This window comes from Sphaerodactylus townsendi, linkage group LG09 (genome assembly GCF_021028975.2).
Source record: "Sphaerodactylus townsendi isolate TG3544 linkage group LG09, MPM_Stown_v2.3, whole genome shotgun sequence".
Lineage (NCBI taxonomy): Eukaryota > Metazoa > Chordata > Lepidosauria > Squamata > Sphaerodactylidae > Sphaerodactylus > Sphaerodactylus townsendi.
This window is the reverse complement of record NC_059433.1, coordinates 61,259,839-61,329,928: the sequence shown is the minus strand read 5'-3', so window position 1 is coordinate 61,329,928 and position 70,090 is coordinate 61,259,839. Positions and strand designations below refer to the sequence as shown.

The 70,090-nt window shown below is 40.6% G+C and overlaps 1 protein-coding gene and 1 long non-coding RNA gene across 2 annotated transcripts; one reads left to right on the top strand and one right to left on the bottom strand.

Moving 5' to 3' along the window:
- Positions 1-40,953: 40,953 nt before the first annotated feature.
- LOC125439256 lies at positions 40,954-66,115 on the top strand. The gene is made up of 3 exons (XR_007245509.1): positions 40,954-41,118; positions 45,475-45,515; positions 65,932-66,115. It is a non-coding gene; the product is annotated as an uncharacterized LOC125439256 (long non-coding RNA).
- On the bottom strand, positions 51,706-69,208 carry XKR9 (XK related 9). Its single transcript, XM_048508271.1, has 4 exons — positions 69,098-69,208; positions 64,841-65,321; positions 55,309-55,556; positions 51,706-52,333 (listed from the first exon to the last, which is right to left on the bottom strand). Exons 2-4 carry the CDS (start codon positions 65,122-65,124, stop codon positions 51,729-51,731), a joined length of 1,137 nt encoding a protein of 378 aa, XP_048364228.1. The 5' UTR covers positions 65,125-65,321; positions 69,098-69,208; the 3' UTR covers positions 51,706-51,728.
- Positions 69,209-70,090: the final 882 nt, after the last annotated feature.

Sequence of the window (70,090 nt, the reverse complement as noted above, 5' to 3'; positions counted from 1 at the left end):
ATGAACTTGCCTCATAGGACTGTTGTGAGCATAAAATGGAGGAGAGGCAAATAATATCAGTCGTTTTCAGTTCCCACTTTGAAGAAAGTCAGGGTTTAATTGATGTAAATAAATACATGAAGTAGGTTCTGGACAGGTTTGCCAGCCAATGATGGTAACCAGCTGGGAACGTTTTTCGGGGGAGGGGGGTCAGTGTTCTCTACATCTCATGTTGTTATGATGCTGTGGAGCACCCTTAAAGCCTTAATTTACCCACCACCTCCACTCCTGGCCTGATAAGCAACGGTAGAGAATTGGGGACAGGCTAAAGACCTGCTCCCCTCAGCTCTGAACTTAATGTACTCTTCTTCCTGGTTGAGGTTATGAAAAATTAGAGTCTATATTGTAAGGGTCTTTGGGGCTTCAGATTAGAACAGATGCAGTCAGGGAGAGAAGAAAACTGTTTAGCCAGGACCTCAAGCCAAAAGGGGCCTATAATTTAGGCATGTTAATTTATTGGCATCAGATTCAAACTAGACCCAAGCATGACAGGACCCTTTAATGAGCTACTGGGCCTGGAATTATCCTATTCAAGCACCTTCAAATCTTATCCTGAAAACAGCCTCGTGTCTTTTTGTTTAAAGACAGCTCAACATCACAGGCTTCCTCATTGATTATCAAAGTAAGGACATAACAGATTCTAGTATGCATGCTCACAACCTTAATATATGGAGCATAAAAATATATATAAAAGCAAACCAAACATATCAAACAGAAGCAAGATAACCTCCAGAGCAGACAAAACTTCAGCCCATAAAGGAACAAGTAACATATCAACACTGTTCTCTCTAGAGGAATGAAAATGGAGAGTTTAACGAGCGCACTGCTGAAAACAGACCATCAGGCACTGATGAAGCTGACAAGGTAAAGTAAGGGTCATCAACAATTCAATCTACATCATTTTAAATGTATCTGAAGGCAACTGCAGCATTGTGCCAGAAAACCAAGTGGGCAAGCAACTTAAGAGTGTAAACAAATTATAGACAATCATCCTACCCCTTCATGGTTGCATAGGTGATATCATGCAGCTGCATTAGTCTCTCCCTTTCTCCTGCCGCGGAAGGATTTCTTGGTTTTAATTTGAAATGTGTGGATGATATTGTTCAGGCTTTATGGTACTATTGATGAATTTGTAATTCACATTTTTTTCCCAGTCAGGAAGATTTATATATCACACACTTTTCAGGCTTTTTGGTGAGGGTTTTTTTTTTAAACTAAAATTGTATATTCCAAAATCAGTGTTTTTATCCTTTGTCTCAACCTTTTGCTTCAACCTTTTTTTAGTTAAGTTTTCTTTTCCTGTCTTTGATTTTTGTTTCTCCCACCTATCAGAAATTTTCTGGGGATGATCCTTTAGGTGAGAGACATCATCCTTGGGAATTTCTTCTCAATTTGCATGGGTTACTCCTGGAAATGGCTTCCCCATTTACTGGATTTATTTCCTAATATAACTAGCTTTAATGCTGCTATTAATAAATCCAGGGTGCAAACCTTTTGAGTGTTATCAGGGTGTCACACCCCCACAGTCACTCCAGACCCAAAACAGGGGTAGCCCTCCTCCACTCCAGTCAGATGTCCAGAGAGTAAATAAGTGTAGGGCCTGCCAGCAGAAGACAGTGAGAGGGCTAGATTCAAGTCTTGTCCTCCATCCCACAGCCTTCCAGTCTCCTCTCCTGTGTTCTCCCTATGCCCCTCAGCATACAGAGGGGTGAGGGAGCCTGGGTACAACACAGGGACTAATGCCAGGTGTCAACAACAGGCAGGCTGCTCTCTGCTCCTGGATCCCTGAATTGGGGGTAAGTGTCATCCCCCATTCCAGCTGCAGCTGAGAGTTCATCAGATGAAGACCTACTCGAGTCTCACAGAGTTTCTGCATCAGCCCTCTTGTGTAAGCAGTCCCGATAGCTTTAAGGAGCTAGTGTGAAAGCTGAAGCCGTGGATGCAACATGCTGTTCTCCCTGATGCTCCCTGCACTCCACTGCTCTGTTGCCAGACTCTGCTTTGACCTCAGACCTGCTTGTGACAACCTTGACTTTGGTTACTTCCCTCTGGCATGTATGTTTCTCAGCGTCTGACTATGTGGCCCGCTTCCTGGACTCTTCCACTGGCCTGACGTGTCTGTGTTTGAACTTTGCTTACTGTTTACCAGCTTGGACCACTCCAGCTTGGACCACTTGGTTCTCTGCCTCAGGTCCTGCTGCAGTTGTTGCTACCCCCAACCTCTGAGCCTCCTCAGTTGCTGTGGCAGCATGGTGTTGCTGTTGCAGCATGCCAACCCCGCCCAGCCTGCACAGTAATTATCCAAAGCCTCTCAAGACTGGGAACAGGTGGCAGATGAAAACTCCCTAGCCCAACCAACTGCCAAAGATCCAGAGAGGACCGGTCTACATGGCAGTGGGAACCTACTTCCTGTACTTTCCCCTTTGATTGGAGGCTGGGGCTACAGATAGCGCCCTTGAATTAATCAAGCAGGTTTTGAAAATAACAATCTGAAAATGACAATTTACAGTCTGAAAATGAGAATTTTTAATATATCCCTACTTGTTTACGCTGCTGTTATTGCTAATATTGTTTTTAAACTTTACTCTGCAAGACCACAGGATCCTGATATAAATCCCCATATAACAGTGGTCATGCCATTCACGTACTAAGCAGTCAGCATATGTTGAAGGAGATAGCACGCACCTCCCCAAAAGGAGTAAGTTTATAATTTGAGGGGACTGCTGGATCCTGGCTTACAACTAGAGACTTCGGTATCCTTCATAGCACATAATGCCTTTTATCAGCTTCAGCTGATATACTAGTTTCCTCAGAAGGCATGAGGCCCTGGAGAACCACGGTCTAATCTAATACAGGTTCTTATTGCTAAGGGTGAGACTGTGGTACTTGAAGGACTTCTTCTGCCTGTACCATAGCAACAACCAGTTAAGATCCTGTTCCCAGTCCTGATCTCCATGCCTACTCCTGCAGAGGTGAGTTAGGCAGCAATCAGAGACAGGCTGTGATGGCCATTCCCTGGGAGCTCAATTCACATCTGATTTACATCTCAATCCACTGCTGAAAAAGACGGGGATAGTGCCACGAGTTTTTTTTTAATAAACTGCTCCAACTCCCCCATAAGGGAGAATAGAGATACGCTGCGAAAATCATGTATCTCCGCTGGCACCTTCACTAGCATATAGAGGTCAAGAAGGGTCTGGAGGTTGACTAAGGTTGGAATGCTGGCATTGCTGGGATCAGCATGCAAGTGCCAGTGCAGAGCCTGGGATGCAGCCAGGTGTCACGGAGCGCTGCAGCAGCCAGACACAGGTGGATTTGCCCCTCCACCAGTTTAAGTGCCCTGGAGAGACCATTTACGCCTGTGGATGTCCACACCACATCCAAAGGGACATTCAGGCCCAGCCGGATTGTACTGCCCATGACCTAAAGGCCAAAATATTTATTTTTATGTAGGTTTATAACCAATGTACTGTTTTAGGCTGATGACACCCCCCCCCCCCAAAATAGTATCCTTTTAACTTAAGGACTGTTGGCTGACACAATTTCAGCCTACTGGGTGTTGTTTCATACTTTTCAGTACCACTGGCTTATTTTACTATTGTTCTTTCTTATGTTCTTTTTATCATTTTATTATGCTGTTTTTCTTTGCAAGGTGCCTCAAGCCAGTCTCTGGAATGCATACAAGGTGAATGCTGCTGTTTAAATTCTTGTCATAATAAGAATTATTCAAATAATTAGCAAAATATTCATAAAAGAGGGATTGGTGCTTTATTTAGTTTTCTAATGCATCATATAATTCTGACAGATTGTGCCTATAATAGCTCTGGCTGATCATTCCAACTGCAGACATCAAGCAGTGCACATGGAAACTGTACATTTCAGCATGTAGTGTTACATGTACTGCTACATACCTGGCAACATTTATTCTGAGAATGTTCAGAGCTGTAAACTTTGAACAAATATTTATATTGTACAGAAAGTTTCCAGTGATGGTGCTTCATTTTGTAAGAAGGTAAGAATGCAGAAAATTAATCAGTGGCCATTTTTACATGGTCAAAATATCCCAGGGTGAGAATGGAAAATATCCCTGTGCAGCCGGGAATTCTGCACTGCTCCTGAAGCTGCACAGGGTTTGCCCCAGTGTCACCCCACGATATTTACTTTAGGCCAGGGTTTTCAAAAAGTGCCAATCTGGAGGTTCTTTTTAAAAATCCCAGTGTGACACTGCTTGTGCCTGTGCTGTGCAAAAACCAATCAGGAGCAGGACCTGTTTATTTTTCACACCCAGCCAACTGATCTTCCCATGTGACATTCATTCAAGCTACCACTCAAAAACCTCAGCCAATGTTGGTATACTGGGCAATGTGGTACACTGGGCAAGCTCACAGGTGCTTGCAGCTGCCACTCAAAAGCAACAGCCAATCAGAACAATCACTCGGTCTATTTTCCACAGTACAAGCTTTATTTTAAATCGATTAGCAGACCTATTCACTAGTTTTCTTCCTCTGACAGCAAAATCTTATTTTAAACCATTAAAAACACAGATCAATTTTTCTTTTTCCACAGCACATACACAAAAACACCAATTGGGGGCAGACCAAGTGTATTGTTCCTGCCCAGCCAGCTGATCTCCCTGTCTGACGTCCATTCAAGCTGTTACTCAAAAGCAACAGCCAATCAGAACATGGGACACTGGGCATGCTCAGAAATGATTCCGAAGCAAATACAGAAGTCTGGGTCGTACGGAGCAAACTGGAGCATTACCGACTCTGCTCCTGTGCAGAAGCAGGGAACTGTGCAAACACAAAACCCGGAATAAAATAGCCCAGGTATATATGATCCCAGTATAACCCTGGTAATTGTGCTGTGCAAAAATGGCCAGTGACTAATCATGTCACTTGAGTCCAAGTTCACTTATGTTTTCCTGTTTTCTTATCAGGTCTACCCCAAGGATTTCCAGTCAACTGCAAGTTTTCCCCTGAGAAGTGCACTCCCAAATGTATGAATCCTAATTTGGATCAGGGTGACAGCATGTAGGGAGAAGGAGCTTTAGCTCCCGCCCCCACAAGCCATTTTCCTGACTTATAATGGCCCCAGTGGGTGCTATTTATCCTGTTGGGGACTGTCTGTGTACAGCCAGGGAAGAAGAAGAAGAGTTTGGATTTATATCCCCCTTTTCTCTCCTGTAGGAGACTCAAAGGAGCTTACAATCTCCTTGTTCTTCCCCCCTCACAACAAACACCCTGTGAGGTGGGTGGGGCTGAGAGAGCTCCGAAAAGCTGTGACTTGCCCAAGGTCACCCAGCTGGCTTGTGTGGGAGTGCATAGGCTAAATTCCTCAGATAAGCCTCCACAACTCAAGCGGCAGAGCTGGGAATCAAACCAGGTTCCTCCAGATCAGAGTGTACCTGTTCTTAGCCACTATGCCACTGCTGCTCCTAAATGTAGGTTCCCACAGTGGGGCAACTAATGTTTTCTGGTGTTGTTCCAGGTTATATCTTGCAAGGACATGTAAAAGAAGTAACCTTGAACCATACAAAGGTGCTCTGGCAGTGAACTATGACCTTTTCTCAGCACAGCGAAATGCATCATTAAGAGACTGTGTCTCTAGCATTTGATTATATGCCCAGTCCATTGCAGAGTTTCTACTGCACCCCTAAATAGCTATTTAGTGAAATGACTTCTTGATGCTTTTTACACCATTGCTTTGAAGGAGCCAAAAAGGCTTCATGATCTGCCTCAGGAAGTGGTGAGTGGAGAATATCCCAGACCTCTTTCAGTCTTGTCTCTTAACTGTAACCACACATGTTTGAAAATGGTGTTCTTTTTTTCAGGTGCTTTTAAAAGGGAGAGTGGGGCAGGTGGGGGATGCCTAAGAATATAAAAGAAAGACTTGTGCAGCCTTAGGCTGGAATTCTGCTTTCAAGAGGAGACATTAAAGAGAAACCTCGACAAAGTCTTTAGCTATCAGGTGAGAGGGTATAAAAGTCATCTGTGCTGCTTTTGATGTGGAGCCTTGACATGAATCTTGGAATCGGTTCTAATTTAATAATGGAGCTTGTACGAGTGATTCGCGTGCCTCCTCCTCCTCTTCCTCACATGTCGAGCCTTGTCAATGCAAGGGAGGTTGCAGCCTGTACTGTATGTCAACTCATCAACTATTGACAGTGAAAAAGGCTGATTAAAAGCCTCTGGGGCTTGCTATGTTGCTGATCTCACAGAGCGCTCATAAACTTATGCTTCTTTGGAAAACTATCATGTGTTTTTAACTTCCTGAAGAATTCTTGTAAAATATAACTTAACCACATTACCCTTTGTCCTGTGCTTTTATTCCACTAATGGACAAATTGGGAGGAGGCTGAGAACAAATGTGCTATTAATTACCCAGATGGCTTTTTAATAGAACCTTGGATTATTGCTTAGCCACGAAACATTGTCCAGAAATTTCTTAATAATGCCGGTGAGTGCGGCATTCCTTCCAAGAGAATAAAGCTGCCATTGACCAGGAGGCTAGGCTATGTCAGGTTAGTTTAAGAGATAGCAGACAAAGAGCGGGCATTGTATAGGAGGAATGACAAACCGTATCCTAGCTGTCCAACTTCTCCTGCAATGACAGATTTTCTAATTCAGTGCAGATTCTCAGAAAAGTGGGTGGTCAGCTCTGGGTAAAACCAACAGTACCTCTATTGATACTGGGTGGGAGGGACATAATTCTGAATTAACCTGGATTGATTTAATGCAGCACAGAGTCTTAGTATCAGGATAAAATTAGTATTAATGCATTAAATGTTAGGTCAGAATGTTAAGTCTCGCTGTTGAAAGAGCTACACACACTAAGTCCAGGCTTAATGCAAGAAGGTAATTTATGTTAAGTCAAGTATTGGTGTTTTTTTTAATGCCCAGCAACAATCTCCTGAGATTCCTTTACTTGTTAATTAAGTTGCTGGAGAAAAGCATGCCAACAAAACATTAATAGATAATAGATAACTTCTACTAGGCTAATCTGAAATTGGCAATAAGTTTGCTGTTCATTCATGTTATACTTTGGGTAAACTATATATTTTTTTTTTGTGAGTATGATCTTGTTGGGTGAGGCTGAGACAACAACTCCCTGGTTTTTTTTGGCTTTCCTGGAACACTTTGCAGAGAAAAAAAGTTTTATCTTCATATTTTCAAGATAGGCTATCAGGTTATTATTGTGCACGCTGTCAGGTTATTACTGAGTGAATGATATGGAAAGCTACCATTGTCTTGGATGAGCTGTTCTGAAACAAAAGAAAGAAGCTTGATATGAAATCCAGATGAAATTGACAAGAGCCCTTGATTTTAATGGATTTAAACAACCTTAATTCTCTCTTGAACTGTGTCCAAGAGTCAGATCCAAGGAGCTACATAGGTACAGCCCAGAGCTTCAGTATGTCTAGTGGGAGCTTCTTGCTCAGGTGGCACATGGAGCATCCTAGCAGCTTGGCTGGTCGGAAGTAAATTGTATTAAGTGCCATTGTGTCATCATTGACAGGACTCAAACATCCCAGAATACATCCCAGAGTACATCCTGGTAGAAGTAATCACTGATTGTAAAAAAAGAGACAGGAGATGTGGGATAAGTAAGCTCCAGCTAAACGGAGCTCCAGCAGAGATGAAGAAGCCACACACGTTCAAGGGGGGCTTCAAACAAATGAATGGAGAATCAATATTTTCATCATAACTGACTAGAATTTTTTCAATCCTGTTGCCAAGCTCCAGTGTGAACATATACTCGGTACCTGTGAAGTGTTAGAAACAAAAATGCATAGATTGAATAAAATGTCATGTTTATATTCAGACATATATAAGCAATTGGAAGGATCACCTTACATCCTCCCTCCATATATCTTACACATAAGATTCATGTTGATTTTAGCCAGGAAGAGTGATGGGTTGGTAGAGCTGGATGGGTCGTGATGGGGGGGGGGGGGGGGGAGAGAGAGAGAATTAGGTTCTGCCTGAAATTAAAAGGTCTGTTTTTCAAAATGTTCTCTCTTTTATGCTATCAAGTCACAGCTCACTTACAGCATACCCTGGTGGGGTATTCAAAGCAAGAGACATTTAGAGGTGGTTTGCCACTGCTTGCCTCCATGACCCTAGTGTTCCTTGGAGGTTTCCCATCCAAATACTTGCCAAGGTAGACTCTGCTTAGCTTCTGAGATCAGGTGAGCCAGCAAAATCACTTTCCTAAATCAGATGGAAAACTTGTTGGTCCCACCATAGCCTGTCAGAAAAGAAAGCCAACTTGAATAATTAGTAGTGTTTTCATTTGCAAGGTGGCAGGAATAGCACATCAATCTGGCAAGTCACCTGAAAGCAAATCTTATAGTTAGTTGTTTGGTCCTTAACAAACTCTGATTTTCAGCCTGTAATAAAGTGAGTGTCTCTACCCCATCCCCTGGAAACGGCAAACTTTGGCCCTTGGCAGGTGAGGTCTGTGTCTTCTAGCATTCTAGTCATATCATAAGCTGTTTTTAGAAGTTCCATCCTTTTAATAAGTAGTTTGTCATACTTTTGACAATATGCTGATTGAAAAACATGAGCCAAACTCTCCTATGATCATGCACAACTAGATGGCAGCTCCTCTAAATTCTATTCAAGATGTCAGGGTGGATGGGCAGAAAAGTTGTAAGGTTAGCACAATATATAGGGGAGTGGTAGAAATGGGCTGGGGCAACTTATTTGGAGGATCTACAAGTAGCTGCAAGCTTGTTTTTGGCATGAGAAAACAGTGGAAACAGTGACAGTTTATGAAATGGGATGTGAAGTGTTCATTTCAATTGCAGGTGACAATAAAAATTCCAGGCTTGGATTAACTAAAGGTCAAAACAGATGCTGGGAGATCTGTGACTGGATCTTCCTAATGATTTTAAAAGATAAATTAAAGTTGCATAAGGTGTCAAATCATAATGGTGTTTTGAGGACAGAATATCCACAACATGGTTTCTCAGGTTGAAATTGATCCCCTGTCATTGTCATTAGCCCTTAAAGGAAGATGGGTCTGCCTTTGAAAACTGTTTGGAACAAAACACAGCAGCTAGACTGCTGACAGGAGCCAGGTATAGGGACTAGGAGTGAACAACTTTTTCGGTATTTTTTGGGATTTGGCTATTGGCTTGGAAAGACTTCAAAATTAAGAGAAAAAGCTTGGGGGGAAAGCCTGCTCACAAAGCTGGCTCCTGGCTTTGTGACTGGGGAGGAGGAGGGTTTCTTGCAGAGATCAGAGCTGCAATCTCTGCAGGCAACCTGGCTCACTGCCTTTCCACTCACAAAGATGGAGCCAGCTTTGCAAGCAGGGAAAGAGGCTGCCCGCAGGATCTGGAATTCCCAACCCCGCAGGCTGCTAGGAAAGCTGAATAATAGGGACCATGTGTCAGTATGCTTCTGAGACCAAGTCAAAGTGCTGGTTATTAAAGCCCTTCACAGTGTTGGAGCAAGTTACTTGAAGGACCCATATAAACCTGCCTGTTTGATAACATCATCTGGGGAGGGCTATCTCTCCATCCCACAAGTATGTTTGGCATGGACATGAGAGAGAGACTTTGGAACACCCTTCCTGCAGAAGCCAGGTTTACTTCTTCTATCATCAGGTGAAGACATTTTTATTTCAGACCATGTTTAACATCTAGTTCTAACAATTGTGATTTAAGCAAGCAGTGATTTATTCCTGTCATGTGCATTTCATTTTATTTTTTTTATTATACTGTGTGATTTTGTTGTATATTATTGTATGGGTTAGATTTATTGTCATAGATTATTGGATTAGATTTTATTTGAATTTGTAAGTCACCTTGAATATGAACTATAGAAAGGTGGGGTATGAATTAAATAAACACATATGTATTTGCCCAATTTTTGTTGGTTTGTTCAAACATATAACATCAGCTTTTGGGGGAAGGTGGTTTGATTAGTAAAATGGTGTAATAGAATGGTTAGTTTTTAGAACTCTTTCAGGCTTTCATCTATTATAATCCTAGCCATTATAGCAAGTGGTTGGAGACATCATTGGATGACACATCCTGGGTGACAGAAAGGAAGCAGGGCTGAACACTGGCCACTGACAGCCAGAACATTTGCACAGTACCTATACCATATGCACAGCTGATCTTCTGCAAATTCCAGCTAGGTGGAGAAACAAGGCCAATGTGCACGTTCCACTTCCCCTCTGGTCAATTATGCACAAGATGTCTACTGCACAATGGGGACAAATGTCCATTGTGGCAAGATTTCTTGCACAAATGTATTTCCTTGAGCCCTGCTTTCACTTTCCATTCTCTCTATGGCAAGCAACAATACTTGTAACATGACTTTTAATTTTCTTTGCTACTAAAGCAGGCAGATTTGTCAGTGAGCACAGCTTTGCCCTGGTCATCTTCCCTCCACCCATGGCCAGTCTAACTAGCTGTGCTCTTCCCATTCCCTTGCACTGCTGTCCATGCCTTTTTTCCTGGCCCCTCTTCCATATTTCCACTCCTTCCTTCTTCTCTAAATACCTACATTGATATCTCAATATCTCAATATAATAACAATAGAGTTGGCTTTTGCAAAGAACAGACAAGCAGACTCTCTTTTTGGCTCCACCCCACTTCCACCACTCTACTTTTGCCCTCCCCAATGATTGAGAGGACTATTTAAAGCTTTAATTCAAACAAGTCTCTATTTTAAAACAAACCTCTGTCTTCTCCTGTGGTAGCAGCAGTGACAGGAAGAGAGGGGGGGATGGAGAAGAAGGGAGGAGGACAGCTCTAGCACATGGTCCCCTTTTTCAACATCTTGTGGTTCAGAGAATTGCTTTGTCTTTTTCAGTTGGGATGAGATCATTTTGGGATGAGTTAGAATATTGATATAATTACAATAACAGTAATATTGATATAATAGTAATTTAAAGGCTTTTACAGTCTTGAGGCTACCAGGTGTGATAAGATCTTTGCCTTTAAGGCTGAGTTAATGGGTGGAGTTAAGAGAACCAGGAACTGAGACCTGGAAGAGTTCAGCAGACAAACTGCACTATAGGTTGAGGGTTGCCTCCTCACATGTAAACAGACAAATGTGAGGGGATCCCACTGCAAGCCTACTGCACAGCGAGGAGCCCTGAGGTAAGTGTTCCATGCATAATGGGCCATTGTGGAAGCCAGTGAAATGTCATTTGGCTAAACTTTAAAAGAATGTACATTGACATGTGACATGTATTAATAGATAACTTTGACATTAACAGATCTAAAAGTTTGTTTCACATTCGCAAATGAATTATCTTTAAAAATTGTGGTAGGTCTCAGGTAATTATAACCAAGATGACTCTAATGTTGCCAAATTCATTAGTAGAAACAAATTGGATATTTTATAGAATAAGGGAAATCAGTTTCACTACAAAAGATGAATAGCTTGTTATGGGAAACAATCCTGCTTAGATTTAATAAACTACAGTTCATTTCACATAGCTATAATTAAGATTTCTACAGGACTTGAAAAAAATAGATTATTCAGGGAAAGGTTTTTATCTTCTCCATGTAATCTTAACTCTTGCATCATTTTTACGAGTCTACATTAACTACACATTTTTCTCAGTTCAAAAGGTTATTTCCTGAAAGTAGTGGAAAGTTCTGTGAATTATGTGGTGGCTGGGAAATGTGTTAAGATGGAGCTGAGTGTATACAAGCATTGTGACTAATTAAGAGCAGGTGCACTCTAATCTGAAGAACTGGTTTGATTCCCCACTCCACATGAGCGGCGGAGTCTTATCTGGTGAATCAGATTTGTTACCCACTCCTACATTCCTGCTGGGTGATCTTGGTCTAGTCACAGTTTGTTCAGAACTCTCTCAACTCATCCTACATCACAAGATGTCTGTTGTGGGGAGAGGAAGGGAAAGGAGTTTGTAAGCCCCTTTGGGTCTCCTTACAGGAAAGAAAAGGGGGAAGGAGATAAATCCAAACTCTTCTTCTTTTTCTCCAATAGCAAGGACAAGGGAGAAGCAATTTTGTAGAAACTCTGTTGCCACAAGCTTAGGACATTTGAGGAATCTCAGAAGATAAACAATGGGGAATCTCCCCCCTCCCCTGCAAATCTCTCACTCCACAATACTATAAGTCCTTAAGGACTTGAGTAGACCAATTTCTCCATCTCCCTGATTGCCAACTACTATTGACTTTTCCTGGCCAATAAATATGGTCAGTCCTCATTAGTCCACTTGTAATAGGGATGTCTTTTTAAATATGCAATCTAGTTCTTACTGCCCCCTTCTTCTTCCAGTCTTTGAAAGACAGTGGCCGATTCCCCACAGTCAATTAATCCCGTGATTATATCAAGGATTCAGGAAGAACTCTCCACTGCCTGATCCACAAACAAGGATTCATCCTGGTTCTGGTGCTCATTCTCCCCCTTATCCCGTGTCTTTGCCGAACCTGTTTGAAAGTACTACTTTTTCAAAAAAACATGTATTCGATCCAGTTTGGAGGGGAGGATCGGGAGTCTAATCCTGGTTCAAATTTCCCACCATGGAGCGTGATGCAAATGCCTTACAAGCAATCAGTGCGTGCGGTGCTGTTCTCACAAGAGCACAAAAGAATGATAACCAACCAGAAACTTGGGCGGAGGACACATGCTGATGAGATGACATGCTGACATCATAACATGAGCACGTTTTTGCGGGATAGAAAAAAGATCCCGCCCCAACATGGCACGACAGCCAATCAGGAGAAATCCGCCAAGTCGATCGCGTGGCACTGGGGATTGTTACATTTCTTGAATCCGAGATAGGCCTAGATGTCTTCACTGGAAACATGCTGCGGTGGGGAGGTTGAAACCTTGATGAAAAGGTGCAGTTTATTTTCAAACTTGGTTTAATCTAGATTGAATTTCCCAGTGAGGATTTGGCCAGAATTAGAAATGTCTATAGCACAAGAACCAATACCCTTTCAAGGCTCCTGGTTCATACGAATTCATATAGGCAGGAGGGATGCGTATACCACCATGGCTTTAATCTCCAAACACAATTTGCATTCTGATTCAAAACTCACATTGTCCCAGTGCATGACAATAAGAGATGAGTAAACTGATTCCTGATGTTTTGGAAACATTATACTGAAGACACGTGGAACCCCCGTTTGGACTTGGTTCACGGCAATAGAGGCATAATAATTTTTTTTCCTTAATTCATTTTGCATTTAGAGCTCAGGGAAAATATAGAAATAAAAATACAGGCGCACATGGGGCAAATAGCAGCTTTGAGATTCAATTCAGATTGTTACAATCTGAGAGGAATCTCCCTTCTGGTGAAATGGCTCTGATCTGAACCAGTCCCTAGACAGAGGCAATGTAAATGACCATTGGAGACCCATTAATGTATCTTCCAGCATCATGTCTAGCCCTGAATCTTAGTTCCTTCCGTGTGCATTTGTGTTTTTAAAACATGTGTCAGAGTGTTCTGTTACACTAACCATTTTAGAGGGAATGCAGAGAACTGCAGTTGAAATGGCTACAGATGCTCCATCAATTTTCAAGTACTCAGCAACATTACGTGAAAAGTATTTTTTCCCTCAAGTATTTTCCCCTCATATCACAACGACCTCCTAAAAGGAATGATACCCCAGCTGACCTCTAGTCACCACCACAGCATGGTAGCTAAACACAACTTTCACTTTACTTTGTGGCAAAATTTCTTACCAATTGGTTTGTTCAAACTAGATATGGCATGCCCTGCATTGTCTACCAAGTGGTAAGGCTTTCTGATATTTCCCATGTGGTTAGATGGTCTTCTTTATTTGTAAATTAAATGGTGAAATTAGTAGCATTAAATGATGAAAATATTTCTTCGAGCTGTAGAGTTTCATGGCTGGATTTTGTCTTTCCTGCTTTTTCTTCACAGTTTTATAATGCCACAATATCAAGAGTTGTTTATATAGTTTGAAATAGTTTTTTAAAAATCTATTGTTTTTATTTTGCAAGTTTTATTCAGCAATTGTGGGGCAGCTTCTGCACAGGCAAGTGTGTGATATGGAAGGGTGGGTGGAGGTCCAGTACTTAGATCAAAAAGGGCATACTGATGAGGAGAGCCAAAGACTCACTGTGCCTCCTACTTCTCTCCTTCCGTCAAGTGCTTTCCTCTCAGATTTTCTCAATTACCGCCCCTGAACTCGATGGAAGAGAAAAGTTAAAAACTAGGTAAACCACAGATGGGGAATTATCCCACACATTCGTTAGCAAATTTTTGTTGATCTACAAATCAGAGTCTATCTCCCACTTTCTGTGGGATTAGAGCAGGCCTAGCTTTAAACAAATAGGTCTGCTATCATCTTGCCTTGCTTAGCTGTTAACAGATGGCTAAATCTAGGATTGTCCTCTGGCAAGAAAGAAGACTCCTATGTTCTCTACCTTTATGTTGAAACTAAGGATGTAAAAGGAGAGGAAATGAATAAGTCTAGAGGTAGCCCTGGTGAAGGCAATCCAATACAAGGGTTTCTTCAGTGTGAGTCCTAACAAAGTGTTATTGTCATCAGTCATGAAGATTAACACCAGCTCTTTGAAGCATTCTCTAACATACTGAGCAAGCAGGACTTGCCAATTCATACTTTCTACCTCGTGCATGTTGGCAGGAGCTTTCCCCCTCCCCTTCATAACTTGGTGTCATTAACATTCCAAGAAGGATCTAATTTATTTGGTTTGCCTTATGCAGCTATTCAACTGTTGGCAGCAGCCGGTATTCTTCAGACTAAGCCATGTGCTTCTCCCATTGGGCCAATGATGATATTTAACAATGTGAGATGGGGTATCACTTACTTGTAAAATACAGGTTTATTATTTTTTTCACACTTACATAACAGCCCTATTCAGCATATCACAGGGCAGGAAAGGATGAGGAAGCAGAGCTTGTTTCAGTGAAATATGTGCTTATGAACTGGGTGCTCAAGAGATGCAGTTGCCTCACATGCATCTAAAAGCAAGAACATATAGTGTATGTTCTGCAAGGATGTTCAGTTTGCAAGCTAAATGGATACTATAGGCTTGTATAATTGAGATACATTAGAATTTCCCCCCCTGCCCACATACACTTCCTTAATCTTGAACTGAGTGTTGTTTCCTAAAACACATATTTGTTTTGTCCATGTGAGTGCTTCCAGGTACATACTCATGTAGGCCCCTCCCACACGTGCAGAATAATGCACTTTCAATCCACTTTCACAATTGTTTGCGAGTGGATTTTGCTATTCCGCACAGTAAAATCCAGCTTCAATGCACATTGAAAGTGGATTGAAAGTGCATTATTCTACATGTGAGGATGGGGCCATAGATAAACACCAGCCTTTTCCACATGAGTCACTTACAACATATCTTGCCACCACATGCCATTGTTTTCCTGATCATTTTAATCACGATTTTTAAAATCCATTTCCAAGCAAGTTTCTCTTGACCATGTGATCATATTGATATGGACTTTTTATTTCTCAACCACACTAAACACCTGGCTTTTGTCTTTGTCTTGTGTAGTTGCCCAACCTCCCCTTCATCCATTTTCTCCTCTCTGTCCCCCTCATTTTTCAAAAGGATTAAAAAAAAAACCTCTGTTACATCAAACTACTGATGTAAAATTGAGGCAGAGATACAAAGAAGCAGGGTCAATTGGATCAGCTTTTTCCATTTCATATTGAACTACCGATGTAACATTAGGGCAGAGAGCAATTTTGAAACTGGGGGTGATTATGTGAGTCATAGAGCATTGCAGTGCTGGGGCAACTGAAAAGAGTACTAGGAGTAATTGCTGCATGTAATTGGGGACTGCTGCAGTAGCCTTCATGCATTACTACCGCTCAAATTGAACAAAAATGGTTTTTTTTTAATGGTTGGGAGAGTGGACTACATGTTTTTCTCCCTTCAGGTAATTGTGCCTACTCCGGAAGATACTTTAAGTTAAGAGTTCTCAATAATGGAGACAGGCAGTCCCATCCACAGGGCCAGGTGGTCAGCTGAAGCATCATGGCTGCCCTATCACTTCCACTGAGGCTCCCTGGCAGCACGGGGAGGCCTAAAAAGCAAAAAGGCGTCCCCACTGCCAAAAGGCCTTTGTTGGAATTAATGGATTTATGCCACCTTTTAAGGTTGGGTATGTCTGAATACCGAGCCACCAGTACAATGGGGCAAATGACTAGAAGGAAGCTGACAAATGTTGGTTCCTCCCCAGTCATGCCCCTGGCCCACCCCCCACTACATTGGTGGTGGCAGAAGGGGTGCTGGGATGCTAGTGCTGCATCCAGCATCACATTCCACCATTAGGGGGGGGGGGTCACAGTAATCACACACTGGCGGGATCACCCCTATGTGGGGAAGAGTGCCCTGGGGAGAGTGAATCCACTAGCATAGCCGCATTGCTCCTCCCAACCCCGGATGGTGCTCTGAGACATTTTTGAATTGAACAGTTACTCTAGAGCACCTGCAAAAAAAGAAAAAAAGGGGGAGGATTGTTCTTCTGCATCATGAATGACATCTCACCACCATTAGCAGTAGTGTGTGGAATAAATGCAACTGAAGAGACAAGGGCAAAAAAACTACAAAACAGCAGGGGGGGGGGGAGAGATGTGCAGAATGATTTCACAGAAAATATTTCCAAGATGCAAGGTTTGACCACTGGGGAAATCTGTGTACATGCGGAAAAGAGTAACCAATAGGTGTAAGTCCATGAAGCAGACCTGTAGCATGGGTAACTTGTCTGGAACCAACATATTTTGAGGACTGCCTTCTCCCATATAAAGCTATTCATACACTCAGGTCATCTTCAGAGGCCCTGCTTCAGTTTTCCACACCACCTGAAGCTGGACTGATCACAACCTGTGAATGGGTCTTCTTGTTCATGGCACCAAAACTGTGGAACTCCCTGACTAGAAAGATTCACCTGTCTCCAGGGGCGAATCTAGGCAAACTGGAGCCCGGGGACAAAATCTGAGTTTGGTGCCCCCCCACCCCCACCCCAGGTATGGACAACCACCCTCCCCCACAACGACCAAACAATGATTTTTTGCACCAGCTCACAAAACACCTCCCACCACCAGCAAAACATACATGGCTCTCTCCCCACCAACTCTTTTTCCTAATTGTGTCCTCACACCAACCCTATGAGGTAGGTTGTTAGCCTCAGAAAGAGCTCCAAGCCAGTGCAAGTGGGAATTAACTTTTAAGCATGTAAATCTCTCACAAGTCACCCCCATCTGAAGGTTTACCAAACAAACATCAGCACCATCTCTCACAAATCACCTCCTACCCCCAGCAAAACAGGCATGGTTCCCTCCCCACCACTTTCCTAATTGTGTCCTCACACCAACCCTGTGAGGTAGGCTGCTAGCCTGAGAAACAGCTCCAAACCAGTGCAAGGGGAATTAACTTTTCAGCATGTAAATCTCTCACAAGTCACCCCCATCTGAAGGTTTACCAAACAAACATCAGCATCATCTCACACAAATCACCTCCTACCCCCAGCAAAACAGGCATGGCTCTCTCCCCACCACTTTCCTAATTGTGTCCTCACACCAACCCTGTGAGGTAGGCTGCTAGCCTGAGAAACAGCTCCAAGCCAGTGCAAGGGGAATTAACTTTTAAGCATGTAAATCTCTCACAAGTCACCCCCCATCTGAAGGTTTACCAAGCAAACGTCAGCATCATCTTCAGTTCTGCTGCTGCTTCTGGGCTCCCTGCTTAGCTTGCCTTTTCCTGTGCCTGCCGGCGCCCGGCTGCCGGGGAGGAGGCTTCTGAGTAATGCCACACTTAATGTAAGGTGAATAAGGCACGCTGGGTTAGAGGGAGGGGAGGCGGAGCTCCCCAGTCCTGCTCCTGGGAGCCCAGTGGGACTTCTCCCCCGCCCCCTGGACACTCCAGGCCACCGTACAGAGTGGGCGGGGCTACGACAGGCACTGGGAGCAGTCAGCTGCTTCAGTGCCTGCTTTCTAGGGCTTGCTCAATCCCTGGCTGCCTAGGAGGATGTTTTGGCGCCCCCCACATGACCTCAATCGATGCTCCCGGGGACAAGGGGTACCCCATGTCCCTAGGCAGGAACGCCAGTGCCTGTCTCTCTCTATTGATGTCTTTTTCCAACAGGTGAAGACTTTTTTGTCCCACCTCCTCAACCCCTGTAATGGCTACTGGCCCTCTTTCTTTTATGTGTGTTTAACTGAATTATTTTATAATTTTAAATGTAAATATTTGAATTGCTTAAATATTTGAATTGCTTAAATATTTTAAAGTTTGCTGCTGTGTGGACCCTAAGTGGGAAGATTACATAAAAATGTTTGAAATAAATGAAATAAATGCTGAAATCAATAGGACATATTAATTGCAAGTAGTTCAACTTAAGAAGAACTTCCTGTGGTTCAGAAACACTGACTTCAGTTGGGAGAAATTGAGATCCTCCTTTAGAAAATAATGACCAATGAAATAAGCAATTCCACACTGAAGCATAACCTCATTTTGTAGAATAGACAAAGCCTTTAACAGTGTATCTGTGTTTGAAAACCCACTTAAGTTTCAAGATGGAGAAAATATTATTATTAAGCAATATTTTACAGAGTAACCCTAAATAGAGTTATACCCCTCTTATTCAGTGGATGTCAATGGGCTTAACTTTTAGAGAACTGAATACTGACAGCTTTCTATAGAACATCTTCATGATCAAAGGCACGTTCATATGGGGTCTCTTCTGTGGGATCATGACTTGGAATAACCATAAGAAGAGGAGACAGACAGAAGTCTGATGTGGCTTTTGATTGGATTACAACAGTGCCGTGGTAATCTGCAAAGTGTCATGTTACTGCAGGTATTTTTCTCCAACAACATACAAAACTCTGTAAAAGATAATTAAGCATTAGGAAGACGACAGAAACCAATTGTTTCACTTGCATATTTACAGTCAAGAATGGTCAAGGGGAGGAAAAAATGCAGCATATTCATAGGTTTGGTTCCATTACTTTCACAAGATATTTTACATCAGGGTTGTTGTTGGGGGGGGGGGGTTGTCCTTAAGTGAATGATAGGTACCGGTATATACTTCCTTTTCATATAAATAAGTTCCTGTTCTTTGTGACTATCTGTAGTGTTGGTGCTTTTTGGAGAGAAACAGGAGAATGTTTTTGGTTCCACATCTCCTTCAAAGGCAATGACAGAGAGTAAGTTGAATGATGAATGTTCACTTTAAAGTACTTGGTATATAGAGTTTCTTCTTAGGCTCTTTCTTTGGCTCTCTCTGTGAACCCAAAGCAAATGGTAGGAAATCAAGCAGAAAATGAGCCTTTGTAAGAACACAGGAAGATTCCGTAAAAAACGAAAGAAGCTATATATTGTGAACTCACAAGTTTAATTTGGGGAGGGAGCTGAAAGTAAGTTAGGATGCTTTCACAGACCACTTTTCCCTTCACAAGATCAGCCAAGGTGATTCTCATCATATGATGGTTCTGAATCTCTGTGTCATTGTGAGGGGCCCAGAAACATCCTACTCCGGTCACAAATACAGTTCCACAACTGCCAGCTCTAGAAATGTGTTTAAACTGGGTCATCCCAAACCAAATGATTCTTCTCTGAACACAAGATCACATGCAGCTGCCTTATATGGAACTGGACTACTACTTCATCAAAGGGCCTTTCCCCACTTACCGTAAGCCCCGCGCTACTTGAGGAGAGTAGCTTGGAGTTCCTCCTCCCTCCCCACGGCAGGGGCGGCCACAGCGCAGCCGCCCTGACGCTGACGCTGTCGCGCCCCCTTAGCGCGCGGCATCCCAGGCGCTCTTCCGAACGGCGCCTTTTGACGACCCCGCACAGAGCGCGGGGTCGTGGGGACGCCTGGGCGCACGCCTGGGATGCCGTGCGCTGAGAGCAGCGCGCGGCAAAGGGGGGATGGAAGGGAGTGGGGAAAGGCCCGAAGTCAGTACTGTCTACTCAGATTGGCAGTAGCTCTCCACAGTTTCAAGCATGTGCTAATTGACCCTTTTAACTGGAGATGCCAGGAATGGAACCTGGGACCTTCTGTAGATGTTCTACCACTGAGCCACAGCCCCTATGGCATAGGGTTCTAATATGGCATAGGGTTCTAATTCAAGACTTCATTTTGCAGATGGAGCCAGACATGCTCACATGAACAATTTGTACAAACAAAAAAATTAACAGTACGAGGAAAATCTATTCAACGTATCCAAGCTGTTTTACATAACTAATCGTTTCTTTCTGGACCCAGGATTACTTTGCACATTTTGTTTACATGGTGTGTACTCCTATGATGTTGCAAGTGTTTCGTTAAAAATGTAAAAAGGGCAGAAGGAGCACACATTTGCAAACTCAGTAGGCTGACTATAGGTCATTGTTCATGTATGTTCAGTGTTATAAATTCAGGGTCTTCTCTGAATAATGTGAATAAAATTAGCACTTCATGTTGATAAGTTGCTGTGCAAAGGATTGTGTATCAGAGCACGATGCAAGTGCTTTTATAATCTTGAGTATGCATGCAGACCTCTGGACTTCAGGTATAAGCTACCTCACGGCCCCTTCTGCTGACCTCCAGAGAATGCAGCTACTTTTCATTTTGAATGCAAAAACTTCTGCTCCTTCAGGAACAGTCCTTCGCCCAGCAGACACACTCACAGCTAATGGAGGGGTGTACCTCGGCAATGTCAGTCATCCATTACAAAGACAACTTTATATACAGAACTCAGATTGATAATATTTTGTTCAAGAACAGATTTGCTTGCTAAATGAAGTGGCAGCAAACCCAAGCTCAGCTTTCTGTCTGCTGCCAGGAAATACCTGGCCCACATCTTCTTAACATCCTTTCTTGTTTAGTTTCCCTATCCCTCTCCTCCCCTCCCCCCACCCCTGCCTTTTGGACATATTTTTGTAATTGCTTGTCCTCAGGTACAAAGATGCTTGCAGGAAGTCATTAATCTTTCATGAGCCTATTCTGCCATTTCTTAATTCCGAACAATAAAAAGGCTTGGAGGGGCATGCATACTCATGTCACTGTGTGCTTCAAGGGAAAGGAAGTTTTAGTGGAAGGCAAATCTGATCAAATGATAATGAAATAGCTGTGTTAAGAGAGAGCGGGAAACAAAGCAAGGGAAGAGGAGAGAAAAGGGAGGGAGAAAGCGACCTACGATGTGTCCTTTTACCTCAGGTCCAAGAAGAGGCAGGAATCTGAAAATATCAAGAATTAAGACAGCTGAAGGTTGTGTGACAGGACTATGGGTTGTCTTCCTCATGCCTCCCCCCACCCTCCCCACACACACACAAAGTGAGGTAAACCAGTTCCTTTGTAGATACCGGACGTTTAAAAAGGTTCTTGTTTGCTGTATGAAACAGGTGTGACTGGGTTAAATACAGAGTAGATATCTAGCTGGAATTAACCATCAACCAGCTGCCCATAGCAAGCTGTTTAAAGAAATGCCACCTGTTACTGGAGGAAAGGGAGGAGGAACTATAGCCATAACAGAGGAACCCACTCATTCTTTCCCTATTATTAACACTTTTCAGCTGCAAATCCAACAGGAACTTAAAAAGGGTTATTCTATGCCGTTCGTGTAATTTAATGATCGACAAAGATAGTTAAGGCACTTTCAGGCTATAGACCACATAGGAAAACAGAGTAAATGACCAGAAAAGACCTACTCAATGATGGACAATAAGGAATCCAATGGATTTTGACATGGTATCTGAGCTTCTCGTATACAAGTTTGATAATACAGACTAGACAGAGGAAGTGCTCTTGCCAATGTAAGCTTCTAATTCCTGTTACAGGCCCATTTGAGCTTCATGTATGAAAAACATTCTCTAACTTGCCAACTAAGCTACCTTGGCACACAAGTCTCTTTTTCTTAACGCGGCAGTTAAATTTATCACTATTGTTTTAGCACTCTGACACTTCTTCATTGACCACAATATCTAGGTTTTTTTAAACAATCACATTTGGGATATTATTTGTGTCATTATTGGAGAGCATTTTCATGAGAACAGCATTCTTTTTAAATAATTGCTCTAACCTTTTCAACCTAATGCACAACTATTTCGACGTTGCATGCAGTGAGCAGGCTGAAGGATGCGGCTTATACAGCTAAATACTTTATCTTTATCTATGGTTCCCAGATCCATAGGCAGCTATTATAATTACTAAATGGCTAGTATGTAAAAAGTACTTAGTCCTTTCTTCCTTGTCACCTCTCTCCCTCTGTTTGGGCCCTCATTCCTTCCCTTTCCATAGATCAGTCTGACACCTTGTATTGCGTAATGAACCATCTGCTCTTTATGGAGAGCGAAACAGGCCACACCACTTGCTTGAGAGACACCAAACAGGGTTGCATGCAGCACAGAAGAGTACAGCAGGTCCAGGAAGGGCTGTGTTACTTATTGCAGCTGCTACCATCTGTGCTGGATCCTTTTCGTCTGCCCCCAGCTGTTGCCTGCTTCACTTTGGCTCTCTGCCCAGCTCTGCTTTTGCACCAGAGAAAATCAAACTAGAATCATTCTCTGCTTGGATGGGATGGGAACTTCAACATTCTCTCTACTCTGATGTCACAACCCAGGAAGGAGGGGCCCCTGGCCAATCTAGAAACAGGACTGAGGTTCAAAAGCTGGACAGAATAGTGAACTATAGTTAACACCCTTCCTGCCAATATGAGCAAATGTAGATTTATTTCATGAACAACTCCATGTATTAGGCGTGTACCACACAGGTAATTACAGTTTGTTGAAATTAATATTAAACTTTTTTAAAAGGACAGCCAGAAAGATAGTTCATATGAACCTAAGCTTAGCTGCAAGATCTTAAAAATGTTTTTGTTAATCAACCCCCGTGTAATGAGATAAGGGAATCTTGGGCACCTACTGGTTTGCTATAATGCATTAGGGAAACCACTAAGTCCAAGAAAATAACTCTCTCATCTTTGTTGATGAGCTACTCAACATTTTGCAGCTCGCATCAACCAGCCCAAAGGAATCAGCACAGGGTGAAATTTATTGGCAACAAATGTAAAACTCAGTCTATAGGGGTTAATAAATCATGAGTACAAGAACTGGCATGAATATTAGAGAGAACCAGTTTTGTGAAAAGGCAAAAACCTAGGTTTCTCCAAGACAAACATTCAGACTTCTCTAAGACTTATCACTTGGGTTTCCAGTTCTCTGGATTAAGAGAACAAGGGACTTTGATTCTCAAAAGTTTATGGACCCAAAATCTTGTTGGTCTCTAAAGTGCCTTTGGACTTGGCACCTTAGCAATACCAAACAGGTCTACTACGAATTCTACTTAAGGCTATTAAATGGGCTTAATCCCAGGATAAGGTTTTTACAATGGCATACTAAACAAGAACATCACTTTCAAAGCCATAGAACATGTCTCTGCTATCTGACGAGGGGCCAAGGGCAGGGCACAGAGGCTGGCCACAAAATGAGTATTTGCTAAATATGCAAATTACCACAAGCCTATACACATATCAACTATCTGCTAGTGTCAGGGGGATTGTATCTATGTGATTGAGATACATTCCTACCTCATTATAACTGCTTAATGCTACAAAACACTGCTGCTGAAAGTTATATGTAACCAGCCTGCTATATGTTACCACTGCCATCTGGGCCATTCTTTCCTTGATCTTTACTTTATGGTTTCACATGCTTTGTTGATAACTAGGCTTTTCCCTGACACCCTGGTCCCATAGGAAATGGAGCCGCGTATGTTATCTTCTGAGAGCAGGAAGCCAGGTGTCTTTCTCTTACTATCTGCCACTGACCTTGGGGCGCCTCAGCTCTGGGAACTGTTTTTCATTCTTTCTTGGGAATTCAGGAGGGGGAGTCTGTAGGGAATAAAGGGGATGAGAGGCGTAGCTGGGCCAAACTGTGCCCGGTGCGCAGTATTTTTTCCCCATGCCCCCTGTGGTGCCCCCTCGCAGCCCCCCATGGCACCCTCCCCGCAGCACACACCCCTGCCCCACTTCCCACACTTACCTATGTCCCTTTTCTATAGTTCTAACGAACTATACTTCCCAGGAGACTATGTGAGCCCCAAGATCTCCTGGGAACTGTAGTTCCTCAGGCAGTTTTTAGCCTGAACTGTAAATAGGCTGCTTTTTTCAGCCTCAAAAAGTACTAAAAAAGAAAAGGAATGTAGGTAAGTGTGGGAAGGGGGCGGGGAGTGTTGCGGGGGTGCCGTGGAGGGCTGTGGGGGGCATGGGGGAAAGGGGGAGGGGCCGGGGCACAATTTTACGTCCCCAGGCGTGCACCCGGTGCGTGCACCCCATCCCCCACCCCCTTGGCGCTCCACCACTGAAGGGGATGGCTAAAGCCAGGTTTGTCAGAACTGGCTTTGCCAAGCTTTGGTGTTCTGACGTTTATCAATAAACACTAGTGATCAACAAACCAGAGTCTGCTTATTGGCTTAAGGTTCGAGACCTAACAGCTAGTCTGTTCTGAATAGAATAGAATAGCATCTTTATTGGCCAAGTGTGATTGGACACACAAGGAATTTGTCTCCGGTGCATATGCTCTCAGTGTACATAAAAGAAAAATACATTTGTCAAGAATCATAAGGTACAGCACTTAATGATTGTCATATAGGTCTAGTAAGCAATCAGGAAACAATCAGTAGTAATGAAAACATAAAATGTAAAATCATAAAATAAAATAAAATGAAATGAAATGAAATGTCAGCACAGGCTATAGTCATACAGTCATAAGTGGGAGGAGATGGGTAATAGGAATGATGAAAAAAAGTAGTGCAGTAATTATATAATAGAGGTATATAATAAATGGTTTAATGTGTAACGATTATCGAGGGAATTATTTGTTTTAACAGAGGTGAGTGATGGCATTGGAAAAAACTTGTTCTTGTAATGTCTAGTTGATCTTAGCAGTGTGCAGTGCTCTGTAGCTTGGCGTTTAGAGGGTAAGAAGTTGGGGAAACAGTTTATGTCCAGGATGCGAGGGGTCAGTAAATATTTTCACAGCCCTTTTTTTGACCCGTGCAGTATACAGGTCCTCAATGGAAGGCAGGTTAGCAGCAATTGTTTTTTCTGCAGTTCTGATTATTCTCTGAAGTCTGTGTCGATCTTGTTGGGTTGCAGAACCAAACCACACAGTTATAGAGGTGCAGATGACAGACTCAATGATTCCTCTGTAGAACTGTATCAGCAGCTCCTTGGGCAGTTTGATAGACTTTAGGTCTGATCTACTAAATAGATCTAGGCCTAGAACTCCATGTTTTCAGTACAGACTACATACTATTACTTGGCAATCAGATTGCACTTAACAGTGCCCCATAACCGATCAAATGTTACTGGTCTCTGGCCTTCAACACCCAAGCAGTGCCCTATGGTTTGCCCCCATCTGTTCCGAAGGAGATCTGGGAACTTATTAATCACAGGAGAAACATGTTTTTATGCTTGCCCAATCAGTTGTGTATATGCTGCACTCAAGAAACTGAGTACCTATGTGCACTGCCTTCCAAACTGGACATACAGACTGTGTGTTAACACCATGTGTGTGTAAGATGAATAAGGATACACACATACTGTGCTTGATTCATTTGTGTAAGCGTATGTAAAAAAATTCTTCCAAATATGCCAATCACCTTCACCTCTCTCTCTCTCTCTCTCTCTCTCTCTCTCTCTCTCACACACACACACACACACACACACACACACACACTTTTAAAGGTCACACTTAAAGCACCTTTGCCCTTTATCTAATTACCCCAAACAGATCTCATCTGACAAGTGCTATAATAAAATTTACAGCAATAAATATAATATTGCTGATCAAAGGAAAGATCTAATAGCATATTTATTGAAAGCCTCTTGCATATTTGCTAGTGAAGCACTTTTCATTAAAAAGCTATTATTTTCCATTTCTAAAATTAATGACCTAAGACAAGGAACAGTAGCCCACCAAGTTGTACAAAAAAGAAGACTCTGTAAAACTCATCTAATTCAGGGAAACTGAGGGGGAACAAGTGAAAAATGTTGACAGCTATAGTCTTGAAGAAGAAGTAACTAATTTGTTTGGGGTTTGCAAAAAAAACCCTCCTGTAATTAGTTCTCACTCTACTGTGTTCAACTTGGTATGTAATTATAGGCTGCTATTTTAAAAAAATAGCATAGTTTCTTTTAAAGTGTGGATGCTTTCACAAGGAGAAGATATGATTTAAGACAGGCAGGCAGTGAGTGAGGCCTGCCCCCATTCAAGTGAATGACAAACTTTCCTTTGCCTTTGCAGGAGCTAAGATTTCACTCAGTGTGACACGAGCAGATTATTTCCAAACAGAATGTCTTTCTGTGTTTTCTAGGAGGCATCAGGGCTTCTTTAAAACCTAAGTATCTGCCAAGAGCCACTGAGCTCAGAACACATGTTTGGCTTTCTTTGAAAACATTGGCATACTTCAGCTGCTGTATTTCATACAGACTTGGCTCTGATTGTTGGGAAGAAGGAGAAATCCCCTCTCCCTGCCACACACAAACCTTGTAGAAATAAACAGATCTGAAAGTCATCCATTGTTTAGCAGTGACAGAACATAAAATTGTTACTTAATTTCATATTTGCCTTTAGACAGATATACATTGTGTGTGAACTAATCTGCATTTATGTTCACAGCGCAGAGAGATTAGAAAGAGGCACAGCAGATCTTCCAGATAAAAGAAGCAGCAGTAACCGACTCCTAAAATGAGCAAAGTCAAAGACGCAAACCTGCTTGAAAAACAGAAGGAAGGGTGCTAGAAACAAGCTGGCAAATTCACATAGGCTCATTTGGAGGCATTTTTCTTAACTTGTCATTAAGAATTGAGGATAAAAACATTCAAAAGACATTTTTTACAACCTTGGGGGTGTTCTGTCTCATATTATGAAGCAAGTATTGCAAGTCTGATTTTGAGCCTTCTTGTTTGATGCCTTCCTTTCTATAGAACCCTTGATAATATTGATAGCAAGTTAAGAATCTCTTTGGACAGTGCAGCCAACCAATAAGAGAAGAAATCTTGTTTCTTGAAGTTGATCTTTTTTGCTTCAAAACTCTATTGAAGGGCGGGATTATTCTAGTGTTATACCAGTCTCAATAGAAAAAAGAAAAATTCTTCATCTTCTTGGGATCCCATCCCAGGACTCCATCTGGATGCTGTTTTCTAGTTAACCTTGATATTCACAGGGAGTTAAGCGCAAAATGTAAAATTCATGGATGAGTCCAATTTGTTTTTTTCTGTTATCAGCTGGCAAGTTCTGTCCCACTAAGAAGCAGACAACAGGCACAGTGCCTTTGAACTTCTGAGCCCCTCAATTGGAAAGGGTTTCATGATCTTTAGTAAAGATGCTGGTTTTGCACATCATGGGAGAAAAAGGTGAAATGTATCCAGCACAAGCCAGGGTAATCCATTCCAGACATATGTGTAATGCAAGGGAGAAACAGGTGCAAACAATTGAGCCAGCTGTCAGTAAGCTCCAGTGATTGCTTTTGATAGCTTAATCATTAGTTGATCCGTGTGCAGCACTGGCAACATCACTGTCATAGCCAACTACCTCCTGCACATCTGTAAACCTTTTCTAGGTGCTTCTTGAAATGAGTGGGAGTCCATGAAGTCCTGATATCACAGGAAGCTAAATTAGGCATGATTGCTGCCATTTCTGTTTTCCTGCTATGAAATACAGAAATCTGACAAATGTCAAAAACTGCTAATAACTCACTAGCCACTACCGTTTGCCACATACCACACAAGGTGGAAAGAAAGGCCTGTGCCTATTCTAGTAAACATCAACCCATAATCAGTCATTATAGAGACTCAATAGAGACTCCACACATAAATGAAGAAATAAAGAAATTGTTAACCTGACTTTTCATCCATTGGGAAAGAATTTGGCTACAATACATTTCCAGTGAAGTTTAACTGTATCTGCTCTGACATCCCCAATAGCAGTCATTGTTGCTTTGACAAATCCTCTATAGGCCAGCTAGATAAATTTCTCAAGACAATACGTGATCAAGGATACAGGAGATTTCTTTTGTTCTACAACCTACTCCTGTCACAGAACTTTCCAAATTACTAGATGCTGCAAGAGATTCAAACCAGGACTTCTGGAGACAGATGGCACTTCCATCAGTGGAATGGAACTTCTATATCGTCTATCCATATTGAAGCTCACTGATTTCCCTGAATTGGTGGGAATGACCACCAATAACATCATGAGGGGTAAATCAGGAATCTGCTGTGGGAGGGAGATATTGCTCCCCTCTTAACAAAAAATAATAATACTTTGGATTCAACACGTTATATGAAAAGAACCAAAGAAAGATACAGCAATGAAAGTGTCGGGTACATAAACATAAGCAAAACAAATAAAAAAGCAAACATTTTATTTGTAAATGAAGCTGTGGAAAAAACCTTCACACCTCAATTAGAATTCAACAGGCCCACCATGCAGCAGATAGAATTTCTCTGTAGGCCAAAGCCTACCAGCTGGCATTCCTAACAGAGGTTATCAGACACCTACCTCTATGAATCCAATAATAACTTCAAATTCTACATCCCGCAAGGGCTATCCCAGGCTCTTCCATAATAACCACCATTCTTCAACAAAAAAAGGTCAAAAGGAGATGCCAGAGTGAAAGTGCTGAATTAGAATTCATCAAGATGTCCGATAGTATTTCCCAAGGACTTATAAAGCACCTGAGATGATGCAGCTATTACTGGCGTTAATTCACTTAGCAAAAAATAGGAATTACATTATTACCAGTTATTGGTGTCATGAATGGCCTCTTCACTTTTCTTCATTATATTTCAGTTTCACATGATTACATAACCTGTATTTCCATCATTTAACAGTCATTTGGCACTGCTGTTTACATTTTCATTATTCCTAACAAATATGTGTTGAGAACCTACTTCAAGCAAGCAAGCAACTAGCAATGGACTCAGTAGCATGGAATCTTTTATCCCTATGTGAGAGCAATCGGAACCCCATTCATGTCTACTGAGTGGGGCTGTGTATGATTCCACTGAAAATCTTATCAACTCAGAAGGTACAGCTATCCCTCAAGAAGCCCTCCATTCAAGTGACAGGAGATAAAAGAACTCAAATGACCTTTTATAGGCACAAAGAAATCAAAGTCTGTCCATTGACCTTTCTTCAAAACAAAGACAGACAAGGAAAAAAATAAACCCTGAAAGGAATCCTCCAGGACAGCAAAAGCAAGTGGCAGTCTTTCCTTCTCTCTATAGTTTCTAAATTGCAAAACTCAAATCAATCTGACCTCATCTAGTCCACACTTTACTGGACAAATTACAGAACATTTAATAATACAAACTTCCCACCCGTACTAAAAAGGCTCCCAGTTCGCTTCTTGAGGGATATTGTATTTTAACTATGATCTCATGCCTTGAGGGAAAATCAAGAGGATTTCAGAGGCAGTTTGGGATATGCTGAATTGCTGTTCAAAGTGATGGGGGGTGGGGGGTGGGGAGGGAACCCTACCTTGGAATGAATGTAGGAAGATCATGCAATATGTCCCATATACCTTTGTGCACAGCATGCTATCTATTCCCTGTATCAAATAATAATCTTATAGGGTGTGGTGGCAACAAACTGATATTTAGTGACAAAATCAACAAGGAAATTGCTATGCTGTTTGGAAAACTGTTTGTCCCAAAGTTGTCAAGATATTTATTTATTTTTATTTTTTATTTTATTTATTTATTAAATTTATAGGCCGCCTCATCCCCGAAGGGCTCGAGGCGGCTCACAACATAACTGTTTCCAGAACAGTAAATCAATATAACATAAAATCTAACTCATTAAAATTCAGCAGCAATTAAAACAATAAATACAGATTAAACAACAAGGTTGTGTAAAAACACACACACACAGGCGCCCGGTCTAAAGGCCAAAGGAGAATATATGATGTATATAGTTGTTGTATATTCAGATAATCAGCTGTTTGCTAACTTGAGCTACTTGCTAACAAATGTGGGCGGTCAACATAGGTTGTGTAGATGTTAATATTTCTACATGCTTGTGGAAAATATGTAAGCCTCCCTTGTATGTGCACAAACTTTTGCATGTGCGATATGTGAGGCTAGGTAGTATTTATATGAAGTACAAACCAATTTCAAAAATTATCCTATGTATTTGTTTCCTAAACAACGATTTCTGTGTTTTGTTTATCAACACAAAAACATGTGTCTATTGTTGCAAGGTAACCTCTCACAAGCACAAATATATTCTTTAAAGAGTACAAATCAGTTTCAGTAATTGACACCTCATGATCTGACTGGAATGAACTGCAGCTCAACTCCCTTCCCCCTTACAATCAATTCCATCAATGACCATTTCAGTTGGTCATTACACAACTTTAAAATATATGTCTGCTTAGTTCTTGCAATGGCTTAGTTAATATTTCTTTTCCTGTCCTTTTGTTAGATATTCATATGCCATTCTGACAGGGACCTCCGGATTATCTATACAATGCCCCTTCTGCACATGCCGAATAATGCACTTTCAATCCACTTTCAATCCACTTCACAGCTAGGTGGAATAGCAAAATCCACTTGTAAACAATTGTGAAAGTGGATTGAAAGTGCATTATTCTGCATGTGCAGAAGGGGCCTAGGTTGCACTGCAAGTGGGAGATCCTTTGCAAGCTTACTAACACTGGTGCTTTCTGCACAACACAAATAAAATGTCTTGAGGATATCAAAAGAAGTGTTTTGGGAGGAGGAATTTCACACAATTTTTTCCCCAAGACATCTTCAGAACAATTTTTATTTCAGCTCAACTAGTCGTACATTCCTATCAAGAATGCCCTGAGTTGCAAGCATGGAAAACAACAAGAAATGGAAGAGTAGCTCACCAACTCAAAGAGATGGATTTTGTTGCAGTTCTACCCTGGCTTTCTCTGTCATACCCTTCCTTGAAAATCTCTGAGGGTCTTCCTGCTACCCTAACCAAGTCCCCCTTCCCACAGTCACACAGCAGTTCCATTTATAAACTTTCCAAACCTGAGATGTGTCAGGCCTTTGATATATTACCGGTACATCTATTTGCCACAGTTATCCATCTTATGAAAAAGTAAACACAAAAGAAAACCAAGACGCCCTTAATTTTTCCGGTGAGAATTATTCACAGCAGACACTAGGCTTTCTGTCATGGTACAAAAAGCTACCTTTACACAGAAGGGAGATGCAGGTCTAAATTGAAATGCATTCATTTTTGCTTTAAATTTGGGTAGGCTACTTGAACATTTGCTTTGAATAACCTTTTATGATTCAAAATGGTCCAAGGAGTCCATCAGGGCGGGGGAGAGGCAATGTGGTTTCCAGAGACCATAAAGGTTAATCTAAATTATCCTGGAGATTAACTCTGAGACAGTGCACGGTTCCACAAACATCACTGCTGGTGTCCTGGGCAGTGATACGATACGCTTTGCTTTTGTTAGCATTTGCAGGGAAGCTAATCCAGAAAATTTGGGTGAGGTGAAGACATAATTTTATAGGTGAAGTTGTCACTTTCCCTCGGTGAGTTATGGGGCTCAACTGATAGTGGAACAGTAGCATGCAAGTTACAGGTCAAGCTGTTCCAAAGTGGATCTCACAAAACAAAGCAGTCTGAAATCAAAGGCTTCTACTTAGAGTTGGTAACAAGAAGACAAGGCAACAGGAATTCACTAAAATCTGCCCCCTGGTTTTCACTGGTTATCTAAATTATCTTTCTACTAGACAGAAATAAATTGGCAGACAGAAAACATTTGTGAAGGAATAAAATTCTCTGCAACATTGTCTCCCCTCCATTCACTGCTTACCTGCTGCTACACATTTAAAACAGAATAAGTGATAGATGTTTGCACAGCCATTTCTCATTTTTCAGGAAAAGAAAACAAGGTCCTATACTGCATGAATATCAGCATCTTGAACATGTATGGAGTTCTTCTAATAAAACAACCAAACCCTGATTCATAGCTCAATGTATACTCCAATGTGCACTTGGAGTTCCTAAATCATTGGACTCAGAGGAGGGGGCTGCTTCACATATTTGCGCATGCATAGAAATACCATTTTTATTGATGAAGATAGCCTGTGCAGATTACACAGTTTTATGTACACTAGATAAGGTCAAGAACTTACCCAAGTTTTGTGCAGGGCATCCAAGGTTAGGGGGAAAGGATTTTGTATTCTATATAGTGCAATCCTACTTGTATTTCCTCCATCATCATCCTGATTCTACCAAATGGTCCATTTATTCTAGTCTTGTACATGACATGTTTCCTGATTGAACCCACAGAGAAGCATAAGCTTGATAGCCCAGCCCCCTGTGTCCATGTGATCCCATGGGACTCATGAACCCAGTGCCTATGCACAGAGAACGTGTCTGCATGTATGCCCTCTCTGCATGACTCACAATGTTCAGAAAGCAGCATCCCCAATTATGGGAAGGGAGTGTATGCATGAACACTTCCTCCAGACATCTGAACTGTGCAGATGAATCCATAATTGTACAATTGTATGAATGCAGATGACCCCTATTAAGGGCCAGAGCATTCATGCCCAATGACCTTCCTCTCACTTCCAAAACCACTATTGCTGCCAACTAGTCCAGATTTTTAAAATATATGTTATTAAATTAAAATTAGATAGTATTATGTGGATCTTTATGAACTGTAAGGAAACATGAACATTTTGCCAATAGTGACTGATGTGATCACAGAGTTTTGATTTCCTGGTTGTGAATGACGGGCTAAGGACTGGGTGGAGCTGTGGCTCAATGATCAGTCATTGGCTTGGCTTGTGAAATGCAAATCACTACATAAAGCCAGCAGTGGCGTAGTGGTTAAGAGCAAGTGTACTCTATTCTGGAGAAACCAGATTTGGTTCCCCACTCTGCTGCTTGAGCTGTGGAGGCTTATCTGGGGAATTCAGATTAGCCTGTGCACTCCAGCGCACGCCAGCTGGGTGACCTTGAGCTAGTCACAGTTCTTCTGAACTGACCAGTCACAGTTATCTGAACTGATCATGCCATTGCTCTAGAACCCCATTTTTCTTCATTTTACCCCTAATGCTCCACTGAGCAGCAGGAGGGACCTGAGGGCAAGCTACACAGATGCGTAGCTCCAAGGAGGCAGGGGCGCAATGCACCGGGTGCACGCCCCTGTGTGGGTGTGGTGGGGGTGTTCTGGGGCGTTCCAGGGCAGGGCGGGGTGGAGGACACACCAGTGCACCAGGCGCCCCCCCCCCCCCCCCGCTATGCCTCTGAAGCTACAACAAGGAACCTGGTCACCCTTCTGCTAAATGTTGCAGCAGGGTAAATGCTGAGGCATCTAGGTATTGTTGAAAAGCCAACTCACCAGTCTGAGCTAGGCTGAAATATGGTTCCACATGATGAGTCTAAACAGGACATGGACATCTGAACTTGGATTGCTGGGAAATGTGTATGAGTAACAATTAGGTTACAATGCAGCATTTGGATATTTGAGCCACGCTTGGATATTTGAACCACAAGATTATTTAGAATGCAATATTCTTTTCTTTTTTTAAAAAAAGAAAGAAACTAACCATCATAGTTGTACAGAAGACCTCAAAGCACACAGACAATTAGTGCTAAAGGGTTCTGACTCTCCAGGTCTTTCATTCTGCAAATCTCAGGGCATCACTAAGTACTTCAGTCTCTGCTCTTACACTTCTTCAATCAAAGAATGTGACCTGTCCCATCTTTTTTGTTTCTCATTATTCTAGTTCCATAGTATGCAAAAGCCTCCTCAATTTTCAGTTGTCCCATTTTCCCCACAAAAAATAAATGTGTTTTCCATCATGCAGAATTCCAAGGAAATAGATCTTCTCTTTGTTAGAATAAGCAAGAGTTTGGGCCACATTTCCCCAAGTGGTGAGAAAGCACCAGTTAAGGTACCTCCTCCTCCTGTAACTTCACTCTAGTAAACAGTCCTGTCTATGTTAGGCCATTTCAACGTGAATTTGGTTAGAGCCTCCCATTCTTTTGCAATGCTGATGAACCTTCCATAAAGCAATGATTATTTATAGCCAGCTAGATGGAACACTGATCTGATCCAGTCTATTAACGTCCTTAGGCTTTGTTAATTGTTCCCTAAATGCTGGAAAATAAACCTCATTCACGACACCGTCTATAGCATGCTTCATTTGGTACAATGTTTACTCTATCATTAGCTCAGTTCAGGTATTCAAAGATCAAAAGGGATCTGATCATTGTCCTGTCACCCTGAAAGTGGGCTGGTTCTCTGCAAATTTAGTGCCTTCTAATTGTAAATATGCTGTTAAAAGAGGATTCCTGTTCCCAAACGGAGTCAGACAGTGTGCATATGGACTGGGATATACGTTCAGGCCACATAAAAGCCAGGATAAACACAACCTGTCTTGTCAAGGTCACTGTAGAAAGCATTAAACAATAAGCCACTGCTAAAAGCTGACTTTTAAAAAAAGGTAGGAATGCTCCTAGCGATGCTTGACCTTTAGGACCGCACAGTGCATGTATATAAAATGCTGAGTTAGAAAACTGTCAGATAAAATATAGAGATGAGATAATAGTCAGAGAGATAATGTTAAATGGGTTCCCAGTATGCTAAAACTATCAGGTTTCTTTGAAATGGCATGTGACCTCATTGGATATCAGTTTCTTTTGTGCACACTGGTGTTTGTTTTTGGAAAGCAAATGCATGCAGGCGTAGTGCCATCTGCTGGCAGTTCCCTGAAGGGCTGGAGCTCTGCCGAATGGCTGCGATCCCAGTGCAAGGTCTGGTACTTTAGGTATCTCACTTTCCAAGGGCATTTGTTCATCCATGAATGCAGCCCTTTTGCACCAGAATCTCAGCAGCCACGTCATGTTCATTCTCAAAACTAGATGCAGGATCATATACTTTTACAGATTTTAGGACCATATCTTTTGTGATAGAAGGTCAAATCTCTGCATAAAGTTTATACTTTAAAGTTTATGCAAATCTCTGTATAAAGCCAGCAGTGGCGTAGTGGTGAAGAGCAGGTGTACTCTAATCTGGAGGGAGCGGGTCTGATTCCCTGCTCTGCTACTTGAGCTCTGAAGGTTTATCTGTGGAATTCAGATTAGCCTGTGCACTCCAACACACGCCAGCTGGCCGGGTGACCTTGAGCTAGTCACAGTTCTTCTGAGCTCTCTCAGCCCCACCTACCGCACAGAGTGTATTTTTGTGAAGGGGGGAGGGAAAGGAGTTTGTAAACCCCTTTGAGTCTCCTACAGGAGAGAAAGGGGGGATATAAATCCAACTCTTCTTCTTCATTTTTAAAACAGAGCAATACATAGTTTGATTTATCCAAATGACCAGATATTCATCCATTTTAGATAATCGTAGGATACAGCCTGAAATGGGATATGGTTGGGATTATTTATACATTGCATATAGACATGTTGCAGTAATCTAACATATTGTATATAGATGTGTAATAAAAGCTGTTTTTCAAAACTAAAGCATCTCCAGAAAGGTACTAATTAGAATGGAGAGGCAACAGAGAGAAAATAATGTGACCCTTCCCCTGCTATTCCCTTTCCACATCACCCTCCTGAGTTACTTCTCTTTCTTTGCCATCAAGTCATAGATGACTTATGGCGACCTCATAGGGTTTCCAAGGCAACAGATGTTTGGGAGTGGTTTGCCATTGCCTGCCTCCATCTTACAATCCTGGTATTCCTTGGAGGTCTCCCATTCAAATACTAGCCAAGGTCATTGCTGAGTGTGTGACTGATCCAACATCACCCAGCAAGATTCCATGGCGCCAGTTTTCCCAGGATCTCGTCAACACTTTAACTGCACTGGCTCTCCCTACAAGGGTTCAAATATATGATATGATATATTATATGATATATAATACATATCTTTCAGTCTTTTAAAAATAAGAACATCAAATAGCAACAAAAATGTCAAATTCAACCAATTAAAATCGGATGTGCAAGCCAAAAGTTAGGTAGTTACTTGTGTCACAACTCACTTGTTCATAATTAATAGGTATATAGACAATTTTAAACAAGAATCAAAAAGCATCTTTATATTTTATATATTAAAGCAGTATTGTGTTTATCCTTGAGTACTTGAAGGTGGTCATTTTCTCACTGCAAATGAATTCCAAATTTTCTTATACAATTCAACTTTACAAGCATTTAAGCAAAACTTAGCAACATAAATGTTTCTTTGTCCATCTGACTGGCTGTCTTCCTATGTGGAAGTCTTCCTATGGGGACTTTCTGAGGAACATGCTCATCCAGGCAGGAACAGCAGCTGTGGAGTCTGAGAGATTAGAGGAATTCCAGTTAAAAAAATACTTGCTATTGAGCTATTAATTGAATGGTGAATTCATTAGACTACTGCTTCTTCCCTAACACCTGATCACAAAGCCATCCTTCTCTGGAAGGAGCACTGATTATGTTGCTACTGCACACATACACTCATCTCTTCAGGGTGGAAATCAGTATGAAGCAAACCAGGCTGTGCAAAGTACTAACTGGATGGACCTCTATGACATCATGAAGCTTCCCCCCCCCCACTTCCCCCGGGCAGTTTTCAGCCATACTTAAAAAAAAAAATATTGCATGGATGTTTAAATGTAGAACTGCAAATGCAAGGCAGACCAAATATTTATTTCAATCTGGAGGAGAAGTCAAACTTTTGAAGAATTCCACATTCTCAACTGAGGCAGCTATATATGTCATCTGAAGAACAAAGTGAAGGTCTTGCTCCTCAGGAATGGACAAAGAAAAAGATGCAGCCTCTCATTTCTATGGAGAGTAACTTTTGTGGACCAGTTCCCTGGTTGAAGGCAAGAGAGGATTGCCTCTTGCCCTCTTCCTGGCTGATCTTTGAGGGCAGCTGGCATTCAGCCTCCCTTTGAGCAGAGATGAAACCCAGCTGTTTCCAAGTAGTGGAATTGTCCCTCAGTATTTTTCTTGTGGAGGCCACACAGCCCAGTCACTGTATCAAACTATAACAGTTTTCTTGGTGGGCCACAGGAAGTCCATTGAACTCTCTTATTTTATTTTCTTCTTTCTGCTACTTGACATATCACCTGGATAGACCTACAGTGGCAGTAAAATTATTTTGTTTTCAATGCTGTGAAGCTTCAGAATGGGACCCACCATTGGGGGATCATTTCTGGTGAGATTTATATCACATCTTTTGCTGTTCTCATCAAGTATGGGTTGTTGACAATGAAATAAATATGTTAACCACAGAACACCTGATTCTAGACAGAGTGGTATTGTATCTCTCTGGAAAATGAATTTAGCATTGAACTGATTGTGTTCTTAAATGGATTTAACTCAGTTTTACCATGTATCACTGCAATCTTGTAGGCAATCTTGTTGTCATGAGCCCATTCAGGATTTTTTGATATCTTGTCTGTGGGTCCAGCCACACACAGTGATGTGTAAATAACCCCATGTGGGTTTCTAGAAAGGTGCACTTTTAAAATTCCAACCCAAACTGTACATGAGGACAAAAAACAATCACAGAGGTTTTTAATTCCAGGGAACAAATATCATTCTTGTTATCGGATGGTCACTAATCAGCTTTGCACCAGAAGTTGGAACACGGGCTTTTCTCATTTGCTCTTGCCCCATACTGGCTAAGATTAGCATTCAGAGGCTGAGCAAGGGGAAACCGCGCCCAGGGAGCAAGCACACCCTGCGTCTTTGCTGTGGCGTCGCCTGCTTCCGCACTGCCCCAGAACGCCCCTGGAACGCCCCCTCGACAGCCCGGCCACACCTCCACCACTGCTCCGCCCAGAGCGTCGTGCCCCTTTGACTTTGTTTTTATTTGTGGGCTGCGTATGCGTAGCTACGTTTGTTTTGCCAGAATTTTTTTAAAAAGAGAAGCATCTTCATGTGAAGGCACAAAAGCAACCCAGATTGTTTCTATGACCTCAAATCACTGCCTGCGTGGAACTCATGTGAACGGGAAAATTGAGAAATGGGTTCCTTTATCATGACTGCAACCCATTATACCTTTGCTGTGTGGAATCAACCCATGTTGGTTCATTTTAAAAGCAGGTTCTTTTAATCCCCACTTGAGGACACTGGGAAAAACTTACTCATGCATGTTCACATTCCATTTACTTCTGCAATTGAGAAATGTAATTGCCTGTAGCCAAAGGATGTTTCCTACCTAAAATCTGGCAAGCAGTGTCCATTAGATATATCCCTTGTAAAGTTCATTCCAAATACCTGAGAAAGGAAATAGAGAAAGCAAAAAAGTTACAGATTGAAATATATCTCTCAAAGGACATGAATAAGCTACAGAATAAACAAAATGCATTTTTTTAAATAAAACAAAATGTCCCAAATAAAATCTGCATAATGGTGCCCACTTACAGGCCTCCAGAGCAATGATCACAGCAGCAACTTCATCCTTTTCCAGGAAGGAACATAGCTGTCATACCATTCGAAGCTGGTGGTCAGCAGTTCACGCCACATTTGTCACATGAGCATTCTAATAAAAACTGATCAAGCAGCACCCAAAGCTATGAACAAGCAATTCAAAGGAGAGCACAGCTCACTCCATTGAAGCCTGAACTCCCTGATTTGGATCCTATGACTTCCATCTAGCAAGCCTTCTTTTATCACAGAAAGACTTCCTTTAATGAGGAAGACTTTTTTCCATCAGGGAAAGCCTTTCCCTATCAGTAAATAAATAATTATTCAGTGGAAGAATTTCTCCCTTTGAAGGAAGCAAGTATAGTCTTAGCCAGTGAGTAACAAGGCAGCTGTACCAGGCCACATGCTGGGAAGGCCTGCCCACATGCCACATGCTGGGAAGGCCACATGCTGGGAAGGCCTGCCCCTCAATGGATAAGATAATGAAGAAGAGCAGGACGCTGCCACCACTCATGCCAACTCAAGGATTCAGGTGGCAGAATGGCAGTGGTAGCTCCTGCTCACCCCCTACAGGCTGAAGGTCATCCCTTGTTTGGCCCTGGCAAAGGGAATAACAGTGGGGTGGAAGTCATTCTTAGTCACCATTTTGGACTTTTTCCCAGGATCTCAGAACCACTAAGAAGACATGGAGAAAGAGAGTAATAGGATCCAACTTCAGGTCTCTAATCACACAACCTCCTTATAAACAGACAGTCTGTTTCATCTAGCTTGAACTTGCATTTAAAAATCATCCATAATAGACTCCAGACACCTGTTCAATACATTCGTTGCATCAGACGATAAAAAGGAAAAGTAAGTATTAGTATCACCAACTCCTCCATAGCCCACAACCATAGCCCACTCCAAATCTTTGTATTTCTCCAAGCAATTTTAAAAGTCCTGGGTAGCAGAATAGCACAGTACAGTTCTCTATATAGCACACATTGTGTATTTATGCCTGAGTGCGTGTTTGTGTATGTATAAAGTGCTATCATGTCGTGGCTACAGGGTTTTCAAGGCAACTGGTTAAATAGAGGTAATTTGCCATTGCCTTGCTCTGTAAAATCTTTCTCGGAGGTCTCCCATCCAAGTACTGATGTTGTTTCGCTTCTGTGATCTGATGAGATCAGGCCATACTACTACACCATTCCACACCCCTTTGTTTGATTACATTATTTAAATACTTCCTCATGCCCAAACCCCATTAAGTGATTCACAGAAAATATTCAACGGCATCCATTAAGAAAAATATTACTAAAATATACACCATGAAAATATAGAAAACATTATAAAAGTCTCACTGACAGTGCAATCCTAAGCACAGTTTTGCCCTTCTAAGACCACGGACTCAAGTAGACTTAGAAGAGTTTAATTTTCCTTTGGATTGTGCTATAAAAGCTGCCATAAAAGTTCTAAACATTAAATCCAAGCAGCAACGCTTAAAAATGTTGCAATACAGTAAAGATATCCAAACAAAAGGTAAGGCACAGGACTGACCCAGGACAAGAAAAAATACAACCAATTGCAAAAGGCCAGGAGGGAAAACAAACACCACTTAAAACTCAAAAGGCAAGTTTCCAGAAACATGCAAAACAACAAAAATTCTCCAGGAGCTGCAATAATGGTCAGAAATTGGTTGCTAAATTTAATTCCATGTCTGCATCTTTAGTGGCCCAAAATAATACACCAGATCTGGAGCTTTCAGCACTTAAGACCATAGCTACATTTTGCTATGCAGACCTTTCTCCATTTCCTCTCAGGGAACACATTCATCATGGATGTTGACATATCTCTGGCCATTATTGCAGCTGCTTGAGAGTTTTTGTCATTTTTTAATAAATCTAATAGCCGTGCATACAAACTATGAGGAATAAAAAGGTTTTGCTGATTTAAAACAAATAATTGTGAATGCCAAAATTGACATGGTGTCATATAAAGGAAAGGGAAGTGGACACAAAGATGACTGAGGAAAATTTCTTAGTCCCATGTAGCAAAGTGTGCTAATTTTTCCACTTAACAAACATGGATTCCAAAATATTAATTTCCCCTAAACTCCTGTGCAGCTGCTGCTAAAAGAAATTTTAAAAATAAGTTGTTTTTATCCAAAGTACTTGAATTCCACATTGCCGAATTTCCTTCTCCTTATAATGTTGAAAATCTTATTCAATCACCTCTGAAGTATCACCTCCTTCACTAATAAAATTTTACAAGCAACTGTTGAAAAACAAATACTATTTCTTCTTTTTAAAAAACTTGTGAAATAAATATTCCATCAAAGAGACTTTAATGTTTCTCAGTGGCAGTTCTCAAATGACTTGCATGATATCATGTTCAAAACCCGTGGTATGATCCATTTTTACAGTAGATTTACTCTATCACAGTTACTAATCAGATTAGTACTGCTTTTATGTCTGACAAACTTCTTAGAAGTTGGGGTCATTAAGGAAGTTGCATATAATAATAAAGAAACATGGTGCTGGATTGCATTCCCAGATAACTTTCATTTGTTGACTCCTTTGCTGCTTACAACAGCCTTTTCACAACAATTAAAGTGTAAATTAGATGGCTCTGGGAACCTATGAGGGAATACAAAGTTGAAATCAACTGAAATCAACAGTGACAGAACAGGGATGGTCTCCCCTTTTCTCTCTGGAGTCAACAACTGGAGGTATTTTTGCAACTACGTTAAAATTCAAATCTGCTATTTATTTATTTGCAATTGTTATTTTTCATTGCCTATTAAGAACAACTATATATCAGAAGTTTAGTGGGTTACTCATATGTTGAGGGTCTGGTCAGGTAAACAGCTTTTTTCAAAACAAATTTGAGCTCAGTTTTCTCAGTGGGAGAGAAAACTACCGGTTTATTATCTGATATAGATCCTTATGTAACATCCGTTCTCTCTCTCTCGCTCTCGCTCTCCTCTCTCCCTCTCTCTCTCTACGTGCTGGTGGCTAGGAAATGTAGAGCCAAGGCTGTGTTTGGTTAGGGAGTACATTCAGTGGGATTCAGCAGGTTCACACCACTTCAGCAGAACGGGTTGTTAAAATGGTGCTTGTAAACAACCAGTTGTTAAATTATTTGAATCCCACCACCGGAACCGGTTGTTAAATTATTTGAATCCCACTACTAAGTAGATTGTTCTGTTTGCTGGGGTTTTAAATTTGTGTTTATGGGAAGGAAATCTCATTTTTTGTGTTTTGGGGATGTATGGTTTTCATATAGTCATATTCTTCTTTCAGCTTTGGTGAATTCTGCACAGGGCAAATATAACTAATGTAGGACACAATACAAACCGTTTTTTGGGGGGAGGGGGGCTTCACAAAACGAGTCTGCCCTATTTTATTTCCCTTAACCTGAGATTTTTGAATATTGCTAAATCAACAATCCTTTTACAAAATCCTGGGTTGTAGTTGCTTCCGCACGAACAACCAGGCAGAAGGCACGCCATCCATCGTGCCATCCACAGTCAGGGAGAATCCACGTGCCATTGCCTTGCTTTGCCATTGCCCAGTCATTGCAGGGAGATCCTTTTTTCTTTTTTTCTTTTTATGCTCTGTTAACACTGATAAGAGATAAACTTTACGTCAAGGGTTTATTTTTTAAATTTCCATTTCTTGTTTAGCATACCATGTACTCTGATGCCGAGCATGAGTCGATGTTCTTTTCATTTCAATTAGCATGGATCTAAAACTGAAATCTGAAACTGCGAATTTCCCAACGCATATTTTTGTCACAAAATTCTGATCAAAGTCTTTCGGACAGGCGCCTATATGCACGAAAGAGATTTCCAGTAAGTGTTTGCTTACAACTTACTTTTGAATCATCTTTTTGGCAAGGATACTTATTTACAACAATAAGGTTTCTTTGATGTTCCGGTCATTGCAAACCACTCAATAAATGAATAAATCATTGCTCATCAGATCTTTTTTTAAAAAAAGAGAAAAATTAAGTGTTACAAGAAGTATCTCTCGGCAAGCCAATTTCATCATAATATACGAATATTAAAAACCACATTTTCAGCATAATTAAAACCACATTAACTTAATCCTTCAGAAATAATACCAATTTATTTATTACATTTTATTTCACCTGTCTTGGAGCCCAAGGCTTTATACCTGGTATCTTATGGTACCAATTTTGTCCTCTCTCAATAACCTTTGGTTGGACTATGAGGTGGCATCTTGCGTAAGATCACCATGACAGTGTAGGTGTAAGGCTGAGAGGATCCTTCAGACTCTGGGCTTTGGCTTCTTGCCTTCAGGTCAGAAGTGGTACATAGCTGTCACTGGCTCTCCCAAAACTGCAAGAGATTAAATGCCTATCTTGGAGGCCTGATGAGGAAATCACACAACTAAGGAAAGCATACCTAGCCTTTCTCCCTGACTGAACTGGCCACTGTCAAGTAGGCTTCACAGCTTTCTGTTTTAGAGCTTTGCCCACTGACTGTAGGAACTCTCAGTTAGGAGTCAGAGATTGGTGAACACCAGACTTTTTCTGGCTGTGGGTGGAAGTGACTCCTATGCTGAGAAGTATCTTTTCAGAATCTATGCATATGCACTTCCTGTAATGCAGAAAGAACAACATTAAAGAGAGCTGGTATATAAGAGTACTCCTCTTGTATGCCAGAGACAATGGGCTTAGACTGGAGTAACTCTGCTAGGATTGCACTATTAGTCTCAGAGATGCCATGGTTGTTGATCAGAGTAGACATTGATAAGTACTCTGTTTTTCACTATGTTATTTTGCTTAATGCAATAGTGCTTGAAGCTTAGTGCATAATGCACACCACTGGGTAAGGACACTTCCCAGAGAAATGTTTGAGAACACCTCACAACATGCCTCTCAGATATGGCCATCAAATGTGGAGCCGGGGAAGGGCGGTATAGAGATCTAATTAATTAATTAATTAAATAATTAATTAATTAATTAATTAAATAATTGAATAATTAATTAATTGATTAATTGATTATTTATTTAGTTAATTAATTAAATAAGCAAGCAAGCAAGCAAGCTGTGTTTAGGCAAACCCCCAAAGAAAAGTTCGGATAGGTTTATATGGAAGGAGATGGTCTCTCTGATGGTCCATGCATGTTTATGCCTCAACCACCATCCCTTTTCTTACTGACTTGTCTTTGAGCAACATTAATTTGGGCAGAAGCAGTTTGAAACAGGTTTTACTTAGGCCCCTTCTGCACAGCAAATGTATAATGGGTTGCAGTCGTGATAAAGGAACTTGTTTTCCTGTTTTCCCATTCACATGTGTTCCATGCAGGCAGCGAGTGAAGGCCACAGAAACAATCTGGGTTGCTGTCACACCTTCGCACAGAGACGCTTCTCTTTTTTTATTGTCCTGCAACACATGTGCAGCTATGCAGGCAGGCAGAAATGAACCTTCACAGCCATACTGATGTCCCACAATATGACTGGCTGCACCTGCATAGCTACGCAGCTGCAAGTCACAATTTTTTTTAAAAGGAAAAGGGGCCTCCCTGCAATGGTCAGGCAATGGTGGGCGGCTTCTCTCCCACCGTGGAGGACAGGGTAGAAGGGAGGGAAATAAAGCGTCTCCTACCTGGCCATTAACTTGGGAGCGGCTGCAACCCAGGATTTTTCAAAAGGATTGCTTGTTTAGCAATTTTTTAAAAAACTGGATTGGGGGAAATAAAATGAGGCAGACTCATTTTGGGGTCAGGACCTGTGCGAAGTTCCCCCCCAAAAATGGGTTATATAATGTCCCACACCCGTGTTTCTTGGCCTGAGATAAATGGGCCTTAGAAGATGCCAGAGAGTATACTGACTAACAGAGACAGCTTTCCTATAAAATGCTGTGAAGAAAAGCAGATTTCAGAGGAGGTTTTTTTATGTGTCATTAAAAAGATGACAGTGGGATATTTCTTGATTCTTGGGTTATAAATAAATTGATATCCTTGCAGTACTTAACACTGAAGTGTGTGCAAAGCATATCTTGAAATTCTAACTTGCTCCTGATGGTCTCCTGTGATCTAGAATTTTCAGAGGCTTACCACTGGTTAAAAAACCTTCTATTCATTTTCAAATTCATGATCTAGAAATATGACTGTTAGTGTGAAAGCTGAGATTTTCAAGCTATGTTACCATGTTGGTGGAAGAGATTTTTGCTTGTTGAGAAAGAAGATTTTACAGAAAGACAAAAGATATTTCCATATGACTGTGACTGGTGACCTGAGGTGCTGCGGCACCACCAGTAAACAAGCATCTCATCCCTGTTTGGCCACCTGTGAAACATTTTAACACCTTTCTTTGCCTGTTTGACTTTATTTCCCAACATGTTTGCAAGCCATACCAGTAAGCCAACTTTCCAAAGGGTCCCATATGGCTAGAGCAGTTTTTTTCAGAATGCAGGGTAAAAATCTTGAAGTACACCTAGACCAGCATTGGAGTAGCCACAGAAGCAGCAGCACACATACTGCCAGATCCATGTGGTAATTTTTATTTCACTTTTCCTCCCGGAAGTTCAGGAGAGAAAACAGTTCTCCCGCATTTGATCCTCAGCATTTCCTGCTGATTCCAGCAACATATAGTTTTCCCTTTTTTATTATTTTTGAGGAGGTTTCTTCAGAGCCAGGAACATATAATATGAGACACCTCCTCGAAAATTAAAAAATGAAGAAACTATATATTTCCAAAATTGTCAGGAAATGCTCAGTGGATCCATGCACTTAATTCACTGAAAAGAAGCCCAGCCACGATGCCTGAAGCACAAATGTCCTAGGGCAACTTCAGCAAATGGCAGGCAGCGTGGATGATTCAAGCCTCAGAAAATGGTGGGCAGGAAAAAGCAAAAGAGCTTGCACATCGAGCTGGAGAAAAAACCTGCTCACTCCTCAGATGCTTTATTTTTGTCTCACAGTAAAATCCCATCCTAAAAACCCTAAAACGTTTTGAAATTTCAGGCATCACCCCTAAACAAAAAAAGGGAGGGGTATACGGGCACTTCCATCTACCCACTATTGACACACTGTTTTATTCAATTGTGTTACAGTAGCCTGGAGATGAAACATCTTCACCATTGTCACTGAAAAGGTAGGAACTGACCTTTACTTACCTTTTGGCACCTTGACAGTCACAGGATATAGTGTCACATAGGACTCCTTTTTTGAGTGCTTACAAGAAGCCAGTGTCAGAAGGACATTAAGCTATCCATATAACGTTCAGTTGCAACATCATTTTGTTAACAAATAGCTTGTGGGAGCAGCTTCATACGTTCAATAGCATTTGTTTAAGCTTTCTGTGGTACATGATAGGTAAGCAGAAAACAGTCCTTTCTACATTTAAAAAGGCAGCATGCTATAAAATATTAAAGTGCTAGAAGAATAGCTCCTATTAATAACATCAATACACATGCAGGCTATGTCCCTTAGAACCTGACCTCCACTGCAATGTGTCAAATGAGGATAAGGGTCAGCACACCTAGTATTGGACATATTGTGTTACGGGACAACTTTCCACTTTTGTAGTGGCTTAGGGGGTCAAAAAACTCTATGTTTACACTGAGATAGCATAAGCACTTCTGTGCTGCCATTGGAGCAACAATCTCAGGCAGGGCAAATAAGTGAGGATTTTTTTTCTGATGGAGAAATGGTTACCTTTGTATATTCAGTACCAAGCAGAGACATATCCCCATAAGAATCTGCAAGAGGATGTGGTCCATTGTAGAGAACTGCATAGGGTACCACCTTAATAGTTTTCAAGCAAACCGAAGCTGGTGCTAAAATAGTAGTCGATTAGACACGGTGAGGTTTCCATGACTTCAAAGAGAATTGGCCAGGGAGTCTTTGTTTCAGCATTATTACCCACCACCCTGTTTGCAGCAGGGCAAGCCTCACCCATCAACTGGCTTTTTGTTTGCATTTGGGGGAGCGAAGTTTTGTGGGTTCTCTATCACGCTTGTGTGCTTTAATTTTTAATATAATCTTTAATTTTTATCTTTAATCTTGTCAATAGATTGTTAGATCAATCGATTGATCTATCAGTAGACTGATCTATCAATCTATCGATAGATCGACATAAAATATGAACTATTATAGAAAAGTCTTAAATATGACATCTGTACACTTTGCTCGCACACTGATTGTCTTTATGGAGGGAAGTGGGGAGTGGGGACGTAATGGTGGTGTGCAAACTACAAAATTGCAGAAGGACAACTTGAACTACCATTTGCTAAGCTTCCCAGGTTCATGATCATCTGTCTCCCAGTGTTCTGTAAACCCAAGCGACAAGGCCGAGGGGATTCCAGTGTGGTCTGGAATCACTGGTTGCTTGTGTATGAAACTACAAAGCTGGAGACATCCCAGCTTGTTGGTCAAATGCAGGTGCAAATTGGGTGTTTGGACTGATCAACTAGTCTTGTAATTTTTTACATTTTTTAGTATTAGTACTGATTTATCGATCTATCAATATGATTATTTAATTTTTCTAAATATCTAAAGCAGGGGTCTGCAATCTGCGGCTCTCCAGATGTTGATGGACTACAAATCCCATCAGCTTCTGCCAGCATGGCCAATTGGCCAATTGGCCATGCTGGCAGGGGCTGATGGGAATTATAGTCCATCAACATCTGGAGAGCCGCAGGTTGCAGACCCCTGATCTAAAGATATGCCAGTGGGAAGGCCACTGGTAATAGAAATGTTATGGCAGGACAAGAAGTGAAAAGTAGTCGGTAACAGGGAAGAGGACAAGAGGAAAGCATGCAAAGCAGTGCAATGGAGTAGTGGGGTAAGAGGTCCCAGGCAAAGCACTGCCCACTAGAAATCGGTCCTGCTCTGGCAGTGGAGCAAAATTTAAATCATGCTGTCAGTGGATTTGCTTGCCATGGAGAGAGTAGAAAGTGAAAGCAGGACTAGAGGAAATACATTGGTACAAGAAGTGACAGACATTCACCTCCACCACCCAGCAAACACCTTGTGCGTAATTGCCCAGCTAAAACCTTGTACAAAATCATTTTGTAAAACTGCTAGTATCTGTATTTATAAAGCGAAATATATAAAATATACTAGTTATTGTTTTGAGGCTATACATTGAATATCAGTCCTTATTACAAAGGAAGACCGGACAGAAGTTGGAATCCTAACATCAGTCAGGTTCCTTAGAGGTTAATATGATCTACTTCTGAGTAAATACTTTAGGGGAGAATTGCCCACATTTGCTTGAGAAATGCCTGAAGATTTGAAGGGGGAGCCTGTGGATGACAGGGTTTGGGAATGAGAGGGATCTCACTGAGGTCACCTCAGTGTGGTACAATGCCATAGAATCCACCCTCCAAAGCAACCATTTTCTCCAGGGAACTGGTCTCTGTCATCTGGAGAGCAGTTGTAATTTCAGATCTCCAGCCTACATTAAGAGGGTAGTTTAGTACTTCACCAGGGGTAGATTGGCCATTAAAGCCACCAAGTAAGGGAGAACCCTTGCCCTGTGTGGAGCTGGCATGAGTTGCTGCTGCTGTTGTCGAGTAGCCCTTACCTTGTGCGGCATGGGAAAGGAGTCACTGGGCCTGGCAAAGCCACACACAGCATCGGGTTGGAAGCACCTGGCCCAGCTGATCCCATGCAGCACAGGGGAAATACTGGGGGGCAGGCCATGGTTCTTTTCCAAGCACAATTTTAACTCCCATCCCACTCCTGGACTGAGCTGAATGTCACATAGAAAGTTTATTGCATCACAATCCTATATTTTAAAATACCAAATGTCAATACTTATTTAAAGGCATTTTAAGATTTTTTTTCAAAGCTTAGTTTGTTCACATTTGATAAGAACAGTATCTAAGGAATGTCAAAAATGGCTATGCTTTTGATTTGACAGCCTTGTCTTCTTTTCTGAGCATTCTGCTTTTTAAGTGAATGACTGTGTTCAGCAGAAATGCAACAGATACCAAAGACATTATTATTGCATATGCTGACTTAACCTGTATTCACATATTGTGATAGTAAATTTGAAAAGGCTAGCCCAAACTAGTCCGCATGTTATTGAAGGAATTGTTTTCCACATACTGTGGCAGTACCAGGCTGTTGTGCCTGGTGTTATATATATGTACAAGAAAGCATGAAAGGGAGGTCTTTTCCAGCAGTTCAGGGGAACATTCATGTTGCAGTAAGGAAGAAGGGAGATCATCCTTCTGAAAGGGTTTTTTGTTTATTTTTATGCAGACTGCGTATACAGAAAAACAACTACCAGTATTTGCCTATTCATATTAGCAGCATATAATGTATTTGTTTTTGCATAATGCTGTTTCTGGCTGGTGTGAGGAAAGCCCACAGAAAAGCTCTGTTTGGGCCATGGTGGCTCTTGGTAGCCCTGTCACTTACCTTGCTGACATGATAAAATAAAAGATGGAGTAATCTTTCTTCTAATTTGGCTGTTGGTTCAGCTTTTCAGAATACCATGGTAGCATACATACCCAAAGAGTATTGATAGTCGAATACTTATACTAATTAGAAGCATGGTTTGGATTTTGGAGCCAGTGAGGCATAGTGCTTGGACTCTAATCTGGAGAATCAGGTCTGATTCCCACTTCTCCACATGAGCATGGACTCCTCCTGGACTCTTATCTGGTGGATCAGATTTGTTTCCCCACTCCTGCTGGATGACCTTGGGCTAATCACAGTTCATTAAGAACTCTCTCGACTCCAACTACCTCACAAAGTGTCTGTTGTGGGAAGAGGAAGGGAAGGGAGCTTGTAAGCCACCTTGAATCTCCTTACAAGAGAGAAAGGCGGAGTATAAATCCAAATTCCTCCTACTACTCCTCTTCTTCAATACCCTGTGCTTGGATGTATCTTTCTAGTGCAGGATGTGTTGAAGTATGAATTACCGGTATGTGAAGGTGGCTCCTTCCTGATAATAAGAATAGTTTATCCCTAGAAGAAGCTGCCTAGATGATTGGTTGAATCTTCATTGTTGGCAGTTAGAAAGGAAGGATATCACGAGGAAGCTGTGGACATGTGTAAGGCATTCTGGATAATGAGGTTATACTAGGTGACCTATGAAATTGTTCCACAGTATACAATTTCTGACTACTGACAATATTTTAACAGCATATTTCATTGTACAAAAAAGGCTACAATTCTTATCTCAAAACAGAGGTTAGGAAGAGATAAATGACCAATCCCAAACCCATTCAGTGAACTTTATCGCTCGATAACTTCATCTATCCATTATATTACTTTATCAACATTTTTATACTCAAACTTTAATAGCTGTATAATGTGTGTAAAGTGCTGTCAGATCACAACTGCTTACAGCTACCCTTTAAGGTTTTCAAGGCAAGAGACTAACAGAGGAGGAATTGATTTTGCCATTCTGCTTTCCTCTTAAGCACCAACAACCTTTATCATTCTTTTGGTGGTCTTCTCATCTGCAATTTACTAACCATTAAGGATTGACCCATAGCAGCTGGCTTTGAGATCCAAAGATATCAGGCTAGTCTGGCTCATCCAGATCAAGGCAGCAATGTAGAACAGAAACATTGAAAAAAACCATGTTACAGCTTCAGCCCTGTCAAACATACTGGACATTCCCTTGCAAAAAGTAGAGCATCCTGTCACTTAAGCATGTTCAATAGGCAGAGTGGAATCTTTCTGTTGAACCTATTTGCTCTTTATTACATACCTTTTTTTTTTGTCAAATCCATGTTATGTACCGACTTACTGAGAAATTATTCTGTAAATAATGCTCGAACTAAAGCAGTTATGAACATTTCCAATAAATTTGTACTTACAAATAGATATTTAGGTCCGTATGTGTATGAAAATGCTGTCCCCTGAATATAAGATTCGATACATATAATATCATTAACAAGCATGCAACAGAACTCAACACTCCGAAGGTTCAAAGTGAACTTTAGTCCTCCACTGATCACCCTTTAGTACTCAGTCTTCATAAATTTTCCCTATTTATGGAGTGTTTTTGATGGCAGGCAATTCTTTGCTGAAAGTTAAGTGCTCTTTTATATGAACATATAGAGCAGGCTTTGGTTTGAATGAGTACATTATTTTGACAAATGTTTATTGGAAAGCCAATTACAGCTTCATAAATCAGGGCTCTCTGTGGTACATCAGGTAAGCTCACCAGTGCCACCAGATGTCATCGCTGAGACCGGCACAGCAATTAAAATAATTGGGTGAAATCCTGTCCCTCATCCACAGCACTGACAGTAGTCAAAACAGGAAGAAATTGTTTATTATCTTTCATTTAACTTATTAAAATACTTGTTGCAAGATGTCATGGCCATACTGGAGGGTGGGGGGGAAATAACATTTGCTTTCAATTTGCAGTTAGATTAAAATGACAAGGTCAAGCACAATCCACAGGCTGACTGGCAGCTGAATTTTAAGAGCTATCCAGAAGAGGAGGAGGAAGTGTTTGTGCTTATGCAACAGAATGAAATCCTAGAATGTTTTATCATTTTATTTCTGGGGTGACCAGTTTTATCAAGAATATGGGGATTTTGAAAATGTTGTGACTTCAGACACTTGGGTCCTAATATAGCACTTTCTGCTTATTTTTATGGAGACCAGTTGAAGATAATGGGTTTCAGCACACCTGAACGAGGTAAAATTGCAGCCTTGGGGTTATTTTTTCCAGCCAGTGTTTACAGAAAATGCCAGCTTTACATTACCCTGTAAGTCTGCCTTACTCATTTGTACAAAGGAGCCCTCCTGTGGCAAAATCAAGATGTACAAGCAGAAGTAACCTTTCTGCAGGATACAGGAAAATTGAGCAAAGTCACACACACCTTTTCATATGCTTTCAGGATCACACAGGAATCTTCTGCCACATCAATAAAACATTTGTCTCTCTAGTTTTAAATATCACTGTACATTGTGAGGGAAACATTTTACTCAGTTTCAGCCCTATGCAGAACTTGGTCCTATAATCAAGAGTCAGTAATGAAAAAACATGAATTATTGTGGAATGTAGGAAGTTTAAAGAACTACATTTTTTCTAGATGGAGCAGATGAAAAATGATTTGAACTACTGCTCCTACCTGAATGGCAAACAACAAATCACACCTGCAAGTCTTTAGTCGCCATTGACAATAATGTGTTAATTTTAGTATTCAGTTTGCATATTTAATATAGACAATATGCAAATTAAGGCTGTTTATGGATATGCAGCTCAAACTAAGCATCATAAAGTCAGGCATAAGGACAAAGGAAATCAAAAGTCTAACTATGAATTCTACTGCCAAAAAGGAACATAGAGAGAAAGACAGCTTTATAAATAAGTTTATTCAGTTTATTACATTATGAATTTGCTTATTCTACACATTTTTCCTCTTTCAGGCTCTGGTCCATCAACTTCATCTTGTGCACATTGATTATTAGGATGAAAAAATCTATAATATACAAGAAGAAAACAAATGCCTGATACTAAAGTGACAGCAACTGTTGTGATCACAAATAGATTTATTTTCCAAAATATACAAGTACATACTATAGCTAAAGTTGTAAGAGCACGAATGATATAATAAACAGAAAGGGGGACTCTTGTTTTTTCTCCCTTTATATTGAAAAAGGTAAAAATAAGAATGATTCCCACCATAATCCGATATATATTTTCTGCTGCAGCAGATTTACAAAATTCAGTGTGTTGATTCATCGTCCAACAAAAACCTCCAAGCCAAAACAGCACAACTAGAACACAAGCAATGGTGGTGCTCAGTACCATGACTAGGGCAATGCACAGTATCCAAGATATTAAAGTCAACAATTTATACAAAAGATATGTTATTTTAGAAGTTAGCCGAGCAAATTTATTTTTATCAGGTAAAGATTTTCGTAAAGCTATTTGGTAGTCCACAGTTGAACAGGTAACACTGATGAAAGACACAACAATGGAGGTATCTAAAAAAATAAATTAAAAGTTACATCAGAAAAAGAGATGCACATTTTAAAATATTGTTCACAAAAGTTTCACATAGACGGCATTTCTGGGATTCCTTTTCTGTGCAGTTTGGAAAGGAACAACAACCTGGCCAGATTTCAGCTTCAGTCATGGTAAACCTATTTTCCATAGTCCCTAACATCCTTTGCCTCCTAATAGTGCAACTTTCTTCTTGGCGTCCCATTTTTTCAGTCCCATGTCTTTGCAATGCACAAATCCTTAAAGTCCTTTATTCTGAGCCTTTATTCTGAGCCTGGTTATAATCCCTCTCTTTAGCCTCCCACTTTCCTGTATTCCTAGCACTCCATCTTTCTCCCTCCCCTACAATTTCACCCATAATATAAGCCCTTCCTGCATTTAGGCACTGTGAGTTCTTTCACAATATGTGTATGGTCTATTCCACACAACCATAATAAGACAACTTTAAAAAGAAACGTCTCCTCATTTCTTGTCCAGGCAGCACGAAAAATAAAGCATCAGAGGAGACAGTGGGTTTTTTCTCTGCCAGCTATTTTCTGCCTCTTGAATCCTCCATGCCACCTGCCATTTGCTGAAGTTCCCCTAAGATGTTTCTGCAGCTGGCACTGCAGCTGTCTGCCTTGTCAGTGATTAAAGTACATGAACGAACTCAGTTTTTCCTGCCGATTACAGCAACAGGTCATTTCCCTGTTTGTTTTTTTAATTTTCATTCAGGTATTTTTAAAGCTACAAAGAATTGATATGAGAATGGATTCTCATGTCAAATCTCTGTAACTTCAAAAATACAAAAATCTAAAAATACAGGGAAATGACACATTGCTGTAATTGGCAGGAAAAACTGAGTTCGTTCATGTACTTTAATCACTGTAAAGGTAGGCAGCCATGATACCAGCTGAGAAAATGTCCCATGGGAATGTCAGCAAATGGTGGGTGGCAGGGAGAATCATTCAGGAGGAAGAAAATGAAAGTAAGAACTTATAAGTCAGGCATAAAAATGAAATGCTTCCTTTCTCTGCACAGGGAAGGGAAAATGGGGTGACAACATCTTGGAGAAAAAAATCGCTAGTTTAGGGGATCCAAATGAAATTATTTTAGGAGAAAAAAAGTTGTCAGGACCCTTCACGGAAAAACTTCAGGTTGCAAGATCAGTCTGGAGATCAGTTCTAATTCCAGATCTTCAGGCCACACCTGGAAGTTGGCAGGGCTAACAGGATCCCAAATTATAAACAAGTGGTAACTCACTTGGAAGGAAGAAGAGAAGTTGGGATCCATACCCTTTCTCTTCTGTAAGAAAGAACTGTGCACACGGTGGTGGCAGTGAACAGTTCTATCCGCATAACTTGTTTATCATTTCCAGAATGCATTCAAAGTAAGGCCTAGGTCTGAGACAAATTAACCCTGACATTTTACCATCCCTGATTCCTGCAACTATATGAACAGTGTTTGATTTCTAATAAATGGCATACAGCCCTCAAGGCTGTCTGATAAACGTGCCTCTAAATCTGGGAGCTTTGTTTTGTAATCCCAGTTGTGTGGGTGTATGTTATGGAACATTTGCCTGACATTTTCACACTGCCATTTGAAACAGGATTCTGGAGCTAGTTTGGGGTTCATGTTATCTACCTGTTTTCAGGAGAGTGAATTAAGGAGTTATATGATTCAAAAGACACAATATTCAGTGACACATCAAAAAAGCAGTGTTCAGCTATTCATTTATGAGACTCTCCCAATGTACTCTCATAGATGAGACATGGTATTCATTCTCCTTAATCTGAAAGCTTGTTGGAATTTTGCAAGTGTCTGTCACAATTCAGTTATAAAAGGGTTAACTTTTTGTTTGTAAACAAGTTGCTGAAGTCACTGTTTATGACCTGATCTATTGATTAGCTATTGGTCAGTCAGTCAGCCATTGCTTGCATATTAGTGAGCACATACATCTCAAATTATAAAGTTAACTCTGTTTCTTTTTTTGAGCAGACACGACACCAGAGAGGAGACATGTAGACAACATCATGTGAGACAGCAGATAGGTAGCAAGATCTAACCAAACATACAGTAATGTAGATGTGTAACAGGAAAGAAAGGATTTCTTATTTTATTTCCATGTAACTCTCCCTAATAGTTAGTAAATTCATTTATAAAAAGCAACTGAGAATCTGTCTCTTCTGTTCTACTCTGCTAATATATATATACAGTGGTGGGATTCAAATAATTTAACAACCAGTTCCGGTGGTGGGATTCAAATAATCTAACAACTGGTTGTTTACAAGCACCATTTTAACAACCAGTTCAGCTGAAGTGGTGCGAAACTGCTGAATCCCCCCACTGTATATATACTCAATAAAGCTGCTCTTCCTTAGTCCTTGTGCCCATAACAGTCCATCCAATACAAGGTGTCAGCAACCTGCTGGTGAGATTGAGGCCACTATCTCTGCCCCAAAGGTTATATATTTGTTTTCAACTTTGGAACAACTAGCAGTTGGAGACAGTTCTTACAATGGCATTAATGGTGGATTGAAAAGGGTTAAATATTTCCCTCCATCATTGATGCCTCTGGGATCTGATACACCTACACTGGTCTGAGAGAAGAATCATAGGGTCAGAGTACCAACTTAATATGCAGAAAATCTCAGCTGTACTGAGCCAGATATTTTTATTCATCATAAGCTACTTTGACTGCTTCTAATTTGTAAAAAAATTGATCTTGGACTTATTAGTATTTCATCTAGTTTGACAGAACTTTGAATATCCATCCAGTATATCTTCTACTTTCTATATGATTACATTATATCTATCCCTTGGACATTGGGATTATAAAGGTGAGCTCATTTGTTTGTATAGTAGTCAAACAACAACATACTGCAATCTAACTGCACTTCTAAAAACTTCATATAGTGTGAGTTCTTTGATTGAAAATCTGTACATTAGCAATAAAGCAGCAATAAAGCAGACTTACATTGACTGATACTAGAATTGCTAGTTGACATCAGGATGTAGATCTGAAGAATAAGTTGGGGTGTGCTTTCCAGGAATGTCTTAAATAGCCGGAGCATACTTATATCAGCCATTCCATCAATAGCTGTTTTATGAATTTTATGAATAGCTGTTTCATGAGTGATGCTGGAGAAGTCATCTATCAACTGATTCTCTGAGCTGATTTGTTTAAATGCAGCTTGGTAGCCATCTTTCAGTGTAAACCAATACCTACAATGGAAAAAGACATGATGACACATTTTGTTTAAATTTAGTTAGTTAGTTGATTTATATCCCACCCTTCAAATGCATCCCAGGGTGGGTTATATACACACCATACCAATTCTATACACACACACATACCAACACACCGGAACTGGTGGGAATATATATACACACACATACCAACTCTTTCCTTAACTGCTTCTAAGGAAGTTCAAGCTACTTGTACTGCTTCTGAGATCTCCCGGTGTCCTCTACTTGGACTCTATTTCCTCGCAATTCTGTTGAAACTGGATTACTTAAAATATCACGGATCTTTTGCGACACATGGACACTTTATACGTCTGAGATACTACTGTCTCTAGGCTTCTCCAGACACCTAAACTGTAAAACAGGAACTGGTAACTAATAAGTATGCTATAGTGCTTTTGCCCATAGAGGGCCTCTTAAAGGGCCAGGGTCTAACTAAGGTTCCCTCCCACAGAATGCTATACAAAAAGCAACTAAACTCATTGTAAGGGTACAACTGAGGCTTAAATAAGGAAAATAGTGAGGGTATCTCTGGGGGCATGGCATATATATACATATCTCCTCTTTTCCCATATCCTAGCACAGAAACCCCCAAACTTTTTAGACCATTCATAGAATCCTTGATTCCCCCATATAAAATAAATAAATATTATCCATAATATTTTTTATTTGTAGAACAATGTGTAACTTCCAGTTGTGACTACATACCAGCCATGCATCAATAAGCTGTAATTTAAATTTATTGTATCATTTTATGCATTTTTATTTCTTATTTCTTTGACCCCAAAAGTTTAGTGACCCCCTTTTGACTCCTAGGCATTCATTGACACCTTGGATAGTCCCATCAACCTCCAGGGGCTGATATCAGCCACTATGGAGACCCCTGTTCCAGTATATTGTCCCCCTTTTTATATCACAATTGTATATTAAGGGAAAAAATCACAGCTGAGGGACTTCTGAGGTGTCTAATGATATAGAGCACTTAAAGCATGCTCTTTTAAGATTGGATTGATGAGAAATATCCTTTGAAAAGTATCAATAATCATCAATTGAATATGATTAGGGAGGCCAGGCAATTAACTGGTACCAGTAGATTTGATCCCTTTCTCCAGTATTTAAGGATTTGCACTTGCAGCCAGTTTGTTTCCAAGCACAATTAAATGCTTTCACATTTAAACAGCTAGATGGTGAGGAACCACAGTATCAAAAGAATAATCTTCTGCCATAAGATACTTTATGGAGGTCAAGATCTGATTGGGCTATTGTGCACTCACTACTTTCGGCACAGCTTTGAAGTGGGATTTTCCTGCAGTTTTCCAAAGGGAAGTCCTCTGCTTCGAGGTGTTCCCAGTCATGCCAATCCAATCCGCCATTTTGTCCACCCACCACTTCCTTTTCATTCCCAGGCAACCTTCAGACCACAAGTGCACACAAGGCCATTGCCTACCAAAGCAAACTTTATCTGTAGTTGCACCCAAATTATGGAAAACTCTTATCTGGAAAGTCTCCTCGGGAATTCTTGTTGGTATCATTTAAGTATCATGTTTGTTTTTATCCTGCTAGAGATCTCAAGTTTCCAGAAATTCTGAAGCTATGACAGGGCAGGGGGAACTGAGTTGGGGGGTGTTAGCATGATTTGGAGGGAAAATTGAAACATATCCAATACAAGCCTAAACTTATTTTAATGTTTTAACAACAAAAACTTCATTATTTAAAGCTTGGCATATAAAATTAGGTAGGGGCATTTTTGATTGACTACTTGAGGAGCTGTTGATAGAATTCCATTTGGAACAAAGGCCGTTTCCGCACGAAGGCGGAAGCGGCCGGGTCAGCGTTTATGACGCCGACCCGACGACGCTAGGACCGTCCGCACGGACGGTCCTGGAAACAGCCGGGCAGCCAGCGCCGCGGAGCGCCGGCCCGATCCCGACCCGAGCTCAGATATCCCCGGGCCTCCAGCGCACGTCGCCCGAGGCTCCAGGGACAAGGCCAGAGAGATGCCGGGTGGGGGAGGCATCGTCGTAGCCGCTGCCGCTTCGCTTTGGCAGAGGCTTCGAGGCGGCAAGTTTCCCCAAAAGATGCTCTTCAAAGCGGCTCTGGGGAAACTTGCTGGTCCGCTGACGGCTGAGGCGGCGGCTTTGAGGGCGGCGCAGCTGTGCCCCCTGTGCGAATGGCGGCCTGGAGACGGCGTTTTTACCGTCTCCAGGCCGCCATTCATTGCCCGTGCGGAAACGGCCAATGTTTCTTCTACCATGTAAAGCTCTAAAATCACAAAGTCTTGGTTTCTAGCACTGCTTTTAGATGCTACATTACACTCTATTTTCCATATGTAATATGGCTAAAATCCAGTAATGTAAATCCTTCTGCTCAGGTAAAGTTTTCAGTTGTTGGAAGAGAGAAATTACCTCTGTATTTGTGAAGTTTCATCTGCTGTAGTTATCAATGGTAACTCCAGAAATACAAACTCCTTGGGACATCAATTCTCAAGATGTGAATTTCCTGAGATACATCATGTGCCATTAAGAAATAATACTCTAGAATAGAAATGCTTGCTAATCGCTTTAACAGCATTCTCTCCTCTCTTTAAGTAATGAGTCTTTAAGTCTAATTTAAAATAATAATATATTTCATGACTAATGAATTGCCTTCTGACAAACTCTTTCTGCCTGAAATATTTCTATTTCTTTTGGGAGTCATAGATTTTATTCTCACTATCAAAACATATCATGCATCCTTTGGCAGAGCTGGAATGACATGCCTTCATACGCCTTTGCCAAACCTGTAAATTGGAGCAGCTTTACTGGATTCAACAACATTAAATTAGCTGATAAACAGGCTGTTTAACAAACAGGAGCAAGAAAAGTTTTTGAAGAAGTAGAAAGATGAATGTGTTCACTTCATTCATGTGAAATGTTTCACAAATAAGAAAATGCAAACAGACATAGAAGAAAGGCCACTTTGTAAACCTCGACTTCCTGCTCTTTCTCAAGATGACAAGGCCCTCTCCCTTCTTCAGTTTGTTATTTCTGCTTACAGTGGCCCATCCAAACAAATACAAAATCCTTCTGTGGGAATGTCTGAATAATGTTTTGAGGTTTACATGATGACAGCTTTGTGGTGGGCGCCAACTAGTTTTACAGAAGACTCCTACAGTTACTCTAGGGTAGGTTTATGTGGAAGGATGACGTTGGCCTCCATGCTTTTGATTCAACTGACATGGTTTCAGAGAAATACTGAAAATAACTTTTTCTACTGAAAATATTCTCAGCAACTGATTTGAGTACTATTAAACTATTTTTATACATCTGATAATTACACTGAGGATAAATAAGCTCTGGATGGAAATTCTACATACGTTCAGCATGATCGATTCAAAATTCTGACAACTATGTTGTTTGTTTAATCAAACCTCACTAAATTATTCACGTAACCCATCTTAAAAGTGCTAGAACTGAAAATAATATGAAGTCAATATGAACATCAGTTACTAAAACAAATAATTACCTACTAATTACCTACTAAAAGTTGGGGGAAGGATCAGAAATTTTAAAATTCAGAATCTGAATTATGACAGGTCATAAATGTCCCTCTCATTGCCTAGTGGATATAATTTATGGACAATATTGTTCTGCTAAAATAATGGGAATAAGTAGAGGTCTAACTTGCCAGTCTGTGTCTCTTTTGGCATCTTTCTATACACAAAACTTGGCCTCCCTGCACGCCTAGGCTGCCGCCACCAGCACCAACCGCCGCTCCCCCAGCGATCCCCTGCGCCCCCCGACGCCGAATAATTTTTTTTATATACACAAAACTCTTTACCAGCACAGCCCATCAGTACAGGCAAACTGAAAGTCTGATAAAGGAACATAATTCAAAAATTATGTCCCAGCATCCTCTGAGACATTACAAGGAAATTATGGTGCAGTTCTTGGATTAAGTGATGCGAGTGCTTGGGGTAACCCATCACACATCTGATGGTGATGCCATTTTCCATTAACTTATTTTTCTTTCTTTCATAGAAATCACTTGATGCAGCCCTTGAAGAAGCAGCAACAGCTGCAAAGTAGCAAACTAAAAATCTGTAACCTGATCCCTGTTCCTTTGATAATTCCTGCAACACAGAAAATATAGCAGCTTCTTATTGGCTTTGAATGTAATACCTAAAAACAAGAAAAATTTTCTCCAAAGTGGCTTCTTTGTGTTAATGCTGACACGTATTTATCTTTCAGAATGACAATATCCCATGCAGATGCAAACATCCATCCCAATTCTGCAGCTTTCTAAATTGTAGCTTTTTCACATGCACTGCTTACCACCGATTTTTCCAGTTAGTCAAACTTGTGTCTTGGAAACATTTTCTGTGAAATCATTCCACACACCTCATTTCCCTTCATCTCTTCAATTTCATTTATTCCACACACCACTGCTGAAAACATATTATTTCTAATGGTGATGGGATGTAATCCATGACACAGAAGAACAACCTTCCCCCTTTTTGTCTTTTGGGTAGGTGTTCTAGCGTTACTGTGCAGTTACATTGAACCAAAAAAATCAAAATCAAAAAAATGTCTCAGTATCCACATCTACCACTGAGAAGTATCCACACACATGGAAGCAAAAAAACCCCCCCTGCTGGAGCAGGTGCCACTACCTGAAGGAACAGAAACATGTAGCCCAAACTCCCCACACTCACACATTTTTGGCCCAATTAGAGTGGCAGTATCGTACCATGGTTACAGCAGCAGTCCTTGTCAATTTCACTTGCTCCTGACACAGTGCATCTTTACCTTGATATTATATTGCTAGTTCATATGAAATTGACAAAGCTGATCCAATCAACCATGCTTCTTTGTATCTGCCTCAACATTACACCACTATTTCAATATGACAGAGAAAAAAATTAAAAAATTAAAATTCCTTTGAAAATGGAAAAGAAGGGGGAGGAAAAAATGGGATCTTGGGCAACTACATGGGAGTGTGGTTAAGGGCTAGGTGTTTGATGGGACAGAGAAATAAAGACTATTTCAACATGATTGTATACTTGGGAGAAGCTGGCTTAAAAACAGATAGGGAAAAAACACTGTAAAAGTGCTTGGAAAAACAATGGAGAAAAATGAAGGGAAACAATTTCCAGAACCAAATGGAGGAAAATATGTGCAGATTTCAAAGGGGGGGAAAAGCAGTCGGCAAAAAGATTAATTGTAAACAACTTGTGAAGAAAGGGCCTGTGTTGGAATAAATCTGCTGTGGGACAGAGAACCTCCCAAGCTCACAGCTGGAAATCTTGATCAAATGTGAAATGACCTTTGGACTTCAGACAAGGATAGGCACAGAGCAAGGTGTTAACTGGATATCAGTGAGCATTTACCTAGCCAGAAATTATTGTGTTGCATTTTGCTTTCACTTCTTGACAGTCACTTGTATTTAAACAAAACTTCATCATTGGCTTTGTAGTAACACTCATTTAAATATATTAATTTTGAAAAGAAGTTTGATCAATGTACTTTGGGGATAAATTTATAAAAAAAATAAACAGGAAAAATATTGCACATAATATTTAGGTGTTTGTCCTTCAGTCAGTTAATTGAAGCAGTTGACTTCTTCCTCTGTCCTACCAGTACATGCTTTTAATTCATTCTAAGTTTCCATCTCCACCACTGTGGCTTCCTCAGAGCAGATCTGGGCTGTTCCGTTCAGGGTCCCAATCTGACTTTATAAACTCTCAATTTGACCACCAAGGGCTTGTCTTAAACCCGTCTGAGGTATAACGAAGAACGTAGAGTAGGAAACTGACTGTTAATGAGGACCTGATGATAGCAGACTTTGAACTTTTCTACACCCTGACCTGTTTTTATTGTTTAATTTGCTAAACTTGGCTTGTTGATCTTGTTTTATTGTTTTGGCAGTAAACTGCCTCAAACAAGTTCTGAACAGGCAGTATGCACATTTTTTAAAATAAATAAATAAATAAATGCAATCTCTGGTGTCCAAACAAATGTTCTACCATTAACAGCCTTCCTCAGGCCTTGCAAATTGATGTCTGTGGCTGATTCCCCACATTGAAAATATGCCTGGTTTCCCCCGGTTCCATAAAATCCCATACCTCTTAATCCTGGTCTCTCCCGCCTGTGTCTGTGGAGGGGTCGAGATAATGCCAGGATCAAAACCGCCACTTCCCTTTCCACGAGCCCATGATCTGCCCTGCGGCTCTCTTGTTTTGGCTGTTGTTTTGGGGTGGGAACATGAACAAGTGTCCCCTCCCTCTGCTTGAGGAAGAGAGTCCTAGCTTGCCCGGAGTCATGCGTTCTAAGCATATCCAGTCCACTGCCCTTTGATTGGCTGTGGTTTTTCAGCTTGAAGGACCAGTCAGGGCGGGAAAAATAAACCAGGATACTGGGCTTGCTCCCCATGATACTGGGCTCAGTCCGGGATTCTCAAAAAGATCCACCTTTCTGGCAATTTTTGAAAATCCCAGGATGAGGGGGGGATAGCAAGGGGCACGGCCAGAACAGACATGATTTAGGGCTGGAGCCATGGGAAGAACTTCCACAAACCGGGATTTTTAAGATGAGAATCCCAGGATATTTTCCCTGTGGGGATTTGGCCTGCAGCTTCCATGATTGAATCAATCTATTTCATGGCAGGCCTTCCTCTTTCCTTGCTGTCTTCAATTTTTCCAAGCATTATTGTCTTTTCCAGTGACTCTTGTCTTCTCAGAATGTAACCAAAGTACAATAGCCTCAGTTCAGTCATTTCATCTTTTAGGGAGAGTTCAGGCTTATTTGTTTTTTAGGCAGTCCATAGTATCGGTGAAATTCTTCTCAAACACCCCAATTCAAAAGAATCAACTGTCATTCATTCTATCAAAATTATATTATTTTAAAGATTTCAATTCCATATTTTGAAGAAAAATAATTGTACAAATACCCAAACAATTTAATCAGGACATATAGGGAATCTGATTCTTGACAATGTATAATAGTAACATCACTATATTTTAATAGTCAAATTGCTACCCTCACAACAATCACAAGAGCAGCAAAACCAGGTCACCTCAGGCAAGTAAAGAAATCTCTATATACTTGGTGAGCTTCCCAGTTACACTGCAAAAGGTGAGAACTGATCACATAGAAAAGACAGCCTGTTAACAAAACAGCCTGATGAAGACTAAATATGCTCCAAGAAATATTGAGAGCTGTTGTATGTCAATCCAATTTTTAAAAATCATAGAAGGGAAATTTCCCTAGTCAAGCCACTTGAAGCTCATGAAATTTTGGAGGGGGGGATTTAGACAGATGAAGCAGAATTTCTATATCGGGGAAGGGGAAATCCTTCCTACAATTCTTTTCCGTTCCCTGCTTGTGTTATATGATATTGCCTATGCAGTTTCCTTAGTAATGATTTAGCTGTCATCACTTGTCCACATCTTTTTCATTCTGAGGGAATGCAAAAAAACAAAAACAGTGATTGTGTAGGGCTCTTGTTATTGTTGTCTTCTTAGTATAACAAATATGCTAATTGCAAATGACTTTAGTATTCCCAGCCTCCACAGCTAGCAGCTAGCATTCACAACCTCCAAATTGATCTCTCCCTCTTTATGACAAAAACTAGAGCCAATTCATCTGCCCAAGCTACAGAATTAACTTCACTGACTGGGGAATTGGATCCTGCTAGGCCTCGATTCTTTGATTTGGGGTACTCACCTAAATCAGCATGAATTATGCATTAGTAGAGCATCTAGACATTTCTATTTCGCCCCGTTTATCTAGCACCATTCAAGATATAAGGACATTTGTAACTTTTTATCTGACGTGTTCTGGTTGTCCTCCTCCAAGAACCAACAAATACGGATAAATTCCTAACAGACCAAACTGGAATGTCCCTAGACTTAGCTGAGAAGATTCCAAACAGTGAAATATACAAGGTCAACTCCACAACCCAGACACAATTGTATATATTATGTTGCATGCCTAAGAATATCTTCATTCGATTATTAGTTAGGAGCACTCTTGTGTCTGACAATGTTGGCATCATATCAACAGCTCAGTTAAAAGCTGCTGTAAAGCATCACCCGATCTTACATTTAACTGCTTCATCTGGACCTCTCTATGTAAACACATCCTTTGAAAACACCCTTGAATTTTAAAGGCTTGTCAGGGCAGCTTTCCTGTGTTTGATTGTATTCACAAAAGCCCTTATACTGACAAATGGTTTCTGCCAAGCCTAGCCTAATTCTTGCTTCTCCAATCATTCAAATGCTCCTCAACTCCCAAGAAACGTTGAGTTGTCAGTCTGACTAGTTTTCATGCAACCACCACCACCTTCCTCAGCCCAGAACTGCTTGTCCACCCTGCCACATCCCCAGCCCGATGCACCAACCACAGAACCGACCTGCCCCCACTTCCATTTAAAATTGTTTGGTATGTGTCATGGTGCCTTTTTAATGTGCTCTCTTGCTCCCCCTAACTTTAAAACCTGGCTATGCCGCTGTTAGACAGCATGTGATAGCTTCAACCAACCCACAATGGCAGGCAATGTGAAGATGCTGACTAGACATTCTTGGAGCCTGAGAGTCCAATACAAAGGAATGTTGGGTTTCTAACAGACCAAAACCCAAGAAAAGTCACATTCCAGACATGTAAGAAGTGCACAGATGTTTGGCCCAGAAACGAGTGTAAGGATAGCATTGTGAGCCGTGAGGACTGGGACAATCCCTGGTGGGGAATCTTGGCCAGGACATCAGATTCCTAAATAGCAAGAGCCTTCATTCAGAGTATTTGGGAGTTAGGCCCTGTTAGCTGAAGAAAATATACTTATAATGCATTACACAACTATGTGGAATGTTTACACTGAAATAAAAGACAAAAGTAAGGTACAACCAGTGTTCTGTTGAAAGTAGTGGTATGATCAACAAATTTGCAGAAGATCAGGAGACCATGTCTGCAGCAAGGTCTCCACACTATAAGACCCTGGAAGCCAAGCATGGTATACATTAAAATCTATTAGTGCCCCTTAATACGTTCTATTCTGTTTTGCAAATTGTAGTAGGATAACTTCATGTTTCAACAAATCTGTTAGTCTTTAAGATCCCTTTTGATGCTGAATAATTATAACCACCTCATTAAAAGTCTTTTGCTGCACTATGATACATCCTATTCTGTGTTACAAATTCTAGTGGGATGACTTAATGCTTCAACAAATCTGTTAGTCTTTAAGATGTCACAAGTCTTCTTTTTGTTTTAAATTAAAAATTTGGTACTTACCTTGTAAATATTCCACCATGAAATAAATGTAATAGCCAAACCCAATTCAGCTTCTCATTGTTATCTTCTTTAAACCAAGCGTAACTGAAAAACTGGGTCACAAAGGATGAAAGAAGTACTACGGCCAATGTTAAGGAACACCAGAGATACAGTCCCTTGTTGAAATAGTTTGTTATTACCCAAACATCTATTCCAATGTCAGCGATATAAGTCCCGATTCCAAGAACCAATATAGCAAAGTCTTGCTTAGTAAACATCATTGTCTTCTTTTCATGATTGAACATTTAATTGCAGGTTATAATTATGATATTTCTTGACAATTTGGTACTTAGAAATAACACAGTAGTCTTTGTAGAAGAAACTGTGGCTTGGATTTATTGAGTTTATAATTAATCCTGTCCCATTACCAACAATTCATTTTGAAAAGTATCCATATGCATTCCACATGAAGCTTGGCAAGGTTCATTCTTACTGACGATTCCTGGAAAACAAATAAATAAGAAATTGATGAATTTTTGGAAGAAATTAATTCATAAGAACATAAAAATAATCTTTTATCACTTATATCATCAAGTACTTCCTGTATAATATTGGAAATATTAGGTAAATGGAACCAGTTCAAAATTAATTTTAAGGAAATTTGTCATGCTCCAAAGTGAACAACACAGTGAACTCAATCAAGGAAGCACATACCCCGCTTTGCAAGCCCTGAGAAATGCTGTTAACAATAGGACTTTTTGGAAGTCATTAATTTGTAGAGTCACCATAAAGTCAGAAATGATTTTGCAGCACTTAACACATACACACACACACACACAGTGAACAGCAAGACTGAAGAAGATCCCTGCATAATCTTTGACCAGTAGTTCTCTCTGAGCCTAACCTATTTCACAGGCTGTTGTGAGGATATAATGGAGAAGAAGAGAACAATATTGTAAACCACTATGAGCCACCACAGGAATAAAAAATGTGGGATATGAATATCTAAATCAATAAATAACTATAAATGTTTGCACAAATAAGGAAGCTGAATGCTCAAGAGGGCAGGTTTGCACACCAGTGGAGTGACTCACTTTGTGTTTTGCTAGCAGATCTGAGACAAAATCGCAACCAAGGCTGCACTGAAATTCTTCTGCATCCTATTAAGCCACTGTTTCACACTTTGGAGTGGATTTGTGGCACACTTGCCCAACAAATGAACAGCTCTGGAAGAGGAACTTTTCATTTTGATGATTTTTGGAGCAGATGTGCTGAAGAGGGGAACCCAGAGGAACAACAGTAGTAGAAGAAGAAGACTTTATTTACAGTCAATGACCAGATGTATTACAAAAACTCCAAAATATCTACAAACAAACAAAACAAGAATACAGATCTCTCTCCCGTATTCCAGCACTATCCCTCTATATATCATTATACTTAGTAAACACACCAAACAGCATAAGAATACTAAACAAAATAAAAATATCTAAGGGGGATACCATATTCAGATCATTTTTTCTTTTTCATAATGAATAGACAGAATTTTGCTACCCATTTAGTAGTAATTCTCCTTCTAACTTATCTTATGCAATAGTTTTTGACAACAAACTTTATCAGAACAATATGTCATTTTGTGTAGTAGATGTGACAGGCATTTTTTCCTTGCCTCCTCATAAAGGGGACACTTTATTAACATATGCTCTATAGTTTCTACAGACTTCAGAGAGCAGAACATAACCTTTACAGCGTAAGGTATCTTTTTGATATTCAACTATAAAACAGCAGAAGGTAAATACACTTCTTTAGGTAAAAGCTCTCCTTAGATCTTTGTTATTATCCAGATAAGTTAAATAAGGAACTTAGGGGCAGTAATATATTTCTGTGTATAGCATAGAGGGAAAATCTGAATATCTTGTAGATCAGACTGTAAGTGATACATCTTTGATTCTTTGGTGAGTTCACTTTTAAATTGATCCCAATTTTGATCATATGGATGTTATATGGGAGGCCACATTTATTAAGGCACTTCTCCATCTGCTTGAGCCCACCTAGGTTTACATAAGGATCTTTTTTTTGCTAGAAAGGGCCAGAGACCATTGAATCAGTGTGCTTTATCCATTTATATGCTGTTGTTATTATTATCGTCCTTCAGGCTCACATTACTCCTGTTCCAGGCTAATAAATGTATTTGAGACTCTGGAGGAGGCTGAAGGATTGCTCTTAAAATTTGGACTGTAGCCTTTCTAGCTGTGTGTCATACTCGATTGTGCAATCCCAAATAGACACCGTAGGAACAAACAGTAGTAGAAGAAGAAGACTCTACCTAACCAGTCCAAGAAATGATCAGGGTATTAGCAGAAGGCTCCAAAAATAATATCTACAACAAACAAAATAAGAATACAGATCTCTTCCGTGATTCCAGCACTATCCCTCTATATATCATTATACTTAGTAAACACACACCAAACACAGCATAAGAATACTAAACAAATAAAATATCTAAGGGGATACCATATTCAGATCATTTTTCTTTTCATAATGAATAGACAGAATTTTGCTACCCATTTATAGTAATATTCTCCTTCTTATCTTGTAATAGTTTTGACAACAAACTTTATCAGAACAATATGTCATTTTGTGTAGGTAGATGTGACAGGCATTTTTCCTTGCCTCCTCATAAAGGGCACACTTTATTAACATATGCTCTATAGTTTCTACAGACTTCAGAGAGCAAGAACATAACCCTTTGCAGCTTAAGGTATCTTTTGATACTTCCTTCTGCAGAAGGTAAATGTACACTTCTTTGCAGCATGCCTCCTTAGATCTTTGTTATCCAGGATAAGTTAAATAAGGAGCAGGGGCAGTGATATATTTCTGTGTATAGCATGAGGGAAAATTTGAATATCTTTGCCAGATCAGACTGTCGTGGATACATCCTTCATCTCAGTGCCCACTTCTAAATGATCCCACTCATGTGATGCTAGGATGCCATTGGCTAAGCAGCACTTCCACTTTGAGTCCTGGCCCAGGTCATAAGGATCTTGCAGAGAACACTAGTCCTAACAGTGCCGAAGTTTATTCCTAACCCTTCTGCCTGCACATCCTGCCCATTAAGTCGTGAGTCAGTCCTGAGTGTAGTCACACTCTGTTCAAAGTCCCAGATTCCTGCCTTCTCTAGCCTCATGCAACTTGCTCATATCCCAGTGTAGCACCCAACTTCACCATCTTCACAGCATAAGGCTTTTATTTGCTCAAACAAGAATTCCTGTATACGAGATAGCTGGGTTACTGTTTTCAGAATGGTAAAAAGTGATTTCCCGCTAACAACAAAACTTGTGTCTATATGATTCGGTGACCCCTGTGCTATTCCATCAAACAGCCCACAACATCTGGAAAAGCCCACAATCACTCTATTCCCCATTGAAACAGTCGTATACAACTGTTTTTCTTACCAGCATGATCACTGTCTGCCTGACCCTCCCTAATGGGCTGAGTTGCTACAGTTAACAGTGTGAAATCCTGACAAATAAATGTGTTTTATTCTTATAACCATTACCAACTCTGCCTATAAGCGAAAATTATCAGATTTCTTTAGGAATTTGTATTTTGCTTGTACAATTTAATCCCATGGTATTTAAAAATGACTCAAACCTTCTTTAAATTACTCGGGTATTATTAGTCTGTGTGTGTGTGTGTGTGTGTGTGTGTGTGTGTGTGTGTGTGTGTATGTTTTGTAAAGAGAGGGAATATGTATACAGGAAGTTAAAAACAACCATTTTGAAACTGATGCATTATTTCTACCTGACATAGGATTATATAAGCATAACAAATTAAGGAAGTACAGAAATCTCTTTCAGTATCATATTAGAAAAATATTTATGGTAACTAAGGCTTTTAAGCCCCCACCTATCTATAGCATTTTTTCTGTAGTAGGGTGACTAATGGCCAAAAACCACAGTAAAGAAGTAAACTCCCTGTTATTTCCTACTGCAGAATGAACATTTTTAAATTATCTAGGCAAACTAACATGTTTGTTAAAATGACAGAGATGCATACTTAATACACGCAATATCAGTTTTGAAAACCAGGGCAATACTTGCTATTAATTCAGCTGTCCTTTAACTCCTTGAGATCAATGGCACAAATCTACTTTTAGGGGTCAGTGTGTTGATTACACTGATGTGTAGATTTCCGCTCAAAGAATTACCAGAAAGTGATATTACCTAAATCAGTTGCTTGCTGGCAGCATATACAGAACACCATCACAAAAAGACTTACCTTAAAACTTGTCATGAAGTTCCGTAGAAAGTGTACAGTCTGTGAACAGGAGTTTTGAATGTTTAAAATAGTCGCACTGTGATCCTTGGCTGTTTCTGACTACAAAAAAACTAAAGGGTGTGAGGCACAGTGTAAACTGAACAGCCGTCCTCAGTGGATCATGTGATACAATTAGTAATCTCTCAACTAGGTGGAGCTTTAGCTGAGGTAGTCAATTATTCTTTAGTTAGTGTAATCTTTTTATTTGAAATTCCAACTATTTATAACTTCCTTGGTTTTTTTCAAGATTAACAGCTATTTGTACATATTTTATTCCATATAGTCAAACAATAAACCTAGACATGGAACTCTGAGGACTCTGGGGGAAATCATTTATCTAGGAAATATATATATCATCTATCCAGAGTTCTGTTCCAAATATTTAATTAGTTAAGTTACCCAGTTGCATCAACTAGTCACTAGTGCTTGTTATATAACACCTATGGACCTCGGGCAGTTTTCATTGCATAGTTCCCTGTATATATTACACTGTTTTATTGCATTGTTCTCTAATTTTATTAATCAACTTTATTGCAATGGGATGTTGTGCGGTTTGTGGCCTGTATGGCCCTGTTCTAGTAGTATTTTCTCCTGATGTTTCACCTGCATCTGTGGCTGGCATCTTCAGAGGATCTGATGTTTGTCTGTATTATCTGATATTTGTCTGTATTATGGAGTTATGTGTATTATACTGTTTCAGTGCATTGTTCTCTAATTCTATAATTTATTTATTTATTTATTTCTGAGGCTTTTATACCGCCCCATCCCCGAAGGGCTCTAATCTAGTTTTATTTACTGTGGGTTGCATTTTTTTAAATCCTGTTGCAATGTTCTTAGGGGGATCCACCTTGAATCTCAATGGGAAAGGTGGACTATAAATTAAGTAAATAAATATTATCGAAGTTTCACCATCAAACAACATTGCATGTTCTAAGGGTTTTTTTTTTCATTTGT

What these genes read in the sequence shown, in the direction of transcription:
- XKR9 (XM_048508271.1), bottom strand. Translation starts at nt 65,124, where the DNA reads ATGTTCAATCATGAAAAGAAGACAATGATGTTTACTAAGCAAGACTTT. An exon ending in CATGGTGGAATATTTACAAG is followed by an intron (nt 55,557 to 64,840) that starts GTAAGTACCAAA and finishes TTTCCATTGTAG; the next exon opens with GTATTGGTTTACACTGAAAG. An exon ending in CAATTCTAGTATCAGTCAAT is followed by an intron (nt 52,334 to 55,308) that starts GTAAGTCTGCTT and finishes TTATTTTTTTAG; the next exon opens with ATACCTCCATTGTTGTGTCT.